Raw genomic sequence first — 72089 nt, forward strand, 5'->3', positions numbered from 1 at the left:
AAAATATAATCAAGTGGGCGTATAGATTCTCATGGGATAACTCATCAAACTGATTATTATGTACCATATGTATAAATCTGAATTGGTGATATTAGAAATCTGGTCTCTCATGCAAATAAAAAATAATAATTAAAAACAACACATTAAATAATATTTTTTAAAATAAAATTTAACTATACTTAAATGATAAAAAATAATAAAAAAAATTATAAACAAATCTCAATTGGTAAATAATACATTATTCAGTAAAGCAAACGTCAGTCTCAATAATGAAACTAAAAACTTGTTACGAAATCAAATTATACAAATAATAAAGTAGACAAATTTGATATATAATTTCCCATTTATTTAATTTTTACAATTGAAGTAATCCAAAAAAAATAATAAAACAAAAACAATGATGACAATTATAAAAAATCATCCATATACAATTTACATTATTTAATTTCAACATCTTGAAACTTTTTCTTGTACGGTGTAACACTTAATTTTGAAGTAATCTTCTCCCTCATTGTAATTATAAAAGCATTGGAATGTAAATGAGTTTTTAGAAAGAAAAAAAAAATTAAGAAGAGATTTTCAAATTGAAGACAATTTCGTATGAGTTTAGGTGGAACATGAAATTTGTACCATATGTGGTTGTATTTCGTTTTCTGTAACAAGATGACCTACTTTTCAAAGTCTTATTGATGTGTTCATTCATTGTATTTCGTTTTCTGTAATGCGATGACCCAACTTTCAAAGTCTTTTTGATTTGTTCAAAAGAAATGGTATAAGGGAGCATCACTCTACAATTCCCACATTTATTGTTTGACGTGATGATTGCTCAATTCTTCTGCAAATTCTTTTATTTACTTACATGAAACTATTTAAATAAAATAATGTTCACATAAAATATTATAAACAGAATAAAAATAATATGAAACTGAATGTCACTCACAATTGCAAAAAAATTATTAGATTTTATTATCTTTTTAATGACTTGTATAATTCACTTTTATTAATTAATATTTTGAAGTTATCTGTAATTTGTTTTTCAACATTGCACTTAAAAATCATATCTAAAAACATTGCTCAAACATTACACTAAAAAAATCTCTAAAACTTAAGTCATAATCGTTAATTATAAAAAAATATATATTCTTTTCTATTTTAGGTATAGTAAAATAGTGCAATAAATTTTGAAGTCAAGATACAAATTCCGAGGTAATTTGTATTTTCTTTTAAACAGGATAAAAATAAATTTGATAGAGTAAATATAAATTTTTATATCATTTATACTTTAAAAAGACTTTAAAAAATAGAATGGTGATATCTGTGAGTAAAATTTATATTTCATCAAGATAGAGTGTCTAATGTGTACGGATGGTGTGATCTTGTCTTATATTTTTTTTAAGTATATTTGTGTAGGAGTGTTTTTATAACAGGAAATTTGTTTATGAGTGAAATTATAGTTGATTGTGACCAACTGCTTTGACTAAATTATACCTAATTAACTCTAGTTGAGTAAATTTTGAAGATTTATTAGTAGAAACTTATTTATGTTCTTCTATATTGCTTCATATGTCTTTGTATGATGGTACCATATATATATATATATATATATATATATATATATATATATATATATATATATATATTTAAAGATATATATATATTTAAAGATTAACAATATTTGTATAAAAACAATATTTTTTAGTATAAAAACAATATTTTTATTATAATTTTATTACTAATAACTGTAAACAGCATTTTAGTAAGAGAATTTGTTTTTGAAACTTTTATTTCTTTATTTGTTTTAGTTTTAAATATATATGAAATTTTTTATTTATCATTTTTCACATTTTATATTACTCATTTGAGATAGGAAAGGTGTCACAAAATGTATAGGAAAAAAAATTAAGATATTATTATATATTTATAACTTTAAAACTTATTTTGTGAATTAATATACAATTGTGAGAAAAATAAAAACAATTAATGTATAATATTGAGTTAATAATTGTATATGGTTATTAGATTTCTATAATAACTAAAAATTAATAATATTATAATTTTCAAATTAAATATTTGTAAATATAATGAACCTTTTCAAAAATAAATAGTGTTGATTTTTTACATACTTTCTTAATGGAACAATGGTTTCGTTTTTATACTAGAATTAATTGAATTATTTACTAACTTCTCCTAAAATACTAGAGTTAGTTCTCATAATTTTGCCAATTAGAGAGTTTATTTTTTCAGTAATGAATAAAGATCAATTTCAACTTATTATATCATTAGTAAAAAAATAGACTTTTAACTTGTCTAATAGATTTCAATTTCAATAAAAACGAAGCATAAAGCAATGATATTTTTATAATTTTTGTAAACTTATAGGCCTCAATTATAAAAAACCAAAGTCATACATATACTTCTTTTGGCATCGATTAAAATCAACCGAAGTCAAAAGGTGGGTTACATATGCAGAAATTTAAACTTTTAACTTCTATACATATTGGTTAAGCTCTATTGCCAAGGTTATTTTCAAAACTGATGTCATAGGGTTATGACATTCTTCTTGTAGAGAGATATGTCAGACTTTTCAGATTCTAAACAAGTCTGTGGCCTCGGAAATCACTATCATAGGTTCCTGACTTTAAACTTAGCAGAAGAAACTTTCAGACTGTTCAAATTTTGAAGGGATGGTATGGCCTCAGTTGTTCAGAGAATAGGTTCCATAGACACCTTTTTGCTTCAGTTTTACAAAGAATTGAGGCCAAAGATGTGAGCCAAAAGTTAAAATTGGCTTCAAAACTTTTATTTTTTAAATATTTTGTTCTGCTTTTGGCCTCGATTCTTAGTATAACCAAGACCATAGAGTACATATTGCTTCGGTTATTAAAATAGCCAAGGTAGTATTGTCAGAATCGGCTGCAGCGGAATGGTTAGCGTGGAATAACAAACCAAGAGGGTTTTTAATACGAACGTGTGCCTTTTAATTTCTACTCAATTAAACTTACCAAGCAAATAATAAAGACAAATAAAGCGAGAGTAAGGTTGAGAGAAATTTGCACAGATGATTTTATCCTAGTTCGGATCTTACCAATCCTACGTCCAGTCGCTTATCTCAAAAACCTTTTTCACTAACACAAAACAATTACAAATTACAATCACAAAGAAACACAATTTGTAAGAGTTTAGAAACCACCTCTCTTGATACCACAAGAGATGAACCTACACCTCCTTTAAGTCTTCACAAAGGATGAACACCTCCTCCGAATACTTCACGAAGGATGAACACCTCCTCCGAATAGTTCACGAAGGATGATTCTCTTCCGAACACCTCCTTAGACACATCAAGGATGAACCGGTTATTTCCTCTGTCACCGTAGCAGCACTTCACCAGCTCCACAGACAAGAGTTTCACAAGCCGAACAAGAGCACACAAGTCTCAATGATTTATGAGTACTAGAGCACAAGGGAAGAGTTTCTCTTTTTTTTATCAAAATGAAGCCTTCCATTATACTTATAGGCTTCCATTCACTAAAAGACAAACTTAACGGCTAGTTTCTCCAACGACCATAAACGGCTAGTTTGTCCAATGGTCATAAATGGCTAGTTTCTTCAATGGTCATAAACGGCTAGTTTCTTCAACGACTAGTTTCTCCAACGTCCGTGTTAAGTGCGATACTCTTAACGTTAACTGTCACTATTCACGTGAATAGTGTTACTATTCATGTGAATAGTACTATAGTGTTTTGTCGCAATGATTTACTATAGTAATTTTACAAAACACTTTTCTTTTTCTGATCTAAGTCCTATACATATTTCTAAGAGTATTACAAAAGCTTTCCATCACAATACAAATCTTCAAATCATTTTGATTCTTGATTGGTCTTGACTTGATTTGAACATCATCAAAATTTCATCTGCATCATTTTGCTAACAAGTATGTCTTCATAGTAGTGAAAAAAATGCAAAATTATAGAACCCTTAATAGTTTCGTTTCGCGTATCTTCATTGCTCTCGACCCCTATTTTTTGCTAATACTATTCCATTGACTTCGAACGTCGTGGTCATTGCCCTCCAACACTTTCTTCATTGCCTCCATTGATATGAGGATGACCCTCTTGGTACATTACACCAACTTGCTCACATCATTGCAGACAAGCCGATGATGGTTGCATGGGATTCTACTGTATTTGGTAGATTTCTATGATGTTTCCAAGGCCTTCCCAACAATAGGTGACTTGCCTCCATAGTAGGTACCTGATGATAAATTTATGAACACCGAAAAACGGCGCCACAAACTTGTTTAACCCTCGGCAAGTGTGACCGAATCGTATCAAGTAATAAACTCGGTAAGACCAAGTATCGTTCTCCCAAAGGACTCACGACCTAGTTAGTTATATGATTTGTTGATTATTTAAGACTTGTGAATAAATTCTTGAGGTTTCTAATGCAAAAGACAATAATTAAATATGTATGCATGAGTTTGATCAATGGAAAAGAGGAAAACAAACACGGAATGAATTATATGGATGAACATGTTGTTGGGGAAATCAATTTCATCTTATCCACTCTCATATACTTTTAGGAATTCATCATTCTTTTCATCAATGTTAATGCCACTCTCTAAATCACCTTGCAAGAAAGTCTATCCTTAATTATGAGTTCATACAATTCCTAGCATCCCTAATAATTAATTCTGAAGCACAGGAGCTTAAAGGCAACCAATCTCATATCCCTATGTCTAGGCGATATTACTTTTGGGAGAAATTCTCCGGATCTAGATTTTACCGTATGTGTCCATATCACTAAAATCAATAATCATGATTAGCTCTTTAAATTTAGGGATTATAACCTTCCTCTACATATTATCTTTCTAGGTGTGTGGTTCCTAAACTCCTCTCATCTTTGGCCTCACCTTAGTCTGAAATCAGGTTCCTCTTCATAATTATCCTTCTTAGGCATGTGCTTCTTCTTAGCCTTGTTTCTCAACACCAAGAGGAGAGAGGAGAGGGGAGAGGGGGGGGGGGTGAATTGGTGATTTATAAAAACAAATGCTTTTCAAATCTTTTTGCAAAGTTAGAATAATCTTGAAAATTTCTTGCAATGTAAATAAAGCGCGTATGAAAATCAAAGTAAAAGGGATAGGGAAAGAAGAACAAACACAAGGTTTTTATCCTGGTTCAGCCTCAATGCCTACATTCAGTCACCCTTCCAATCAACCTTAGATTGAAGGATATTTGACTATAATGATTTGAGATTTACACCAAAGGTTTTACAGAGAACACACTCTCGCAATGTAAACAGCTCTCCCACTCACAATACAATATAGAAAGAAAACACCTGCACACATAGAACCACACATTCTTGCTGCAGAACCCCTTTGAGAAACACCTCTCAAAGTCCAAGAGCTCCTCATGATAAGTGTGAAAAAGAGTTGTTTTTACACTTATAAATGATCTCAATCTTATAATTATTCATGTTATTACTCAGTGAAAAGTTGTAATAGGAAGTAGATTGTTATGTAAATTATTGTACAGGAAGTGTATAATTTGGAGTCTGTCAGCCAATTCTCGCATAGCGCAAGCCAAAATTCGCACAGCCAGAAAAAGGAAATTCGCATAGCGCACCAGTACCTGTGGTACCTGTGTGCTGAGCGAATAACATCAGTTGAAGTGTAGCAGTTAAAAGAAATTCGCACAGTGCACATACATTTGTGCACTGAGCAAATTTATTAAGTTAAGTGGTTTAAAAAGACGTGACAGAAAGGCATAAACCATCTTCTGACACACGAACAAAGCCAGAAAAATACTGGAGAACTCAGGAGACAATCAGGAGACCTTTCAAGACATCAGAACTTCACTTCATGCAAGGAATTGCAGAAAAGAGTACGTTTGCGATGTCTAGGATAGGCTAAATTTTCTATTCATTAGAATTGGTTGTATGACGATACGTTAATGTAAATTTCCTGTGCAATATTATATGTCTCTGTTCTTGTTCTTTTCTTGACTTGCTTTTGATTATACGGAAGTATAAATCTCTTTAAAGGTTCTTTTGTACTGGGAAGTATTTTTAGAACCAGAAACGTAAGAAAAGAAACTAAAAGTAATTACGTTAGGCATAGCTTCTGTGCTTTTGGTCATTCTAAACATATGAACTTCATGCAAAATTATTTGTTGAATTAATTAAGGAATTAAGAATTTAATAGATAATTTTAGAACTTGTTTTAAGGAATTAAATCAAGATACACTCATGTGAATGCTTGAACAGAGAATGTAGGTTGTCCAGGATTTTACTATAATGTTAGTCAAAGACCAATTCCAATGATCTTTTATCGTATTTTACAATCTTAATATTTTACGTTGTCAATTTCATGCTCATTTCCACAGTTAAAAATCAAATGTTATCTTCAGTAATTGATTTTGATAAATAATTTTAATTGAATAACATGACTCAAATTCCCTTGGGAGAACGATACTTTACTTATTCACTATATTACTTGTAACGATTTGGTATACTTGTCAAAAAGTTATCACCTCACTCTACTTCCTGTCACGCACGAATAGGGAAACAACACAATCAATGATTGCAGAATACTTTTTTGATCAAAGCAGATACACCTCAATAGTGCGGATAAGATCAGCCAGTCACGTCCATAAAGTTCCTTTCAAGAGTCCTTCAAGTTTCTTCAAATTCTTCAAGTCTTGATTCTTGGAGCATCTAAGCAATCTGTCAAACTTTCTCAGATTAAAGATTTCATATATGAAAATGTACAAAATGATCAAAAGTTTTAGAAATGCAAGTAATGCATCAATTTATAATTTTCGTCATGACAGACATAAAAAAATCGATTACGTTAGTAATGTAATCGATTACAATTAACACAACTCTTAATAAAATGCACAATTAATGTAATCGATTTGCATTTAATGTTAGTCAAACATATTTAAAAAAAATGACCATTATAGCTGTTATGACTAAGCTGAAAACAATTTTAAAAAAGCAATAGACTTAATTGATTACATAACATGTATAATCGATCAAGCTTAGCACTTAACCAGATTTTGAAAACTTTTTCTCTTTAAAAACTCATCACAACACATTTGAAAATGATGTATGCAAAGATACAAGTTTGAATCGATTTAACACTTAATGTAATCGATTCAAAACAAGTGTGTTGCCACAGTTTAAAACTTAAGTTGTCTGATGAACTTAATTGATTACAACAATACTATAATGGATTATGTCATGTTTTGATGGATTGGCAAGTGTACCAAATCGCACAAGTAATATAAAATGGTAAGACCAAGTATCGTATCCCTGAAGACTCTCGGCACTAGATAGTTGTATGATAACTCGATTAATTAAGACTTAAATAAAAAGATATCATTGGTCTAAGATACAAAGACTGAAAATTAAATATGGATGCAATTGATCAATAGCAGAGAACACAACGATGAACGGAGGTTGTTTATAAAATGAGATGATTATGTTGTTAGGGTTTGATTTCACCAAGTTTACTCTCATGTATATAAGAATTCTTCTTTTTACATTAATGTTAACGTCACTTACTAAATTACTTAGAACCTGATCCCTCGACGCAATAAGCCTACCTTAATTCCTAGTCCGTGCAATTCATAGCGTTCCTAGAAAATTAAGTTTGAAGATCAAGAGCTTAAGACGACCAAGTACTCATACCCTCATCCTTGAGAAATATTACCCTTGGGAGAATTCAACAAGAACCTGAATTGTAAGGAACCTCCCGGCACTCATGCAATTCATAAATCATGCTACTAAATGAGTTAAATAGAGCAAGCATTGAAACAGATAAATTCCCTAACAATTAATGAAAAAGCATACAAATTAAGAATCAATTCAAATACATGAGAGTTTACAAGGTTACATCATCCCCCAACAATAAATAGAGTTTAGTTCCCCATAGACATGGAGAAACTAGATGAATAATGGAAAAGCATGAGATAGTGAAACCCTAAAAGTTGAAGAGGAAGCTCACCGCCTCCAGATCCACCTTCAGAGAGTAGAAGAATGTGTTGTTGTGTTGCTCCAGTCAGAGATACCAAACCTAGAGCTCCTGAATCCTTTAAATAGAATTGGAACAGAGTAGAAACAAGGCCCAGTCCAAAAGAGTCAAAATAGAGCAAAAACTGGGCCTGACCCGCGAACCCCGACGCTTAGGCCCCCCATTTAGGGCGCTTGGGCGGTGGACGGTCCTCATGTAGGGCTTGAGCCTTCAATTGGATGCCCAAGCTTCGGGGCCTGCCGCTTAGGCGGCCTAGGAGGGCGTCCGGGTGGTGGACTTCGTTTTTTCGAGGCTCAAGCCTCTAGATATGGCGCCCAAGCTTCGTGCAGTCCTTCCTTTAGGTGCTTTTCCAAGCCCTTCTGAGCTCCATCTCCCTAGCATTTCATCTCTGCTTTATGTATTCTCTCTTTACCTATCAAAACAAGGGAAATTAGTCATAAAATCATCAAATTCAACCTCAACTCTCTTATTCACACAACTTAATGAAAAAGCATGATTTCAAGTACATTTCTAAGTGGAAAGGGGCACTTTTAGTATCAAAATCATATCACAAAGAACGGTATTTTAAATCATTATCATCATGCATATTTGCTTTTGTGCTTGTGGTTTTCATCACACAAAAACATACAGTATGCATACAAAGATATAAACACATCATGATCAGTAGAAGCATTTACATATCCACATATGTATTTCATCACACAGAAACACATTTCTATTGTGCATTTACATTTTCTTTTTATTTTCTTTCAATATATATATATATATATATATATATATATATATATATATATATATATATATATATATATATATATATATATATATATATATATATATATATATATTATTTTGACTTGGATACGCTATTCTTTCTTCTCTTTTCAATTTTGAAGTTCAACACACAAACAAAGAAAAAATAAACAAATTTCCCTTTAAACTCCAAAACTCTTGCAAAATAAAGTAAACAATTGATTGGGACTACAATTAACAAAAAAAAAAATAGAAAAATAAATAATTTCCATGAATCAAAGGTACAATACACAAATTAAACAAATAACACAAAAAATTTAAAACTCAATGGGATTGGGTAAAACCTTAGGAGTTTTATTTCTTAAAAAATTCTAAGAACAATGAACCAAACAAAATTTCAAAACAAAGCACAAAACACAAACATTAAAAAAAATGGATTTTCTTTATTTGAATGAAAAATTAAGATAGAAGAGAAAATTCAAACTGAAACCTTGCTCTAGGTACTAGATGATACAATCTGTAAACTAGATCATACACTCTGGTGCTAGATGATACAATCCTATATAAGAAAGAATACAATTGTTTCTGAATTTGAATCCCCAAGATGCATAAACAAAAATAAATCAGAGAAGACTGTAGATTTATTTGAAAAATGTTTACAGTTTAATTAGGTTCTTTTGAAACTAATTATGTCAAAGACATAGGTTTATTGCCCAAGAGTAATTAAATATGTAAATATGGCAGTTTAAGTAATCAGGAAAATGCTCGTTTGAATGATGACTGCCTTTAGTGTATCTATTTTATTTTTTAATAAAACTATGCCTGGACAACCTTTTCGCAAATTTAGATGAAAAGTTTGCATGACTACAAAATAAAATAGCAACTTAGTGATGTTCAATAATTGATAGTCTTATTAAAAAAAATGTTTCCCTTGCTACCATGAAATCATGTTTTTTCCCTAGTAAACTTCAGAGATCTTTATCTATCATTAGTTTTTCTTTAACCTGATTATTATTCTTATTACTTAAAATTTTTAAACATGCAAAAATATACATTGACTAGGGTTACTTTCGCAATCCGCTAGATCCCATCTTATTTCATATCAAACCTCTAGATGGGCTGAAACCTCCTATAACTCTCACGCTTAGATCTCTTCTTCTATGTGAGTTCAATACTAACAGAGTTGGAATAGTCTCTTTGAAATCCCTCTCAATACATTCCTTAACAAAAACAATAGAAAAAAGATGGCACTCAAATCTATCATGAAACTTTGAAACCAATTCCTCAAACTACAAACCTTTATTTGACAACTACACAATCAAAATAAAGAATCATGTTTTAAGAATTATATATCAAAATTTTAATTTGGTATAATGGTTAACGAATTGAGATTTAACATAACACTCTAATAATCATGTCATCAAAATCAAGTTATCAAATTCAAAATAAGACAATTATTAAAATTAAACTAGTATCCCTAACCTAGATTTCTGATTGCGTAAAATACTCCTAAACACTTTAACTACTTAATGTGTTATCAATTTCTAGAAAATTTGAAAGAACTGAAAATAAAGGAATGATTTATGTGGATGAACACCCTTCCCATTTATACTTCTCAATTCACACTTTATTATATTATAATAATATATCACTATTTACCTAAATAATTAATTTATTATTATAGAGCATTCTGTGGTGGAATGGAGTAGGTGAAGATATAAAAAATTAAAACCACTACGTGCATAACTTTCATTATTTATTTATTTATTTCAATTATTTTTCTTTGGGTGTTGCTCCCTCCACCACAAGTGTTTCTACATCTCCCCACTATTTTCTTTTATTCCAAAAATACTCTACACCTCCTCACTATTTTCTTTTATTCCAAAAATATCCTACACCTCCTCACTATCCTGAACAATCTTTCTCTTTCTCTCTCTGTATTAATGGAGCATATTGCAAAATATAAAATTAAGAGAAAACTTCAATATTAGTGTTTCTACCACTTTCATTTTATAAACTTAAAAGTTAGATGGAAATACAAAATAATAAACATAATAATATTAATAGTAAATAATATATTATTATTATTATATACTAACTTTATAATGACGAAATAACTAAATAAATTCCAAATATTTAACAAATAACTTTTCTTTTATATTTTAAGTATTTAATAATATTTTTATATTATTTATCTAATAAATTAAATACTTTATTCAAGTTATTTGAGTCAAACATGTCGGTAAATTAAAACATAATATAATGCTAAAAATTATATATATTAAATGTAAAAAAAAACACACACATATATATAAACATTTTTCTAGAAACTTAGAACAAAATTTTACCATTTATTAAGTAATTTGAAGAAAAAAAATATTGAATAGTGAAAATAAGATTGAATCAAACTTATTTAAGGGAAAGTGTAAATAAAATTTTGCAATATATCACAAGTTTAAATCTGAGCCATGTGAATGCTCCATTAATGTAGAGAGAGAAAGAAAAATATTGTTGAATATAATGGGGAGGTGTAGGGTATTTTTGGAATAAAAGAAAATAGTGGGGAAATGTAAAGTATTTTTGGAATAAAAGAAAATAATGAGGAAGTGTAGGAGCACTTGGGGTGGTGGAGGGAGTAACATCCTTTTTCTTTATTTATACACAATTCACACTTTATTACATTATAATGATAATACATCATTATTTATTATAAGCAAGTTAATATATATCTAACTTTTCTAAATTATGAAGCATAACAATTGGAGAATATATCTTTAAAATGCTATTGAACTTTGAATTTGTTTAGAAAGTGAATAAATAGTGGAGTGATATCTTCTCAAATTAGATTGAATTTGAGATTTGTTGGAATTGACAATTTCATATATGAATGAGTTCGAATTTAAATGTTAAGTTGGAGAACGAACTTTAGAAACTATATAATCATATTGAGTATAAACTTGTAATTGCACTTTAAAATAGAAAAAAAAACATTTTAAGTTTAACTTTTGTAAGAAAATTAAAATTAGTTATTTTGAATTATTTGAAATAATCAAATTAATTTAAATATGAAGTTACATTTAACTAAATTTTTAAATTTAATAAGAAAAACATTTCATTTATTAAATAGTATATTATATTTTGTAATATCAAATTGAGTTTAAAATTTAAAGTCTAAAGTTAGACTAAGTCGAACAAGATTGAATATTAATTAGTGGTATAGTGGGTTCTATTTCGTTTAGAGTAATGAGATGACCCAATTTTCAAAGTCTTGTATTTTTTTGTTAGGAAAGAAGTGGTAAGGACCATCCCAGTGTAATGAGATGACTGAATTTTCAAAGTCATTTATTTTTTGTTAGAAAAAAAGTGGTATACGGGATCATCCCAATGTCCACATTTATTGTTTCATGTGATGATGCTATCTAAATAAATTAATATCTGCACATAAAATAGTATAAGCATACTAAAGATCATATATGCAATATCTACTAACAACTTAGAAAAAATTAATATTAGATTTTTTTTTTAATGATTTGAGTAATTCACTATTTAAGATGTTTGTGTTGTTTGTAATATTTTTTGTTCAAACATTACACTAAACAATCATATCTAAAATTCAAGTGATGGTTTTAGTTCAAACATTAACACTAGAAGGCTTTATTCATCTTTTTTTTTTGGTGCAGGAGTGTCTTTATAGTCTTTCAATATTGGCTTTGGAATTTCATAGTAGAGAACTTGTTTACTATAGCGGAACAAGAAGTGACCATAACTAATTGTTTACTGTATTCAATGAAAATTATTTTTAAAGTTAATTAAAATTATAAATTTATAAATTACAATAATTACCAAAATTATAAAAATATAGCATCACAAAATTCTAGATTTGAGGGAGTGGATTTGAGGGGATTTGAGAATATTTGATGATAAATTTTTTTGTAATTTATTTGAGTGAATTTGGAGATAAATGAGAGTGAATTTGGAAATAAATTTTTTTAATTTGTCACGTCAATACAATTCTATACTAATTCTCCTAAATTTTATTTCCAAATTCACTCTCATTTACTTCCAAATTCACTCAAATAAACGACAAAAAAAATTATCTTCAAATCTCCTCAAATCCACTCAAAAGAACAAGACGCGACCGAATTTTGGTCAATACTAAATAATAATATCAATGTCCTGACTAGATTTTCAAGATTGTCAAATCTGGCTAGAAGTGAATCATAAGCCTCTTTACTAACGACATTGTTGTGGTCAAATGTGGCAGAGGTAGATGGTTAATGTCTAAATATGCCTCCTCTTCCAACACTGTAAAGGGAGGCAAGTTGTCCTATCCCATACAGTCGTCCTTTCTTCTTCCCCCGACGACCTCAACCCAGCATTGGGTCCTGATCATTTCATCGTTAGCATCTACTCTAGAGTTACCATCAGGAGCAGATCCTCCTTCTGATCTCGCCTGTGTCAATCTCGCAGAAAAATCTTCCTGTTAAATAAGATAGAAATCGTTAATAAAATGAATTTGAAAGTGTGAAATAAAAAAAATAGTACAAAATTGAATGGTTTTAAAAAGTTTACTTACAATGGTCTTACGAGACCTCTCATCAACATATTCGCTAGTCCCCTTGCGAATATGAGTTTGTGTAAACACCTCATCAGCATGAACAGCTCGTCCAAGCTCCGCTGCCTGTAATATTTTAAATAAAACATATGAATGACATATATATTAATTTCAAAGTACATGATATTATAGAGTTATTGATAAGAAATGAATGCATATTTTTACCATACAAATCACATGTTCATGTGTAGTGATTGATCCTCTAGTATGTAGTACACCACCTTTTTCTGAAGCCCTATTTTTCATATACGAGTGTGCATCCTCATTACTCTTATATGGAATTTTCTATTCTCAATACTTTCACTTAGATAGACAATCTAAACTTAAACTTTTAAACTGAAAAGACACGAAAAACCTACAACCCAAAAATTATCCTAAGGACGGACTACCCTCAAGTTATCTTAAGGATGGACTACCCTCAAGTCATCCTAAGGACAAACTACTCTCAAGTCATCCTAAGGACGAACTGCTTTAATAAAAAAACATGTAACATTTCATTTTAATAGTGTAAAAGTACTAAAAAGAACATAACAAATCTAATATAAAAAACAAATCATTCAAAAAAATAAATATACATTATTATTATTATAATTATCTCAAATATAAGGTTAAATCACTTCCGCAGTCCCTATTTCTGTTGGGTTTTCTCAAATAGGTCACTTTCTTATTTTTTTTTTCCCAATTAGGTGCCTAAAAGTGAAAAATTGAAGTAATTGGCTCCTTGTCGTTAAATTGAGTTTGTCGTGGAATATTTTTAATACGTGGCATAAGTAGAGGGTCTTACGTGGAATTTCATTATATGAAACATTTAAAAATTAGGTTTTCTGAAATGTAAAATGAAATTACGAATTAGGGTTCCATTAAAATTAGGATTAAAATTAGGAACGAGAGTGCTCTTCGAGGTTGGACGTTGAAGTGCGAATAGGTTTGTTACTCGAGAGGGTATTTGCGAAATTAGGGCTTTCGTGGTTAGTGATTGGAGTAATCCTTGCAATGACAGGCTTCGACGTGAATCGTGAAGTCCTTGAATGTGTATCGCAAGTGCTTGAAATGGAATTTCGTGCAAGGTTAGTATATTTAGTATAAGTAGGTTTGAATTTATTATTCGGTGTTTTTAGTAGTCATGTGCTCATGCTTTTTGGAATGTGGGGTTGGGGTTGTCCGAAAATGTTATCTGTGGTTATTGCGGTGTGGTCCCCAATGTTCCCCACAGTTAAAGTTGCTTTGTTCTGTCATTATCAATTGTTATTTGTTTTAATATACAATGTTTTTTGTCGTTTTATGGTTATTTATAGGTGTAGAATATTGTTGATTGTGTTGTCTGTGATGGAGTATGATGTAGAGGTGGTTATTCACCATGGAGGGAAGTTCGTGAACGAAGGGTGCCTCAAGTATGAAGGAGAAACTGATACTTTCAATTTTGACCCTGACTTATGGAGTTACTTTGTTGTAGTGAGTGTAGTGAAAGGGCTTGGGTATGATGGGTTCAAGGATTTGTGGTTCTCTGTAGGATGTGGTTTTATGTTAGATGATAGGCTAGAACCATTATGTGATGACAGAGCAGCCATGCATATGGTGAATTTAGCTAGGTTAATGTTTACCCCTCAGCAAGTGTAACCGAATCGTATCAAGTAATAAACCTGGTAAGACCAAGTATCGTTCTCCCAAAGAACTCACGGCCTAGACAGTTATGTGATTTATTGATTAATTAAGACTTGTGAACAAATTGTTCTAAGTTTCAAATGCAAAAGACTGAAAAGTAAATATGTATGCATATGATGATCAATGGGTAAGAATAAACAAAACACGTGAATTGAAATATATGGATGAATATGTTGTTGGGGTTTATCAATTTCATCCTATCCACTCTCTTGTATTTAGAAATTCATCATTCTTTTCATTAATGTTAATGCCACTTTCTAAATTACTTTAAACTCGATGTCTCGACGAAGAAAGCCTAATCATAATCACTAGTTTACAATGTCTTGTCTCCCTAGCAATTAATCATGCATTATAGTGAACAGAAGCTTAAAGGCAACCAACCATCATACTCCTATGTCTAGGTTTGTAATATACTGTTGGAAGAGATTCCCCAGATCTAGATTTCCCGTATGTGTCCATATTGAGCAAAGAGGAAAAACCCTAACTATTAATGAAAGAAAGCATGTATCATAAATATGATCTTGAAGAGAAAATTCCATACAAGAGAGTTTCTAAGGATTTACATTGATTCCCCAACAACAAAATAAATTTAGTTCACCATATTCATGGTGAAACTAGATTAAATACAATGGAAAAGTGAAGGATAGAACCCTAGAAAGTTGAGAAAGGAGCCTTATCATCCAAAATCCTCCTCCAAGAGATGAAAGAGTGCATTTTTGCTTCATCTCAGCCAAATATGACTGACCTAGGTTAACTAAAACCTTATATAGTATTCTAAAAAATACAAAAAAGTAAGCCCGAGCCCAAAAATGTGCTGCTCAGCGGTAATAGCGCATGACCAATTCTTCCCCTTAGCGGCATTTCTCCCCTCACCGGTGCCAACGGGTCTTTGAGAGTGTCACTTAGCGGTAATTTGCGCTGAGCGGTACTTGCGGTTTCTCTTCTTTTACACTTTTTGTGTCCTTTTATGATTCCATCTCTATCCCTCTTTACTTCTTTCATCAATTTCATCTCAAAACCTGCAAAAACAAGGAAATCAAACATAAAACCTGTTCAATTCTCTTATTTCCAACAATTCAACTAAATCATGAGTTCAAGCTAATTTCTAAGTCATAAAGGTTGTAATTGAAGTCAATTTTAAGTATAAAAATAGCAGTTTTTCAACTGTTATCACAACCCCAAACTTAGAACTTTGCTTGTCCTCAAGCAAATAAGATGTAACTCAATCTTCCACCAATCCATACAATGGTTCACCACATTCAAAAATCCTTCTTTCAAGATAAGTAAATACTCAATTTAACTCATCACCAAGACTTCAATCAAGATATGCACATGCTTTTAGTGTTCACTCAATCACATAATATCCAACAAATGCTATTATCATGAATGATCAATCAACTAAGCACAGATGTTTTTATGTGTTCATGGAATTTATCCTCGCTAGATAAAGTGTTTCACTCAAACACACAAGTGTATATATTCACTCATTCACTTTACTATCACAATGTCACATGAATCAACTTTGCCTTTCATTTAACTATAATCAAATACACTTACAAGCAAGCATCATCACAAGGACTTTTCAATGACTTATAATGTGGCTGAGCTAACAATAACAATTGGTTTTTCTGGATCACAAAACCATTGAGTTAAGAGAATCATCTAAACACAATCATTCTTAATTATTCCCAACTTTCTTTTGCATTGAGGTTTTCTTTTCTTTTTCTTTTGCTTTTCACATACTTAACTTTTTGGCTCAATGCTTTTTATTTTCCCTTTCTATTTTCCAACAACCCCAAACTTGAACATTTATCAATACCACAAAATTTTCAACTTAACTCAAGGTAAAGCTTTTCAAAAAGGTTTTTCAAATCATGTTCAAGGCTAAAGGTTCAAAGAATAGAACATGCAGTGTTTTCTTTTGATTAGGTTACAATCATACATTTGCCTAACAAAAGGGTTACCAACAAATGGCCTTGATCATATGATGCAAACAAACAAATGATTCAACCATAGAAAACCTAGGCAAATTCATTCATGCTTTCAGAGTAATAACATTCAACAACAACTCTGGAGCTCAAAATCTCACCTATAAGCTCATTCACATTCCACACACACATCCTGCTTAACATCATAATCACAATCATAACATCATGCATTTGTTCACAAGGCTTGTGAACCACCTGTATAAGCATATAATGTGCACATTCTCAATCATCAATCAAGATCAAAACATCATCAAGCATTACTCATCACACAATAGTCACAAGCAAACCATCATAACAGACAAGTTTCAAATTGAGTACATTAACGCTATTCTAAAAATAGAAGCAAATAAGTTCAATATTACAAAACACTAGGTTGCCTAAGCGCTTGTTTAACATCACGAGCCTGACCCAAAATAGTTCAAGGATCCACCAACTTCATCACTGTGGATAATTGCTCTACTTCTCCTCCTAAATAATGCTTGAGACGTTGACCGTTCACCATCCAGCTTCTTTGTTGATCACTAGCAGCTGGATTAACTAATTCAATTGCTCCATATGGACGCACATTCGTCACTATGAATTGCCCAAACCATTTTGACATCAACTTTCCAGGAAACAACTTCAGTCTTGAATTGAACAATAGCACCTACTGTCCTGGATTGAAAATCTTCTTTATCAACTTCCTATCATGATAGAATTTTACCTTTTCTTTGTAGTTTCTCGATGAGTCATATGCATGCAACCGTATCTCTTCAAGTTCCAACATTTGCCTTCTACGCTTATTTTGAGTTTCAGAAGGATCAAAATTCAGAAATTTAAGCGCCGATAAGGCTTTGTGCTCCATCTCTACTGGTAAATGAAATGCTTTCCCATAGACAAGATGATAAGGTGATAAACTCATAGATGTCTTCATTGCAGTCCTGTGTGCCCAGAGAGCATCATCAAGTTTATGTGACCAATCCTTTCTTGATGTAGCAACTATTTTCTCCAATATCCACTTGATTTCCCTGTTAGATACTTCAGCTTGCCCATTAGTTTGTGGATGATAAGGCGCAGCTACCTTATGTCTCACACCATAATGTTTGAGTACCTTAGATAGCTGATAATTGCAAAAATGAGATCCTCCATCACTAATAAGTACTCTAGGAGTTCCAAAGCATGCAAAGATTTGCTTCTTTAGAAATTTAATCATAATGCTTGCATCATTTTTAGGACACGCCAATGCTTCTACCCATTTACTTACATAGTCTTCTGCCACCAAAATGTATTCATTGTTGAAAGATGGTGGAAATGGTCCTACAAAATCAATGCCCCAGCAATCAAAGATTTCAACTTCTAAAATACCCTGTAATGGCATTTCATGACGTCTTGAAATATTTCCAGTTCTTTGACACCTGTCACAATTCATGGCATGATTATGAGCATCTTTAAATAAAGTAGGCCAATAAAATTAATCACGAGTTGGATTTAATGAGTTATATTAAACACGTTTATAACCATTGAACAAAATTAATAATTGGTTCCTCCATTTAATTTTTGTGGCTTATAACAATTACTTCCAAATTTAGTTTTAGTGGACAACTTATCAAGGCATTTCACTGTCATATGTTATTCGGTCTTCTACTAAATATGAATTAGGTCAATAAAGGCAATGCAAATTGCTTCAACTTCTTCTTCAAAAAACAGAACCACAATGTACCAAATTAGACACACCATTTGATCTTATTATTTGAAATCTTAATTTCATTAAACATCTACAACTAATACAATACATGGAAACACATCTTAATTACATTCAACAACAATACATTCAACTTGCCTACATTACACCTACAACACACATCATGCCCTTCCTATGAACATTGCAATTACAATAATGTTCATTACACATAGAACACTAATAACCTCTATGAACAATTTCATCCATGTTTGAAGGCCCATCACATTCTCTAGATCAACTATCATCTTCTTATCACTTCCATTTTCTTCTCTCTTCACCAACCTCTCATCCTTTGCTTCCAACTTCTCATCACTAACATTTTTGTCAAATACACCATCACTGCACCATCTGAAGTAATTGCATCCAACATTTTCAGTTCCAACCTTATACTTAGGGCAACCACCAGAATTGTTTCCCTCGATTCTTACTTGTTTTCGCAGTCCTCAACACAGACTTCTCTCCACAATGACAAATCAGTGATGTGTTGTTCTTGTTAAACCCTCCATCTTCGTGAGAACTAATAGAATGGTATTGCTTTCGACACTAATTGCAAGTGGAAGAGGAACATGAATGACCCATAGACATTCTTGGTCTTGCGTCTTCCACCTTGCATCTTCAACCTTCAAGTGCTTTAACCCACTACTTGCCAATTTTAATCTAAAAAGAACGAACCCTAATTCTCTAATTGCTCATCTTTTGATTCAACCGCCTCTGCATATGCCATATTTTAATTTCCACCACCAAACCCTAATTTTTAAATGTTTCATATAATGAAATTCCAGATAAGACCCTATGCTTATGTCACGTATTAAAAATATTCTACGTCAAACTGACATGTCATGAGAAAGTTAATCCGTTAATCCAATTTAATGGTAAAGAGTCAATTACTTTAATTTTTTATTTTTAAAGACCCAATTTGAAAAAAAATAGAAAAGGAACTTATTTGAAAAAATTTCAACCAAAATAGAGACTGCAGTGGCTTAACTTAAATATAATCATAACACTGAATAAATAAATATATATATTTTATTTTTTTTCAGCTAGTCTATGAAGTTCCGAAACGACATGGAGGAATGCTCTCGCAATTCTGACGCATTAAAGACAAGGACACATATAGTCTAGGCTTGCATAACACAATGTCACACACACTTCTTTATGTCAAACAAGACCCTATTGTCGAACGCGTCAGAGAAGATAAGGCCTAGTTGTTAAAATCGCCAGAGCTGACATAACGCAGAGGAAAGAAAGAAAGAAGAGAACGAAAGTAAAGTAACACGAGAATGAAAAAGTTTATTATTTAATAATTAATAATCTAATTATATTAGTAATTTAATATTTTTATGAAATTTAGATTTTTTTCAATTTAAATTTATATTTAAATATGATTTATTATATTATTATATACTTATTATTATATTGTATTTTTCTCTTTGAGAGTACTTTTATACTTTTATTTTATTTTTAAATTATGGAACATGAAATTACAACTTTAATAACTTGAATTTATTTCTTTAAATAATAAATTAAAGTTTTATTAGGTATAAAAATTATAAAAAAATAAACTAAACTTTTGCTTAAAAAAAATATTAAATATTAAACTAATTTTAAAAAATATAACATAATATTAAATAGTTTAAGAATTTAATATCACTTTTAAAATATATAATATATTAATTGTAATTAATTTCTGTGACGTGTTTTATTTTTTATATTTAAATAAATTAGTTTCTATTAGTTTAATTTATTTGAATTTTATATTTTATTTTTATTTTTAAGTAAATTTTTTATATTTAATTTATTTTTATTATAAGAAATTGAGGTTCACATAGGAATTATGAATGGTTATGAGATTTGAAATTGAACGAAGATTTGAGATTGAGCCAGGATTGGAAATGGTTGGGATTTAGGATTAACACAGAAATGAAATAGGGTTTAGTGCAATTCATTTTGGGTACAAAAAAGGAAGATATAGAGTTTACTGCATATGTACTTTAAGGAAATAGATTACTAACTTGAATTGCTCTCTTAACAAAAATCATATAGTGTAAACTAATTTGGCCTAATTTAGTCCCCAAATTTTAGAAATGTGTGAATTTAGTCCTTTTAACTAAATTTTGTTAGGTTTATTTGATGTTTCAAGTGCGTTTCATAATAGTATTTGAGTTGTTTACACCGTTTGACACATTTTTTGCTTTAATGTTCACTGAGAAATGCGTTTAAAACATAAAATAAAGTTAACAAAACTTGGTTAAAAAGACTAAATTCACACATTTCTAAAGTTTAGGGACTAAATTAGTCCAAAGTTTTGAAGAGGGATTAATTCCAATTTTCGCTGAAAGCTAAGGGATTAAAAACATATTTAACCCTATATTTAAAAAAGTTAAATTTTTAAATCAAAACGCAACGTTTTTAACAATAACAGATTAAAACAACGTTTTAAATCAAAACGCAACGTTAAAGCCAATTTGGGATAATTGGGAGAAGCATTGGTATTTGAAGGAATCCCTAAATTTGAAGAAATCCCCAAATTGGCTGACGAGAGCGAGGTTCATCTTCGAGCTTGTTGAGCTTGTTATTTGAGGGTGTTTTGGTTCGACGCAGGTGGGTGGGTGGTGAACGTAGTTGTTCGAAGACGATGTCGAAGGAGCATTCTTGTTGTTCGTCGACATGCAATGTGTGGCGGAAGGAGAACCGTAATGTGTGTTCACTGATTTGCCATTGTGGACTGAGATGTGCGATGAGAACTGCTAAAACTTTGAAGAATCGTGGCAAGCAATTTTGGGGATGCTCAAAGTATAAGGTATGATTTATTTCACGTTTGTATTATGTGGAAGTATTTCTGAGAAGAGATTGTTGTTTATACAGAGTGGTGCTGAAGAGGGTGGTTGCAACTACTTCAAATGGTGCAATGATGTTGCGGAAGAGGAAAGGGGCACATGCTTGAAGTGTGAAGGAAACAAAGAAATTTTGGTGCACAATGAAGAAATGGATAGTAATAGGAAAATTTTAGTTAAGTTTGAGAAATCTTTGTTGATTGTTGAAAAGTGGATGAAGGTCTTGATATTTTTGGTTTGTCTTTTATGTGTAATAAACACAATTTGCATGTCAATGTTGATGACAATAAGCTAATGTCTTGTAACTGTGTTGTACCTTTCTTCCATTTCAATGAAATTCAGACTTGTTATTAGTGAAAAATTCAATTGTTGTTATGGAATGTGATGAGTAAAGAATGTTATTATGTTGAAGTTGTTATGTTTTTATGAGTCTATATATTCCTATCATATGAGTTTATATATTGCTATCATACACCTGCGTCATGCATATCTGAGGTGGTTCAATTAATGTAGCTGTGTTGCATTGCTCAAGGTCACTTTTTAAAAAAATCTGCATTGCTCAGGATCACTTTTTAAAAAAATCAGCATTGCTCAAGGTCACTTTTTAAAGAAATCTGCATCACCTAAAAATAAGGCATATATTGTTTTGATGCCCAAATATGTAGATAAACAAATATACGTGATGCACAACAAAAATATATGGACTGAGGTGTACAACAAATATAAAACATCAAAATATATACTCATTTCATTGATAACCAGAGGTGAAGAAACCAATATAAAACATCAAAATACAGACTGATAAAAGCATAATGACATTGTTTGAAGATTACCAAACTGCTGTCGAATACAAAAAGAGACAAAAATACCCGACAGGTATTACAATTGTTCAAATGACAGGCATTACAAAAAGATATAAAAGGAAACATTAAATTTGTTCACTTATCCCCTTGAACTACACCTTCATCCTGATTTGATGATGGCATGATTGGTTGAGTTGATGGGTTACTTTGTTGTGTTTGTTGAGAGTTCAAATTAGTTGTCTATTTTGCTTTGGTACAAGAAGTCCTGTTGTGGCCGAGTTCCTTACAAATGTCACATCTTTTCTTTAAACCACCCTTCCTCATTCTTTTGTCATCCTTGACCAACTCTCATTGCTCCAACCTTCGCTTCTTCTTTGGTCTCCCATGCAATGTTCTTTTTGGTGGAGGGAGGACATCAGCATATGTGGTAATCTCCCACATATTGTTACCATTTATTGGATAGACAATTGAAGAGTATGTTTCTTCATATGTTGACTTCCTAAAGCAACATGGAATGAATTCCTCTGCATCAAGATTTAGGAATTTCATAGCAGCCAAGGAGTGGCAACATGGTATACCAATGATATCCCACTTCCTGCATATACACAAATTTTCATCTAAATTTACTACAAACTTGTCACCAGCTTGGGACACATGGCGAACTTCAAAAATCTTGTTGGCTGACCAGCTATAAAGTCAAAACAATAAACACATTTTAATCATAAACCACTTACACATTTTAAAAGAAATCATAAAACAACAACAGCATTCTTACCACGGTATCCAATATTTAGTTAACTAAGACTCCTTCTTTAGTCTAGTCTACCACTTCACATTGTCTTTCATTATCCTGTTCACATTCACCCCCACCAACCTCTGTTTGAATTTCTTCTTCAACAACATCATCAGCCTTCTTTCTTCTGAAACAACAACAGTTTCAGCCATTCCATCACATTGACCTCTCTCACCTTCATTGCCAGCCACCTCACATTGTCTTTCACTATCCTGTTCACATTCACCCCCACCAACCTCTGTTTGAATTTCTCCTTCAACAACATCATCAGCCTCAACTCTTTCTTCTAAAACAACAACACTTTCAGTCATAACCCCACCTTGCTCTTCACATTGACCCTCAACCATACCCCCACCTTGCTCTTCACATTCACCCTCAACCATACCTACAGGTTAAACTTCTACTTCATTTGTATTCTGAGGAACATATTCTAACATATGTATCACCTCAGGTTCAGAGACATTGTGAACAACAAATAGATGAACCTCACCATTAAGCCTGGTTAAGGTAATCATGTTCATGGCTCCTATGTCATCCAACAAAGGCTCCAACATATTTTCCAACACAGAACCACCACCTACGCAGTACAACAACTCCTTAAACCCATCATAACCTAGCCCTTTTACTACACTGACTATAAGGAAAACGCTCCACATGTCTGGATCAAACGAAAAACTTGTACTCTCCCCCTCATACTTAAGTTTCCCTTCATTTATAAACTTTCCACCGTGGTGGAAAACAACTTCAAAATTTTCTTCCATGACGTACAACAAAAAAATTATATTTTAACCTATAAAGTAATAAGAAAATGACCACAACAAAAAGTATTAACAATATATACAAACCACAACCCACTGAAAAAGACAATCAGACAACACTTTAATAATGGGGGACCACATTGCAATCAAAAACGAAACATTATACATCATGCAACAGTGTGGGAAAACCATAAAAGGACAAAATCATCAAAAAATTCAATCAAAAGCGCATTTACTGACCTGAACACGTGATTCACTTCGAACACTTTTGCCACTACCTTCCACGTGCTTCACCGCCAAAAGCTTCCCGATTCCACCGAAATAGCACTGATAGATCACTCAGAAATCTTTAAATGAAACCTATTAAGTCACCAACTATACGAAATAGCACCGATATACCCTACTATCCCCCAAATTCCAACCACAAAAGCCAACCCTCGACAAAACCCTATTCTCCCAATTATCCCAAATTCCACAATGAAATTAAATAAAACTAACGTTGCGTTAATATCTTATTGTAAAATAAAAACGTTGCGTTTTGATTTAAAAATTTAACTTTTTTAAATTTATAAATAAAACAAAGTTAGGTCAACAACAGTAGTGTGCCACATCAGTATTATTTGGTCATCTCAGCAACCCCCGCATCAATTTCTTTAACGTCGTCTAGCCAACTTAACGGGAAGGTTTCAATTGATTTCAATTTTCAAAATTAAGGACCACCTTGAGAGACTTTAGAATACGAGGACCTATCTAAGATGATCCTCCACTAATAGGGATGTCGAAAATGATTAAACCTTATAAAATACAAGAATTAAGAGAAGGTATCTTTAAAATTGTACTTTCAATTTGTTTGAGAACTTAATCCATAGTGGAATAATATCTTAAGTTTAGATTGAATCCCATATATGTTTGAATTGATAAAAAATACAATAAAATTATATTCTCATGTTTAACTGTTATAAGACAATGAAAGTTAATTATTTTTTAGTTAAAGTAAAATGGAATTTATTCAGATTGAATTGCTGTTGAAATAAAACCATATTAATTTATATTTTTAATTGATTGAATTGAAATGCCTAATTTTCTGCATGTATGATTTATAAAACTGATGACAATTTTAAGTGAATGACAAATTTTCTGCGTGTGATTTATAAAATTGATATCAAAATGTTGAAATAAAAGCTCATTTTAAATTGAAATTTGAAATTTGATTGAATAATTAGCTTTCTTTTATTAAATGGTATATGAAATTTGTACCATATGTGGTTGTATTTCGTTTTCTGTAATGCAACGACCCAATTTTCAAAGTCGTCTTATTTGTTCCGAAGAAATGGTACGAGGGACCATCCCTCGTTTCAATTCCCACATTTATTGTTTGATGTGATGATTGCTCGAGTCTTCTCCAAGTCTTTTATTTACTTATATGCAGCTATCTAAATAAAATAATGTTCACATGAAATAGAATAAACATAATAAAAATAATATATATATATATATATATATATATATATATATATATATATATATATATTCCTTTTTATTTTAGATACGTAAGATACTGCAATAAATTTTGACGCCAAATACAAGTTTCTAGGTAGTTTGTATTTTCAACGTCAAAAATTTCATCCACCGTCTTTGCCTTATATTCAATTCCTTTTGGTTAAATAAGTACTTCATGCTTTTGTGATTGTTGAAAATTTGAAATTGAGCACTATAAAGATAGTGCCGCCAAATCTTTAAGGAAAACACCATCGCTGTCAGTTCCAGATCAGGAGTAGAATAGTTCTTCTCATGAACCTTTAGTTGTCTTGAAACGTATATCACCGCCTTTCTTTCTTGCGTGAGCACACAACCTAATCCCTGATGATAAGTGTCACAAAAAACCTCAAAATTTTTACTTGGGTCAATGATTACCAAAACTGGTGCACTAGTCAGCCTCTTCTTCAGCTCCAGAAACTCTTCTTACACTTATCCGTCCAGACAAATGGTTGACCTTTGCTAGTTAGCAGTGTTAAAGGCGCTACTATTCTAGAGAAACTTTCTATAAATCTTTTATAGTAGCCAACTAAACCCATAAAACTCCTTATTTCTGTTACAGTCTTTAATCTTTCCCACTGTAGCACTACTTCAACTTTGGTTGGATCCACCGCTATGCCTTGAGATCCCAAGTATGGTCCTTAAGTGTTTACCATGTTCTTCTCGAGTCTTGGAATAAATAAGTATGTCATCTATAAAAACTACGACAAACTTATCTAAGAAAGGTCAAAATGTTCTATTCATGAAATGCATGAACAGAGTTGGAGCATTAGTTAGCCAAATGGCATAACTACATACTCGTAGTGCCCATATCTTGATCTAAAAGTGGTCTTCTGTACATCTTCCGCCTTAACCAAAATTTGATGATATCCAGACCTCAGATCTATCTTTGAAAATACTTGAGTTCCATGAAATTGGTCTAGCAAGTCATCAATCCTAGGTAGAGTGTATTTGTTCTTGATGGTTAGCTTGTTCAATTGTCTGTAGTCGACACACAATCTAGAACTACCATCCTTCTTCTTTACCAGCAATATAGGCGCTCCCCACGGTGACACACTTGGTTAAATAAATTGCTTCTCCAATAATTCTTATATTTGCCTCTTTAGTTCAACCAACTCCGCCCGAGCCATTCGATATGGAGCTACTGATACTGATCCAGCTCCAGGTACTAAATCAATGTAGAATTCTATTTCTCGTTGAGAAGGCAATCCTGGTACTTCTTCTGGGAACATATCACTAAACTCATTAACTATAGGAATATCAAGATTTTGTTCATTTTTCTCAACTTCCAAATGAGTCAAGATAATGAAACACGAAGATCCTTCTTTGAATTCCTTTAACACTTGTTGTAATGACAACAACTCTGCTTCTTCAGGATCAGGAAAAATCAACTCCTTCTTACTACAGTCTATAAGGATATATTTGGCAAATAACCAATCCATTCCTAAGATTACATCTAAACCTTGTAGGGGTAAAGATATAAGATGTACTTTGAACCTACGTCCTTCCATAACTATTAGACATTGAGGACACATCCTCGATGTTTTTATCAATTTAGAGGTCAGTGTAGATACCATGAGATCATACTACAACTCTCTCACGGGTAGGTTCAACTTCTAAATAAGAGTTTCAAATAAAAAGGAGTGTGTCGCTCCAAAATTAAACAACACATTCAAGTTTTTACCAGTTATTATACAACATTCAATGATGAGATTACCTGATTTAGCAGCTTCTACTCCCATTAGAGCATAGACCCCTTTAGTAGCTTGTGCCTATCGTCCGTCCTTCTCTATCGAGGCGGTTGTTGAGGTTGAGATGCTTCTCTTCTGCTAGAGGGGCAGTCTCTAGCAAAATGTCTTCTTCTCCGCAAAGAAAACATTTGTTGCGTACAGTAACTTGTGGAAAAACGTTTTTCAGATGAGGTCCTTCGCAAACGTAACATCGAATTATTTTCTACTAGGGCTATTGTTGATGAGAATTCCTCTAAGGCTGCGATCTTTCATAAGGCCAGATCCTTACATTTTGTGCAGCTCGTGACCCAGATGGTCCTCCTACCTTTTGTAACTTCGGCTGAACTTCAATCTCACCTATTAACCTTTCCACAACTTTGGAATGTTCCACTAAAGCAAAAAACTCCTTAATATTGCTTCCCCAAACAGCTGATACCCTAAGTATGCCAACCTAGTTTCTGATGAACACCTTTTCGCATCAAAAATCTTTTCCATATTTCTTATCCATAGATCAGCCTCGTCCGGACTTGTCTTCCCATTAAAAATAGTTGAACGGTGTTGTAGAATGTTTTCTAAGGTCCATTCATGAACCCTATGAGGTTAAGCTTCCACAGGCGTGCCATTCTCAACTAGCTGTCTTAAGGCTTCGACATGTTGTCTTTGGTTGGCTTCAGAATTCATCCTGGCCGCTTCTAACTGTTGTAGAGTTGTTTCGTGCTGTTGCATTAAAGCAGTGCCCTGTTGTTGAAGAGCAAATGCGATAGACTCCAAAGCTCTTGTCAAGCTAGGCATATTAAAGGTTTCACGGTTGGGTTGTATGCGTGCCATTTCTCTGTTCACACAGATAATTATTGTTATTTTGATTTATAATGAGTTCGTAGGATAAATCCACAACTCTTAAGCCGTCTTAAGGACGAACCGCTCTAATAACACTAATGTAACACCCCAAATTCTCACACACTAGGCCTTTCATAAATAATATAAATATCATACAATTTTACAATCATCCATTAAGGATAATAAAAGAGTTCACATTGAAATACATTATTCTTCCAAACCTCGCATAAAACACTCATAATTTTTTTTCTAAATGTATTCTCTATTGATCGGTTGCCTTTTGCTTCACTGATATTGATTCAGATAGCGTTTATAAAAAAAATTAATTATTTTGAATTAAAATAAATTGGAATTTATTCTTGAAGTTTAAATTGTAGTTGGAATAATCAAAGTAATTTATGTTTGGAGTTGAATTGAATTTTTAAGTGGAGAGTGATTTTGTATGGGTGATGTTTGAATAGAAAATCAGTTTTAAATGAAATGTGAAATTTGGGAAAAGAATTAGATTTGGTTTAGTGAATGGTTAGATTGAGTTGCGGTGGATTGAACATGACATTTAAAAGTATTTTTGTTTTGTTTGGAGAAGAATTAAGTCTTTTTGTTTCTTTTTGTAGAATGTGATATAAGGGACCAATGCGTCTTTTTTGTTTCTTTATATATATATATATATATTGTTTTTCAACATCACACTAAGAAAAATCTAAAACTTAAGTCATAATCTTGGATATAATTAGACGTGATATAAATAAATTTGATAGAGTTAATATAATTTTGGATATCATTTTTACACTAAAAAAGAGCTTAAAATAGAATGGTTGGATTTCTGACCAAAACTTATGGTTTCTTCAATTGAGATATACAATGAACTATGCAAGTGGATGTTGTGATTTATTTTTGTATGACTATTTTCTATATGTGTGTGATTTATAAAATTGATGAGAATCTTGTACGGGTGATGTTTGAATAGAAAATCAGTTTTAATTGAAATTTGAAATTTGAAATTTGGAAGAAGAATTAGATTTGGTTTATTGAATGGTTAACTTGTTTTGTTTGGTATAACGGACCATCTCACTATACACGATTAAGTCTTCCTGTTTGTTTTTGTGGAATGTGATATAAGCGACAATGCACTCAAAAAATTTCTAAAGTTTTTTCTATTTACTTGCATCATGCTATTTAAATAAAATAACGTTCACATAAAATAGTATAAACGTCATAAAAAATCATATGAAAATGAATGTCATTAACAATTGAAATAAATTAATAATATTTTTTTAATGACTTTTGCAATTCACTTTTATTAAGATTTTTATGTTATATATAAATTGTTTTTCAATATCACACTAAAAAATCGTATCAAAAACATAGTTCAAACTTACACTAAAAAAAAATCTAAAACTTAAGTCATAATCCTTAATTATTAAAAAATGTATTTGTTTATATTTTAGATACAGTAAACTACTTATTTAAATTTTGAAGTCAAGATGCAAATTCTTAGATAATTCTATTAGGTTTTAGACATGATCTAAATAAATTTGATAGAGTTAATATAGTTTTGGATATCATTTTTACACTAAAGAACCTTAAAATATAGAATGGTTGTATTTGTGAGTAAAATTTATGGTCTCTTCGAGATATACAATGAACTATGCCTGTGGATGTTGTGATTTATTTTTGTATATAATTTCTTAATGTATATATCAAAATTGAATTATTGAGACTTAGTAACTTATTTTATTCCACCTTATCTGTGGATTAAGTTAAATAGTGAAGTTCAAAATTAACTCAATCTTATCAAATAGGTTTCTAAAGTGAGTTTTACACGATGGAATATTAAAAAGTGTATTTTAAATCTAATTCAATCTCAAAAATAATATTAAAAATTTGAAATATCCAACAAACAACACAATCATTTGGTCTGCAATACAAGTATTCCTCTGCTTTTTATAATTCCAAATCTTTTTCTCAAACCATTTTTCTTGATGTTTGCATATAAATATTTTCCGGCTTTCTTATCATCTTATACATTCAAAATTTTCTAGTGACCATTGGACTCTAACCTTAACATTTCATTCTATGCTCCCAAAACTCAATATTTTTTTTTTGTCTTATTTTAACTTTTCTTAAGAAATATATATACCTTTATAATCCTAAATAAAATAAGAGTTGAATTTCATAATTACTTGTGAAATGATGTGTAAGATAAGTAAAAATAATTTTCACAATTTTAAGGGTATAATCATAAATAAATGTATGGATAAAAAACACTGTTATAAGGTGTATCACTTTATTAATGGTTATAATTAATTAAGAAAATATACTTATATAATATCAAATAAAATAAGAGTTTCATTTTCATAATTACATATGACAAATGTACACAATAATAGAATAATTGATTTTTTATTTTAAAAGTAAAAATAGTTATCACAATTTAAATTTAAGTTTTATTTATTTAATTATTCATTTCTAAATTTAATCATATCTGTGAATTATTTCTCTATATATTCTTAGTAAATCCTTCGTAAGATATTAGAGATAATTCTCATAATTTTCTTAATGAGAGAAGTTTTTTCCTATAGTGAAGTAAAGATTAATTCTAATCTATTAGAATTTTAATGAAAATAAGATTTGGTTTTATTCCATATCTGGAATTGAAGGTATGAAATTTTGAAGTTACATGTGAGATCTCAATTGATTAGATTAATCCTGGCTAGTTTAAATCCGTAGTAATGTGGTTGATTTGTAAACCAAACAATCTTGAAGTAAGCTTTTTTTGAAGTTTTATTGTACTTTGTATATACTTGGAATGTCAATAAATGGTGGAATAATGTTCTATCAAGCTTATATTAAATTTGAAATTTATTTGAATCGAAAAAATGTATATATGTGGATGAGTTTAGATTTACATTTTAGGTTCGTGAAAGAACTTCCAAAATTTTATAACAATATTCAGTATGAACTAGTAATTGTAAGGGAAATGGAATACAATTATATTTTAAAGTTTAACGAGTATAAATTTTTTTTATTTTGAATTAAAATAAATTGGAATTTGTTCTTGAAAGCTTAAATTGTAGTTGGAATAACTAAAGTAATTTATGTTTAGAGTTGAATTGAAATTTTAAGTGGAGACTAATTTTCTGAATGTATGTGTCCTTTTTTATGACATTTTTGTATGGGTGATGTTTGAATGGAAAATCAGTTTTAATTGAAATTTGAAATATGAGAGAATAATTAGATTTGGTTAATTAAATTGTATAGTAAATATTGAATGATTAAATTGAGTTGAGTTGGAGTGAAGATGACATTTTAAAAGTCTTTTTGTTTTGTTTGGAAAGTGGTATATATAAGAGACCATCCCATTATACACTATTAAGTCTTTTTTGTTTCTTTTTGTGGAATGTGATATAAGAGACAATGCACTTCATCAAATTTTCCACGTATGGAATGAGATTCTTCAAGTCTTTCGAAAGTTTTTTCTATTTACTTACATCATACTTTCTAAATAAAATACGTTCACATAAAATAGTATAATCGTAACACGAAAGTGAATAGTATAAACGAAATAAAAATCATATGAAAGTTGTAATACTCTTTAAAATTATAATAAAATTAGAAAATATATATTTAAGGTAATTTATTATTATTTTATTTATAAAGATTTATCGTTTTTTAATTATTTAAAAGATTTATTTTATTTAAAAGATATATAAAGTGATTATTATAATATAAATTTGTTAAAAGATATATAAAGTAGTTATTATAATATAAATAACTTATATGTTATGATTATATCTCAAAGCAGATTTATTAAAAAGAAATAAGATTTTTTAAGTATTGGGAAAACTGTGGATGAGATTAATGAGAAGTGACACTTGTATACTTGGTTGAGAGAACTCTAGTGATGAGAAGTTGATCTTATCTAAGGCTTGAGGGAAACATGAAAGGTTGTTTCTCTAGTGGTAGGTTGTTGTTGGTAAGCTACGTATGAGAGTTACAAATAGACTCCTGACGCCGAGGTCATTGGTAGTTGTATTATTTATAGTGATAACATGTTTTGTGTGTGAAATAATTGTTGTAATTGTTTGATGTTAGGAAATACGTGGCCATGTGAGGTTTGGGTGGATTGTTATATTATTATTGATGTGTATTTTGGTTATGATGTTTTTATGTTTCACTAGTACAGTCAGGAGATATGACATCGGTTATTTTCGTTGATAGGCACCGGTTTTTGAACCGATGCATATTCAAGCGAGGTAAAAAGTGGTAGACTTTATGCCTCGGTTCAGAATCGAAGCATAAAATGGTAAGATTATATCTCTGTTCCTAATGAACCGGAGTCATTTGTCCCCTCTACTGCCTCGCCTGAACCGAGGCAGTAGGGTCCTTTTTTTTATTTTTTTCTTCTTCTTCTTTATCAATTTCAATCAGCACGTACAAGGCCACAACTCTCCCATCTCAACACTCAACGCCAAACTCAATTTCAATTTCAAGAAGATGAACTTCAAAAGGGTCACCCACTATTCTCTGCTGAACTTCAAAAGAGCGTTACCTGCACACAGAAACCACGTTTCACGTTTCAGCATCATCCAAATTCCTCAAACCCAAAAATCCCACCATTAATGAAGTACATTCTTCATTCAAAGAACAAACAAACCCAAACTTTGAAACAAGAAAAAAGCCGCCACAAGACCCCGTCACCGCGGGGACACTGTTCGTCTCATCCCCGCGCCGTTCGTCTTGTCCCCGCGTCGTTCGTCCCGTCTCCTCCGCCACCTCAACCAACGCTGCCTCCGCCGCCTCAATCGACGCTGCCTCTGCCGCTTCTCCTCCTCCTCTGTCGCGTCGTTCGTCCCCGTGCCGTTCGTCCCTGCGTTGTTCGCTTCCTCCTCCGCCACCTCAATGGACGCTGCCTCCGCCGCTTCTCCTCCTCCTCTGTCGCGCCATTCGTCCCCGCGTCGTTCGCTTCCTCCTCTGCCACCTCAATCGATGCTTCCTCTGCCGCTTCTCCTCCTCCTCTGTTGCGTCGTTCGACCCCCCTCCATTCGTCACGCGTCGTTCTTCCTCTGTCGTCGCCGACTGTGCGGTCTGCCTCTCCAAGTTCCGCCACCAGATTTGGGGTTGACAGTGGTGTGGTTTAGTTGTGGGAGGAATTGGGTGAAGAAGTGAGCCGTAGGGTTTGAGGAAAATGAGAAATGAACAGCAGCAGCAGAAATGAGCAGTAGGTGAAGTGCAGGTCAGGTAAAAAAGATAGGTTTTGAGAGAATCTTAGGCCTCGGTCCTGCAATAACCGAGGCATAAACCTATTTCAACACCGGTTATGTTTAGAACCGCAGAACCGAAGCACTAGATTATGTGTCAGGCCAAAACACAGTTTCGTAGATAGTATTAGGCATCGGTTATGCTTTGAACCGAGGTAATATGCACAACATGCTTTGGTTCTTCACAAACCGGGGCATATAAGTTCGTCTAAATTACAAGATTGTCACTGCTTTCGTATATGTTTTGGTTTTTCTTTGACCAAAGCCTATTAGACGAGTTAAAAAGCTTATTTTTTACTAGTGTTTGTATGTTAGATAACTCTTCTAATTTGATGGTTGTGGTTTTAATTTGCAATTGATCGTATTTTATAAAGAAATAAATAATAGTATAGGTCAAGGTTATCAAACTCGCGAGTTAACTCGTTAACTCGTCCGAGTTTACGTTTTCAGCCATGGTTGCCGAGTTAACTCGGTACCAAACTCGTTTTTGGACTGAACTCGGTAGAATCGGACATGGACTCGGTGGAATCGTTGGGAATCGCGATTGTACAGCGATTTAGCGAGTTCGAAAAAAGCCAGAAACGAAGAAAAGAATGGTCGTTTTGTTTAGGGTTTAAAACCTGATTTTCACTCCACCACTGTTTAGCGTTTCGTCCCCGTCGTCCGCCTGGTTTTCACTCCACCACTGATCTTCGTCGCTCGTGGTCAAGCTCCGCTCGTGATCGCGCTTGGTCCGGTTGCAGATCGTGATCGTCGTCGCTCATTCAGTCGCCGTGCGTGGTCGCGTTTCGTCTCGTCGTCGTTCGCCGCCATCCTCGCCGCCATCCTCACCGCCTTCCTCGCGTCGCAACTTCTGGTCTGCTCTTCTTCTTCCAGCCGCTGGTTGTGGGTGACGTTTTGTCATTCAAAAATTATAACCCGTGAGTTACGTTTTTCAATTTTATTAGGAAATGAATTTTTTATTCTTTTAGTACATTAGAGGGGAGAAATATAGTGGGCACTGCACTGCATCAGTTTAGAGGGGAGACGGCACTGCATTGCACACCACTACGCAAGTTTTTATTCCATTTTTAAACTTTTGCACATTTTATTTTTTATATTTGTAGTGAAAAAGCTTACCTCACTATGTCGGGAAACGCATCAAATTCAGGAGAAGTTAATCCAAGTGTATCTTCATCAGTTAGTAGAAGTAGAAGTAAAAATGCTCTAGGAAACCGATCTGATATTGGATGGAAATATGGATTTGATGTTAATGGTAATGGAAGAAAAGTGAAATGCAACTATTGCTCAAAGATTGTAAGTGGAGGCATATTTAGATTTAAGCATCATCTTGCTGGAACTAGAGAAGATTCTGAGCCTTGTGCTTCTGTTCCGGATGAAATAAAAAATTTGATGATAAAAGTAGTTGCAGAAGCTAAGAATGCTTCATTAAAGAAAAGAAAGATAAATATCGGTGAAGACGAGGAAGAAAGTGAAAATTTTGAAGGAGGACACAAGGTATTCGGTTTTAAAGGAAAAGAAAAAGTTGCTACTACTAGTAAGGGGGGAGTTCAAGCAACTATAAATCAAATGATGAAAAAAGGATACAAAGAAGAAGTTGATGCTCAAGTTGCTGAATTCTTTTACACCAGTGCCATTCCTTTCAATGTAATTAGAAATCCAGCATTTGCAAAGATGTGTGAAATGATTGGTAAGTATGGAGTTGGATACAAACCACCATCTTATCATGATATTAGAGAGAAGCTCTTGAAACAAGCTGTGAAGAAAACAGATGCAAATCTTGAGGAATATAAGGAGGAGTGGAAGAAAACTGGATGTACAATTATGTCTGATGGTTGGACGGATAGAAAAAGACGTTCTATTTGCAACTTCTTGGTGAATAGTCCTAGAGGGACGATTTTTCTTTATTCACTTGACACTTCAGACATTTCAAAAACAGCTGATAAAGTTTTCAAAATGTTGGATGATGTTGTCGAGTTTGTTGGAGAAGAAAATGTTGTTCAAGTTGTCACTGATAATGCTGCAAATTTCAAGGCAGCCGGAGAGTTGTTGATGCAAAAGAGGGAAAAATTGTATTGGACTCCATGTGCAGCACATTGCATTGATTTGATATTCGAAGATTTTGAAAAAAATTTGAAGGTCCATGAATTGACCATTAAGAAGGGAAGAAAAATTACAACTTACATTTATGGGAGATCAATGTTGATTTCCTTATTGAAAAAGTTTACTAAAGGTAGAGACCTTATAAGACCGGGTGTGACTAGATTTGCCACGGCTTATTTAACTCTTGCTCGTCTTCATGAATTGAAGGCATCGTTGTTGACCATGTTCAGCTCTGAGGAATGGAAGACAAGCAAGTTTGGAACTTCACAAGAGGGGAGAAAAGTAGCACATGTAGTATTAGATAGCCGATTTTGGAAGAATGTCTCCATATGCTTGAAAGTTGCTGCCCCTCTCATGGTTGTCTTAAGATTAGTGGACTCAGATGTAAAACCTGCAATGGGTTTCATTTATGAAGAGATGGACTGTGCAAAAGAGAAGATTAGGTCTAACTTTAACAATATCAAAAAGAGGTAAATTTTCAAACTTTTACTCATTCAATGTTTAATTACTTATGTGTTAGATTATTTCTGATATAGCATGATTGATGTAGTTATGAAGAGGTTTGGAGAATAATTGATGCTCGATGGGATAATCAACTTCATAGGCCTTTGCATGCAGCTGCCTATTTTCTAAACCCTCATTTCCACTATGAACCTAACTTTAGATCTGATGATGGTGGAGAGGTGAAAGAAGGATTGTATTTTTGCATCAGAAGAATGATACCAGATATGGCAGAAAGAAGAAAAATTAATTTACAAATTGTTGAATTTCATAATGCTAGAGGCCTGTTTGGAATGGAAGATGCAAAAGAGTGTAGGAAAGAATTAAATCCTGGGGAATGGTGGGACATGTTTGGTGATGGAACTCCAGAGTTGAAGAGATTTGCTATTCGAATTTTAAGCTTGACTTGTAGTTCTTCTGGATGTGAGCGTAATTGGAGTTCATTTGAAATGGTAATTTAAATTATTTTTAATTTATAAATTCCTTTATTATGTTTATATCTTCACTAAAAATATTATCTTTCATTTTAGGTTCATACAAAGAGAAGGAATCGTTTACATCAAAAAAAGATGAATGATTTAGTTTATGTGATGTATAACTCCAAGCTGAAAAGTAGACAGATTCGAAAAACTATAGCTCTTCCATTTGATGACATAGAATCAGATGATGAATGGATAGCTGAAGAGACAGATGATGTTGTTGAGATTGATCAAGTTGAAGGTGAAAATGATAGTGAAAATGTTCACTTAGATGGAGCAACAACAGATCCTATTTTAGATGCTCTTGATCTTGATAACATAACATTTGAGAACAATAAGGATGCACAAGCACAACATTCATCAGAGGAAGAGTTAGATGATGATGATGATGGAGATGATGATGCCATTATTAGAGGATTAGAGGATTAGGCATAGAGACTTTGACATTTCAATTTATATTTTACATTATATCTTTATGTTATGAACAATATTTCTATGAACTTATGTATTTCAATTTATATAATTTTGTTATCTTATTTGAATTATAATGTTATTTATATTTTTTTCATACAAAGTAAACTCTTACGAGTTTACGAGTCGAGTTTACGAGTCGAGTTTACGAGTCGAGTTTACTGGACTCTCATGAGTTTACGTAAACTCTCGAGTTTGACAACCTTGGTATAGGTGTCGAGAAAGATGCATGGTCATAGAAAGAGGGGTCAATACCGATAGATATTTGAGAGAGTCTTTTAGTCTTAGAATTTTCCTTTTCAATAATATTTGTTGATAAACAATTTTTTTCTTTTTGTGTTAAGATTTATGTGTGGAAGCTCATATGTCGCTTTGGATTGCCCCGAATGGTCATCACCAATGATGGAAGGCATTTCATCGACTAGAAGCTCATTGAGTTTTATACAGGCCATTAAGCATGTCATAAGCTCCAAAGAGCACCTGCAAACGAACAGTCAAACAGAGGCCGTCAATAAGACCATTGTCGTCGAGCTTAAAAGACGCTTGGGAGAAGCCAAAAGAGCCTGGGTGGATGAACTTCCAGAAGTGTTGTGGGCTTATTGATGCACATCGCACAACACCACAAGGGAAACCCCTTTCAACCTAGCGTACGACATTGACATCGTGCTACCTGTAGAAGTGGGAGAACCTTCATTACGCAAGCAAATTGGAGATCTTAATTGTCAGAGCGACTGCAGCGGAATGGTTAGCGTGGAATAACAAACCAAGAGGGTTTTTAATACGAACGTGTGCCTTTTAATTTCTACTCAATTAAACTTACTTAGCAATTAATATAGACAAATAAAGAGAGTAAGGTTGAGAGAAATTTGCACAGATGATTTTATCCTGGTTCGGATCTTACCAATCCTACGTCCAGTCGTTTATCTCAAAGCAAGATAAACAATTCACTAATCACAAAACAATTACAAATTACAATCACAAAGAAACAATTTGTAAGAGTTTAGAAACCACCTCTCTTGATACCACAAGAAATGAAACTACACCTCCTTTGAGTCTTCACAAAGGATGAACACCTCCTCCGAATACTTCACGAAGGATGAACACCTCCTCCGAATACTTCACGAAGGATGATTCTCTTCCGAACACCTCCTTAGACACACCAAGGATGAACCGGCTATTTCCTCTGTCACCGTAGCAGCACTTCACCAACTCTACAGACACGAGTTTCACAAGCCGAACAAGAACACACAAGTCTCAAGAATTTCTGAGTATTTGAACACAAGGGAAGAGTTCCTGTGTTTTTGGTTGAGAGGAAATGAGAGTCTATTTATAGACTCATCCAAAGGCTCTTCCATTTTTCGTTTTCAGCCTTTCTGACTGTGTTAATCGATTAACTTAAGTTGCTAATCGATTAGTCACTAAAAGACAAAACAACGGATAGTCCAACGGCTCAAAAACGGCTAGTTTTTCAAACGGACACTTTGCTAATCGATTAACAGCCTCTGCTAATCGATTAGCACTAATCGATCAACCACCCTGGGTAATCGATTAGCCCGTTTTGCTGTGTTTTTCCATTCTTCTCTGGAATAATCGATTAACAGCCTCTGCTAATCGATTAGCGCTACAGTAATGTGCTACAGTAATACGCTACATACGCTACAGTATTTTGCTACAGTAATACGCTACAGTAATTTTACAAAACACTTTCTTTTTCTAATCTAAGTCCTATACATATTTCTAAGAGTATTACAAAAGCTTTCCATATCAATACAAGTCTTCATAACATCTTGAATCTTGATTGGTCTTGACTTGATTTGGACATCATCAAAACTTCATCTTCAACATTTTGCTAACATTAATCTCAATGAAGGGCAGTTGCGAGTGGAGCCCGATACCTTCCAAGAGCGAAGGGAGGTAGTAGTCGTATGATCAGAGGCATGTAGGAGGATGATAGCCCAAAGATACGACACCAAGGTTCGGCCAAAGCACTTCAACGAAGAGGACCTAGTATAGAAGAAGACCGGAGATGCCAAGAAACGATCAACGCGTGGGAAGCTGTCAGCTAATTGGGAAGGACCACTCAAGGTAGTTGAAGACTTAAATAATGGGGCTTATTGCCTATGTTACCCAGACGGGAAGGCAATACCCAATACATGGAATGCTTTTCATTTGAAGTTCTATTTCACCAAGTAGTGAACAACGAGTTCAAAATGAACCACTATCACTTAGTCCTAATGAAAGAAAAATGAGGTTGGTGAACGGCGAGTTCCTTAAGGAACCACTGCCAACCTTACCGAGTGGTGAACGACAAGTTCATTATGAACCATTGTCACTTGGTCTTGATCAAAAAAGGACAAGGTTGGTGAACGGCAACTTCCTTCGGGAACCACTGCCAAACTTACCATCTTGTCATAGTCAATGAAAGAAGTCGACAAACAAAAAATTCTTATCACAAGTTAACAAAATTAAAGATTACCACTCGGTCTTACCAACCACATAATCATGATCAAGATATGCAATTATAACCACTAATAAGCGAAGAGTTTTATAGAAGACTCAGATAACATATGCAATGGAAAACCGCTTACATGCAATAAAAAACGTGAAGACTTAAAAAAAATAAAAATTAACTTACTCTTTTGTAAAAACTGTTGGAATAGATTGAAAAACTTCGCCTTAGTGATTACTTCAAATAGATAACCCGACATTAGAAAACTAAGAGCAATGGTTGAGAGCTCTCAAAAAAAAGTTTTATAGACTCATACCACCTCTCTTTAATACGTACCACCTTCTAATATTAAAGAATTGAGTCTCTGAGTAATTATCAGCTTTAAAAGACTCTATTTTTCAAAGTCTTATATAGAAAACCTATAAATACATCTCACCATAGAAAATATATTGATTATTATTTTACTCTCATATATTCACTTATCTTATTTTACTGACTTAAGTGATGCATCTTTTTTTATTCGTGAACACTTTTATGAAATGAGCGCTTTTAATAGACGCTACACAAATTAAATATTACCAACTTGGTTATATGTAATTTATAAATTATAAAACTAAAATTTTAAAATTATGCATTTTGGAAATTAAACAAAGAGAAACACAGTTTTTTTATGGATAAAGAAATTCTCATGAGAGAATTCGAATAGAGTTGAGTAAATCAACTATAAAATATAAAATTCTCCATCTATGAATTATGATTGACGTACTAGTGGGTTCAAACCTATATTTTACTACAAAATTTAGGATAAATTAAATGTCTCACTTTTAAGAATATACAAAGAAAATTGTATTGTTTGTAAAATGAAAAATATTAAATATATTAATATCTGTGTTTTTTTATAAAATTCGTGCTTAAATGGTTCAAATATAAAAAACGATGAAAGAACAGGAAAATAATAAATATGATATAAAAAAAATCCGTTTGTGTTTAATAACAGTTAAGCAAAAATAAGTATAGAAACATTTGAAGTTGTAAAAAAGGAAAGAGAAATAATAACTGTTTAGCTCTGGAAAAGTTTTATGGTCTTGCTAAACAATTTTGTAATTTTTCATTTTTTATAGTTTAATTTGATTTAGATATGGTTGCAATTATTGAACTCTTGTGTGAAATATGAATTGGAAAATAGAGTTCTAGCAGCAGTCGTTTTCGGTTTGGTGATTTATGAACAGTGGATGCATAGAATGTTATATATATGAATACCAATCTAGTTTGAGCAGTGACACTCACTGCATTATATATAAGTTTTTGTGTGATGATAACAGCCACAACCATGTCAATGAAGAATCCAGTTGGTTTTTTAAGATTGATGATGTTTATGCTGTGTATGGTGTTGCAGGTTGTTAATGGAGAACAGCAAATCAGATGCCTTCAAAAAGAGAGGGAAGCACTCCTCCAATTCAAGGCTGCAATTGTGGATGACTACGGCATGCTATCATCTTGGACCCCTCCTCACTGCTGCCAATGGGAGAGGATTCGCTGCAGCAATCTCACTGCTCATATTCTCAGCCTCGACCTTCACGGAGACTTTCATGTACTAAATTACGGTAGCTATAATGAATTCAATCAACGTTATATGAGCGGAGAGATCCACAAGTCGTTGATGAAGTTGCCACAATTACAGTATTTGAACCTCAGTTTTAATTATTTTCCAGACACTCACATCCCAGAGTTTCTTGGTTCTCTCAAAAACTTGAAATACCTTGATTTGTCTTATTGTTATTTTGGCGGAAGAATTCCAAGTCAATTAGGCTCTCTTTCTCATTTGGAATACTTAAATCTTGCTTCTAATATTTTAGAGGGTTCAATCCCTTATCAGCTTGGAAATCTCTCCCAATTGCAGCATCTTGATCTCAGAAGCAATTATTTCGAAGGAAATATACCTCCTCAACTTGGAAATCTCTCCCAATTGCATGAGCTCTATCTTGGAGACAATTTGTACAATCTCAAAATTAGTGACGGAGGTCAGTGGCTCTCAAATCTCCTTTCTTTAACCCATCTTTACTTGGACTCTGTATCAAATCTTAATACTTCTCATACTTGGTTGAAACTGATTGCGGAGCTACCTGAACTAAGAGAACTAAGTTTAGTTGATTGTAGCCTTTCCGACCATTTCATTCTTTCATCCAAACATTTTAAGTTCAATTTCTCTACTTCCTTCTCTGTCCTTCATCTTTCTCATAACATCTTCACATCACCAATGGTATTCCAGTGGGTCTCAAACATCACTTCCAACCTTGTTGAGCTTTACCTTAGTGAGAACCTCTTGGAGGGTTCCACGTCAAGTGATTTTGGCATCGTCATGAATTCGCTTAGGCATCTTGACCTCTCCTCTAATCATTTCAAGGCCAGGGATTTGAAACCCTTCATTAATATATGCACCTTACATTCTTTATACCTATATTCAAACAATTTGACTGAAGACCTTCCCTCCATTCTCGGTAATTTGTCCAGTGGATGCGTTAGACACTCATTGCAAGAATTGGATCTGTCATGGAATCACATCACTGGCACTTTGTCTGACATTTCAGTATTCTCCTCTTTGAAATCATTGTTTCTTGGTGGAAATGAGTTAAGTGGAACGATACCTGAAGGTGTCAAGTTACCGTCCACTTTGGAGTATTTGTCAGTTTGGTCAAATTTCTTACAAGGTGGAATTCCAAAATCATTTGGCAATGCATGTTCTTTGTTTTTATTGGACATCTCTATGAATGGCCTGACTGATGAGCTTCCGATGATAATTTCTCACTTGTCTGGATGTGCTAGATATTCATTGCAAGAATTAAGACTAAACACGAATCAAATCAATGGCACACTACCTGACTTCTCAACATTCACATCTTTAAAAATATTATATCTTTGTGAAAATAAGCTAAATGGAGAGATTCCTAAGGACATTCAATTTCCACCTAAATTGGAGGAGTTCTACATCTATTCAAATTCTTTAAAGGGTGTGTTGACTGACTATCACTTTGCTAATATGTCTAAGTTAGAGCACTTGGATTTATCTGACAACTCATTGGGCTTAGCATTTACTCAAAACTGGGTTTCACCGTTTCAATTGCTGTCTATATACTTGAGATCTTGTCAGTTAGGTCCAACATTTCCCATGTGGTTGCAGACACAAAATAAATTTTACCATATTGACATTTCAAATGCTACAATATCAGATATTATTCCTGAATGGTTTTGGGCCAAATTAGTTCTACAGAAAGTGCTGACAGTGGATATTTCATCCAACAATCTACAAGGTACAATTCCAAATGTTTCATCAACGTATGTTTCTACTTTCATGAACCTTGGATCAAATCAATTTGAAGGTTCTATTCCTTTATTTCTAAAGAATTATGCAATTCTTGATTTATCGAAAAATAAATTTTCAAACACTCTATCATTTTTGTGTGGAGATGATGCAATTTCAATTAAAAATCATTTAGACATTTCATATAATCAGTTATCCGGAGATATCCCAGATTGTTGGAAACAAATGAACTCACTAGTTTATTTAGATTTAAGCCACAATAACTTTTCTGGAAAAATTCCAACTTCAATGGGATGGCTTCTTGATCTTCAAGTATTATTGTTGAGAAACAATAATTTAGTGGAAAGAATCCCTTTCTCTATAAGCAATTGCACAAGACTAGAAATGCTTGATTTTTCAGAAAACAAATTATCAGGATCTATCCCTGATTGGATTGGGACAATAGAAGAGTTGCAAATATTAAGTTTGGGAAAAAATCAATTCTTTGGGAGTTTACCAACCACGGTTTGTTGTTTAAGAAACATCCAACTCTTGGATCTCTCACTAAACAATTTATCTGGAAAAATTCCTAAATGCATAAATAACCTTACTTCAATGACCAAAACAACATATTTTGCAAGGCATACATATAACTTCAATTATGGTCGTTATATATTTGTTAAGACATATGATTTGAATGCATGGTTGACATGGAAAGGTTCAAAACAAATGTTTACGGATAAAGGTTTGACACTACTAAAAAACATTGATCTCTCAAGCAATCATTTCTCAGAAGAAATTCCCGTAGAAATAGAAAGATTATATGAATTGATTTCATTGAACTTGTCAAGAAACAATTTGATTGGAAAAATTCCTTCAAACATTGGAAACTTAACATCACTTGAGACTCTTGATTTATCAAGAAACCAGTTGGTTGGTTTAATTCCTTCAAGTCTTGCTCAAATTTATGGTCTTAGCGTGTTGGATTTGTCCCATAATCATCTATCGGGAAAAATTCCAACAAGCACACAATTACAGAGTTTTAGTACATCCAGCTATGAAGATAATCTTGATCTTTGTGGACCACCACTTGAGAAGTGTAGTGAGGGTGGATTCGCACAAGAACCAAATATTGAAGTTGATGAAAATGAATATTCACTGTTGAATAATGATTTTTTTATAAGTATGGCATTTGGATTTGTTATAAGTTTCTGGATAGTATTTGGCTCAATCTTATTCAGGCGTTCTTGGAGACATGCCTATTTCAACTTCTTAAACAACTTAGAAGACATTGTTCATGTCAAAATAGTACTCTTTGCTAGAGTACTTAAGCTCAACAAAGATTAAAAAGGTAATAATATTATAAATTTTATATAATTTTGCTATCTCTGTATATTATAAGCACATTAGCATATATCCCTTTTTTATTATTTCTATAACATTTCATTGATTAAAATAAAATTAAAAAATAATTATTGTGTTAAATATTGAACCAATTTTTACAATTCAATGAGTTACTTTAGAAACTAATGATATCAATTTATTACGCAAGAGCAATTACATGTGTAAATATATAGTTCTTTTCTTTAGCAATGTTATTTTATTTTACTTTCTCTTCTATATGGGTTAGAAATCCAAGCCTCCCTATATTTATATTTCTTTTTTTTGGATAAAGAAAAAAAAAGTAGCATATTAACTAAATCATGAATTTTGAATGCTGAGTGCATTTAGTGTTTATTTACTCTCTCTTTTTCAAATTTGGATGAAAAGTTTGCATGACTACAAAATAAAATCATTATGTTCAATACTTGACTGTGTTATGAAAAAAAAAACAACGGTTTCCCTTGATACCATGAAATCATTTTTCTGTTCCCCGTAAACTTCTGAGATTTTATCTATTGTTTTTGGCTGTTGGTCCCTCCACCATCCAAGTGCTCCTCCATCTCCCAATTATTTTCTTTTATTCCAAAAATATTCTACACTTTCAATTATTTTTTTTTATTTCAAAAATATCCTACACTTCCCCACTATATTCAACCATTTTTATCTTTCTTTCTCCACATTAATGAAGCATTCACATGACTCACATTTAAACTTGTGATATATTGCAAAATTTTATTTACACTTTCTCTTAAATAAGTTTGATTCAATCTTATTTTCACTGTTCAATATTTTTTGTTTCAAACTACATAATAAATGGTAAAATTTTGTTCTAAATTTCTAGAAAAATGTTTATATATATATATATGTGTGTGTGTTTCTTTTACATTTAATATCTATAATTTTTAACATTATATTATGTTTTAACTTACCGACATGTTTGACTCAAATATCTTGAATAAAGTATTTAATTTATCAGATAAATAATATAAAAATATTATTAAATACTTAAAATATAAAAAAAATTATTTGTTAAAGATTTGAAATTTATTTAGTTCTTTCGTCATTATAAAGTTAGTATATAATAATAATAATAATAATAATAATAATAATATATTACTTATTATTAATATTATTATGTTTATTATTTTGTAGTTGCATCTAACTTTTAAGTTTATAAAATGAAAGTCATAGAAGCATTAATATTGAAGTTTCCTCTGAATTTTATATTTTACAATATATCACATGTTTAAATCAAAAAGCCATATGAATGTTCCATTAATGCAGAGAGAGAAAAAGAAAGATTGTTCAAGATAGTGAAGAGATGTGGCATATTTTTGGAATAAAAGAAAATAATGGAAAGGTATAGAGTATTTTTGGAATAAAAGAAAATAGTGAAAAAGTGCAAAGTACTTGTGGTGGAGGGAGCAACACCCATTGTTTTTTTTTTCTTAACTAACCTGATTATTATTCTTATTACTTCAAATTTTAAACACGCCAACTATATTGTTTTAGTGAATAAGAATAAGATATTATTTTAATGTATACATTTCAAAGAACTGACATTGTATTTTATTTTTCAATTTTCAGGCACTTGAAATCCATCCTCTTGGACGACTCCACCTTTGAGCTTGATATGTTTGGACAAGGCAATGGTTTCATTAAATTATAAACGCCGTTAAGCATTGTGCTTGTAGTGAAAAATAAATTGTCATACATATTATTAACAATTCACTCTTTTTTTTTTCTTATAATCCAAACTTCCGTCTAAAATATTTTAGTTAATTACATTTCATATATTTGCCTCAGAAAAGTTTCATCATTTTAGTAAGTGATTTGTTTTCAATTTTATAAATTCTATAAATTACTTTATATAAAAATTTATATATATATATATATATATATATATATATATATATATATATATATATATATATAAATATAACAGCGTGATGATCACCATTTTAAACTTATTTATAGAGAATAAATATTTGCTATATACATATAGTTGATAAAAAATCTAAATTGAAAAGTAATCATTTAAAATTCAATACATCTTAAATATTCAAAATAAAATAAATAAATAAAAATGTAGAATAAGTTCAGAGTTTAAAACTGAAAGAAAAGTAGAGAAATATATTGCCAAGAATGTGAGTGTGTCAAACAAACAGATAATGAAATCTTTTAAAAGAATACTGTTTAAAGAGCAAAAGTAGAATGTTGAAATTAAAGAAGTTGAGGATAGAATGTATGATTTCTAACTTACTCCTGACATTACTCCTTATCATCATTTTCAAGTGTGATTAAGTAAAATTTTAAAAAGCTAATACTCTATGACTAGGATTTTTAATGTATACTTGAGCTTATCAAAGATAATGTAATGGTAATTGTCTGATTCAGATGGGAAAATTTTGATACAAAATGTTAATTATGCAGTTTCAATGCCGCCTTTGGGTGTGTGTGGGGGGAAGAAACGGTCCGGCGGACTGACTGGAATAGTACTTCACTTTATTTATGTAGACATATTGGAGAGTGATGTAATCCAGATAAATAAATAAAATATTAATTAAGAATCTGTGAACTAAATTATTCCATGCATAATATTATTTACTTGAAAAGTTAAAACAATAAACATTTGTTATTCCAAACCATTCAAGTTATTTAGAAGCCAGGTTTTCTCCCAAAAAAAAACTGCTTCAGGTTATAGTTCATGCAAACTGCAATAGTTCAACACAGAAAAGAAAAATATGGTGAAAGGGAGAAACAAAAGATCTAATGAGGGTGCAAATCATGTCTTGGACGTTGATTCAGTAGAGCTAGCAACAGGAATATCTTTTCCTGATTGAGACGAAAGTGCCTCTAGTGTCTTGTGAAATTCTGTAGGGAGAGGAGGTGGTCGGTGGAGAGGAACATGCTTAGGAACAGGTGCATCATTCTCAATCACCTCACATTCGTAATCATCTGGAACACCCCAGGGATCCCACTCTGCACTCCAAAATATACATTCAATATACGTCAATCATATTTCTAATCAATTTATGCAAAAACATTTCAATATATGTTCAGTTCTAAAATTGGTCTCTATATGTAAAAAAAAAGAAAAACACTCAATACATTGATCCTTTTAAATTTAACATTATCAATTTAGTCTCTGTCACAGTTAATACACTTACGATTGCTTATTTTGGTGCTTATGCATGCAGTACATTGTTAATTTGGTTGTTAAACGAGCATAGCATTCTTAATTTGGTTCTTATGTGAGTAACACATTCTTAATTTGATCCTTTGCATGTAAAAACTAGATTAAGAATTCGTTAAATGTAATGAGACCAAATAAAGAATGTATTACATGTATAAGGGCAAAATTAGAATACATAAAGTAGCTGACAGGAGCTATAAGATTGGTTTAGTAGTAAAAGTTTTAGTAGTAAAGGTTGGAATGAAGGGTGAAAGAGGTTTTGAGTTCAACTCTCCCCTAACATTTGAAAAATATAAGATTGGTTTGAAGGGTTTAGAAAGAAAGGTAAAAAAAGTTGTGGGTTCAACTCTTTCACTAACAAAATACTAACATTTAACATTTGTCGATAAAAAATAAAAAAAAAAAGAAAAAACACAAGGGAGCTGATGAAAAAAAATACATAAGGTTGTTCAATGGCAACACAGTGACCAAATCCTTAATGCAATGCTGGAACATTTAAGACTGATTTAATAAAGTTGAACACGTAAGAACAAAATTGAGATTCACAATACATATATAGAGACTAAGATATAAATATTGTTCGAATGCAGAACATATTTTTTTTTGCTCACTTTTACTTGCAAAATGTTACTTTGTTTTCACTTTGGTTCCCATTCTCAAAAATTTGAATAAGAGTGAAAACAATGTTGTCGACAGGATTTCAAAAGAATTATAATTTTTTAATATTACATAAAGAAAATTTTAGTTCAATGTCTAGTTTAAGTAAAAATAATGAAACTTGAAATGGCAAGTTACTTGTTAAATAGTGAGAATGATTATCAAGCAGCAAAATTTTGGAGATGCACAAAAGACTTAGATTTGCATTAAAGCAAGGAAGAGTCAAAGTTAAAATTATTGTCAAGAAATAACAAATAACTTGTGAACTAGGCTGCATCTGTGATAAAAGGAAAAGACAACAACTACCAACAAGTTTATGGGCTGAAGAAGCCATTGGTCCATGAGGGGCATATGACACCTAAGGTATGGAAGGTTTAAGTGTGGATGTGCGCAAAAGAAAGAAGGGAAACCGAGAAGCTGAGGTTGCATGAGTAAGTGGAGAGGTTGGTAGAGGGGAGAGTATTTTCTGTTATTTAGTCTGATGAGGCAAAAGGGGAGGGGGATTAGCTGATTGTCTGATTTTCTGTTATAGGAGCTATGCGATGGGCAATTGGAGGTTTCCTCCTATTGTAGTTTCCTTTTCATTGCAAATAACATACAATTCACCGTGCCCTCATTTTCTCTGTTCTCTTTTATCACTATTGTTTGGCTTGTAACAATTTTTGGCCCAACCTACCGGATCATTCAATAATCACGATGAATACCCAGGAAGAGAAAGAAAAGAGGAATGAGGAAGATTGTGGAATCAACATTATCTATAGAAGAGGACAAAATACAAAAGATCATGGAAGCACATGTTGAACAAGTAGAAGACGAGCTTTTAGGGATAAGAATGGCTATGGAATCTTTATGGCACCAAACAGCCTCCAATTAGTTAGTAGTTGAAGCTCTACGATGAAATAATGCTGAGGCACAAAAATAAAAGCACTGGTTTGAAATCCCTTCAAGATAATGCCCTCAATGAATTTAGACAATGAGTGAAGAAGATTGAATTACCGATGTTCAACCATGCAAGAGGTAGCAATTCTCTTGATTGTGACCCATCCTTTTCCAGTATATGCATTGAGGACGTCCTCCTCCTCTAGTGCCACGTCCTCCTCTTCCTCCTCTGGCAATCATGACAGATGGTCCCACCAGTTCATGAGCTTCCTAAGTTTGAGGGGTTGGGACACGCAGAAAGCAAGTGGTCAAGGTTTCCATAGAAAGGACCTCATGACTGGTGTATGTTGATGATATTGTTATTACAGGGAATGACGTCACTAGAATTACTCAATTAAAGAATCAATTGTTCAACCACTTTCAGACTGAAGATTTGGGTCATCTAAAATATTTTATTTGTATTGAAGTGGTATAGTCAAAAGGAAGTGTTATCATTTCACAAAGGAAATATGCTCTTGATATTTTAGAAGAAACAGGCCTGACAAATTGCAAGCCCGATGATAGTCCTATGGACTCAAATCAAAAGTTAATGAGAGATCAAAGTGAACCTTTCTCAGACCCAGAGTGATATAGAAGGCTGGCTGGGAAACTCATCTATCTTACCATAACAAGACCTGATCTTTCTTATCCGGTGGGAGTTGGAGTCAATTTATGCAAAATCCACATGTTGACTATTGGAATACAGTGATTCACATCCTTAGATATGTAAAAGAAAACCCAGGACAAGGATTGTTGTATGAGAACAAGGGAAGCACTCGAATCAAAGGATATTGTGATGCAGATTGGGTTGGTTGTCCAATTGATCAAAGATCTACTACAGGATATTGTGTTTTACTTGGAAGGAACCTAGTATCTTGGAAAAGTAAAAAACAAAGTGTTGTTGCTCGATCTAGTGCTGAAGTTAAATACCGATCTAGGACTTTAACTACATGCGAACTTGTGTGGATCAGATAACTTCTTCAAGAATTGAAATTTGTGAAAATGAACCGTTGAAATTGTACTGTGACAACCAAGCAACCCTTCATATTGCCTCCAATCTAGTGTTTCATGAGAGAGCACATAGAAATTCACTATCATTTTATTAGAGAGAAGTTGTTGTCCAAGGAACTTGTTACTGAGTTTGTCAACTCTAATGAACAACTCAGATACATTGTGACCAAATCTAAGGGGCCTAGAATTCAATTTATATGTTCCATGGTGCATATGATTTATATGTTCCAACTTGAGGAGGAGTGTTAAAATGTAATGTATTTTTATAGTAAGCTTTTTAGGAGCACTCTGTTTTTACTTTGTATGTTGAACTACTATCCCTTATAAATAGGGTAGTATAATGTATTAGGGTTAAGAGAGAACAGTAATAGTAAAATTTTAGTTTCTCTCCCAACTCTTTAAGTGTTTGTAAGACACATGAGGACAAACAGCACTAAAATTACAACCCATAAGTTGTTTCAGACCAAGTTGTCACACCAAGACATACAAAAAAAATTGTAATAAAATAATCATGATTCAAATCTCGATTCAATAACCATGTACAAAATAATCAAGACTAACTACCACCAAGATTTGTAGGCTATAAACTCTTGGACAATATCTTAACTGAAATATATTCAGGACCATCAAGACTAATATTGACCGAGCTGCATTATATATTAAATACTCTTACTTTACAACCTGACCAGGCAATATAGGCAATAAAATGATTTTTTATACAACAGGTGTTGAAATGACAATGATTGGTTGTTAATTATCATTTACCAATATTACAAATGCTGAAGACTCACATAAATACGTAAAAGGTTAACAGGGTATATAGTGACTCTATAATATATCTTAATGGGATAAATAAATCAGGAGATTGAAATGTACATGCAACTTTGTTCCACACGATAATTTGACTCATCCACTTTTTAACACAAAATCAACTGAAAATTGAAATCATGTCTAACAAAACTTCAAATGTTCATATGAAACTAGAGGATTGTTTTTCCTTAGTAATGAAACTTAGTGCAACTTCCTAAGAAAAAAATCTTAGCTAAGGTAAAGTATCTCCCTTCCACTTATCACTACTCTACCCGATACAATATATAATCTAGCTAAGGTAAAGTATCTCTCTTCCACTTATCACTACTCTACCCGATACAATATATATGTATTATGAATTTAAGTATTACCCATGACTTTGGTGGGACTTTTACTATATTGGTGCAATTTGGAAACATAATTACCAAAATGGGCAAATTTTTTAAAATTTATAAAGGTACCTATCTTTGTAATTTTTAAAAAATTTAACCATTACGGTAATTTCATTTCCAAATTGCACAAGATTGGTAAAATTGCCAACTTTGGCATTGTAAAGATATTTATAAATATTGTCCATAATAGATACAGATTGTGGATAAAAAAATGGAATGCACACAAGATGTAACTACACATTCATAGTTTGAACGACAAAATTGTCATGGACAGTGAAAATTGCATGACAAAGATGTAACTGAGCATAGTTATAATGACGAAGTGATTGCAGAACAATTGCTAGACTTGAAAATTGCATGACAAGGAGATATATATATTCAAAGGAGTTTTGCTCTCCTTCATTTAGTTCAAACTCCTATAGGCCTGACAGAGAGTCTAATATATAGTATAGAAACTAACTAGCGGTCACTTCACAGAACCAATGTTTTAACTAAACCTAAAAATATAATCCTGTGCACGACCACATTTGCTATCGCTACTGCATAAGCCATGTTCTATGCAATATCAAGGATCACATTTGCTATCGCTACTGCATAAGCCATGTTCTATGCAATATCAAGGATCACATTTGCTATCGCTACTGCATAAGCCATGTTCTATGCAATATCAAGGATCACAACGAAATTAAAATTGCCAATTAAAACATACAACTAACATTCAAAAGTCGAACCCAGACTACTCTACCATCGAATCGAATTAATTGATTTCACAAGCCACACAAATCATCCACCAAACCACGAAATTCATAATAAACTAATATTTAAATTAAAGAAAAAAAAGAAGAAGCAATGGAGAATACCGATCATGTAGGAAATGAGCTTGAGCTCATCCTGAGCCTCTTCGATGAGCTCCTCGACCTGGCCGCAACCAAGCCGTTTCTCGATGGCTTCCCAGTCCTCCTCTTCTTTGCACACGCTCAGCCGGTGTTTCGTGAAGCTCTCCACCGCCTTGCGGTAACCCTCGTCTTCTGGAACCTTCTGGATCTCCTTCAGCGTTTTGCCATAGAGTCCGATCAGCACCTCCCTCGCGTTCGGAACCACCTCCAATCCCACGATCCCCGTCGAAGCCTTAACCTTCGCCATCAACGGCCGCGCCACCGCACGTAGAAACATCTTTCCTTTCGATCTCACTCTCCGCCAATGTCTCCAAACACGATGTTGGCGAGTCTCAGGAGAAATGAGAACGTGGGTGGATACGAAATGGAGAGGCCACCAACTGGGCCTGTAGCTCCTTGGCCCAAATGGCCCAGATGGCTTTGTAAATAACCCGTATGCCAAAGCTTTTACTTTTTAATTTTGAAACTTTCCAGGAAAAAAATAAAGAAATGGCTAACTTTACTACATTATTAGTATTATTATTATATTCTCAATATTGGATTGTTCTTTATATAAAAATAAATATTAATCTAAAATTATTTATATATCAAATTAACATTATATATGTTTTAAGATATACTAAAATTTAAATAACTTAATTATTTTGTTATTATTCCATTTTAACACAAAATTTGAGACAACAAAAAGTCATATAAATAATTAATTTAACCCTTGATAAAAAGTATTTTTTATATAGTTGTTGAATATGTAATTAAATGGATTCACGAAATAATTTTAGTTTGGTTTCGATCTCGGTTCTTTGTTATTTTTAGTGTTAATTTACAACGGTTAGTTGTCGTTTTTATTTGACCTTTGTAAATATAATTATAGAACATCAATTTTATACTATAACAAATAATTTTTTATCATGTTTTCTCAAAACTAAATTAGTTCGATTTTTTAACTCGTCAAAAATGAACTGACATATTATTTTTGTCTTTCAAATATTACTGTGACTAACTTGATATTTTATAGAGACCCAAATATGGTTTTGCTAACATGTGTATTAGTATAATCTTCTAAAGCAGATGCAATTTTTTAGCATATACAACACAAAAATGTTGTATTTAAGGCTAATGCATCATGTATAGGATGTTTATTTTTAATTGATGGTTTGACCTTAAAAATGTAAAATTGGAAAATAAGAATCTCTCATCTCATCGCTTGCCCCCCTCATCCATGGATCATTCCCTTCGCTGTTCACACTCATTTTATTTTTCTCCATCATTTTGTGTTTAAATGAGAAACTTTTAATAGTGTTTCATTTTTATTAAAAACTTTAAAATCATTTATGGCAAAATAATTTATTTGGATAAAGAGTTTTAAAGCAGAGTGAAATTATAAAGATTTGATTATTTAAAATTAAATAATTTTAAGCTATACTTAAATAATGTAAAGACGTAGAAATTTGTATTTTAGAAATGGTAAAAGTTTAAAAATAATGAGACTCGAATATTTTAATATTAAAGAATTTTAATACAAATAGTTTCCTTATGAATGAGATGCATTATTTTATAACACATTATCTCTCTAAAAAACATTTTTCTAAAGTTTTATGACTTCTCTTTAGGAGTTTTCATCCCTTTTTCGTCTGATTAAATAACTAAGACCTTATGATTGATCATGGCGGTGAGCTTTCCAAATTGGATCGATCAGTTTATAAGATAAAGTAACTTGGATTTATGTTCCTCTTTTTGGTATGTTTTGTCTTCCTTTGCATGCGAGTTTATTGTGGTTACAAGTGATGTTTGAATCTTCTATAAGACTCTTTATTGATCAGTGGTCATAACGGTGTATTCTAATCATGTTTATGTTGTTTGTAGAAGCATATAGGACTTCATGTGCATTTGGATCTGTTTTAGACCTTCTAGAGCAGTTTGATCATTTGTTAGACAAGGGAAGATAACTACCATTTTTTGACGTTGCTAATATTTTGATAATTTGTGTAGCATGTTTGATTTGGTCTGAAATTGAAATTTGGTATGTCAAGTTGTTGTTGTGAATTTTGTTGAATATATGCTTGCTTTGGCTGAAATTGGTGTTGACTTTAGGAATTAAGAATCTAATTTGAGCGAATTAGTATTCATTTTGACACCTAAACCTGTTTTTGAACCATTCCTTGAGTCAAGAATACCAATTTGATCATCTGAATAGGTACCTAGCTCCTCAATTCGTACTTTTGAAGTTGTTGATTTCTAGTATGGCGTTGAGCGGCACTGATGTGGCGATGAGCGCAAGCACGACAGTGAGGGTCAAGGAGAATTTCTAGACTGTTGAGCAACAGGTTTGTGCCACTAAGCGACCAAAAGTGTGAATGCTTTTAGCGTTGAGCAGTGGCTTTGTATCGCTAAACGCCACTTTTCCTAATAGGTCAAAACCATTTTTCTTTATAACTTGTTGGGCAAAAGGCTAGTCTCGCTAGGCGAGAAAAATTGTGAGAGCACTAGAGATTGACGCTGAGCGTAACCTTTTACGAGGGCTTTTGTGTTAAGCGTTAGTCTGAGCACCTGTGTAGTTCTTTGTGATTTTTCTGGTTTTGTTGATCTGGTTGGTTTATTTTGGATTCTATATATATTTCTTTTGAAATTGATGATGCTTCATGAAATATAATATGAGTTTGAGTATATATAGTGTTTATTCAAGTATGATATAGTGATGATGATGAGTTTGTTATTAGTAATGTGCATGATATATGTGTTTGGCGTAAATCCATGAATCTAGTGGAGAGATTTTGTGGTGGTGTTCACTAGTATAATGTATTGATGTAGGGATTCTGAAATGGGGGATGATCTTGACACTTTAATAACCATACAATCTTAGGTAAAGAATGGTGAGGTATGTCGTGAGGAATAGTAGGAGGTTCTAGTCTAGGGGTTTTACCTTGGCCTAATATGGTTGATAGATTAACCTTGTGTGGAAGGTTGGATAGACAGGTTGTTCCACCACACAAGTGTAGGCCCTCCAAGAGTTTGATATCAATACATGTATCTGGTTGGCCAAATCTAGAATGAATGGTTGTAGGTCTTAGAATTGATTTATTTATCTATGTTATATGCTCACTTTTATAAAAATGTTATATGATTGTGTTTTTTGTACATTAGCTTACCATTCTTTCTTGTTTGTTGTGTGTTTGTTCTCTATTTTGCAATGATCACCCGAAATTATGGGTCAACCCACCTCCAAACCGGCTCGAACTCATGGGTTAAATGAGTTGGATTCAATTCGACCCGGTCCAGTGAGCCCTTTTAGCTCATGTGTCTACCCATTTTGACATCTCTAATAATATATATGCAAACATTTGTTTTTCAATTTACCCTTTAAATAATAGTTTCTTAAAATTAAAATAATTATTTTATTACTTAAGTGATTGTTTCTTTAAAGTTTTCCAATTTTACTCTCACAATAATATTTTTTTCAAATTAAAAACAATTTTTTTATTAGTTTTACTCTTTAATTGACTTTTTTAAATTTAACTATTTTTTTAATTTTACAATTTTTTTAAACTTAATCGTTTCTTTTAATTATAAAACTACCTATAAAATAAATAAAAATATTAAGACATGGATGATTGTAAAATTATCAACCAAGCAATCTGTAAGACCTATGAAAAATATTCACCTTAATAAATAGTAACAATTTTATTACTAGTAGTAATACATTTTTTTATGAATGGAAAATATAATTAATAAATTTATGTAAAAATAAAATGTGGAAAGTTAAATAAGAAATTTTGGTAGCTTAAATGGTAGAAATTTGTGGTGATTTGAAGGACATGAGCTCAAACTCTTTTATACCTTTTTGTTTAAAAAAAACAAATGGACAAAGAGACTTTCGGTGATTGAAATAGCAAAACACTAAAACATCTTTCGATAATTGAAATGATGATTAAAATAATAATAAAAAGTGCCAAATTTTGGCCTATAAATAGAAAGAGGAGGGAAAGGAAATCTGCACAAGGAAGAAAAAGAAATCAAGTGAGAAATTTAGAGAGAAGAAAGAGTTAAGAGGAAATTCTAGTTGCAAAGAGAGTAGAGATTCTGAAAGGTTTCCGGGAACAACCTCTGATCAAGAAATTAAGTCTGGAATAAAGGTAGGGGAGCTAACCTTTCTAAGCTTTTATATTATGATTTAGTATTGTTGTATTACTATTCATGTCTTGAAATTCTATGTGAATATTGTTCATGAAAAACATATGTGCTTGTTGTATATCTATCTATATTGAATTTTTGTGTTAATATTATATGTTGTTGTTTTGAATCAGTAAATAAGAAATTTGTTAAGAACTAGTTGAGGAACATTTTGGCTAGGAAAGACCTGGTACTTAAAATGTCCATTGTGACCCACCTCTCTTTCTTGGAAGTCTACTCTACGAGTTTTCAACTTAATTCTTATCGAACAGATTACATATGATTAAGTTATTTCATAATATATTTAATTGGTATTAAATCTGCGATGAATGTATTTTATTAAGTTGGATTTGAATTTATGCATCTGAACATGATATGAGTATTATGGGGAGATTTTATAATGGCATAGTATGAGTTGAGGAATATGAACATGATATGAGTCTCATAGAGAGATTATGTAATGACATGGTATTAATGTACATGTTGACGTTGAGGGTCCTATTGTTGGAGGTTATCCTAATACTCTAATAGTCATTCAATCTCAAGTAGAGAAGGATGAGTTATGTAGTGAGAGGGGCAAGAGGTCCTAGTCTATGTGTCGGTTTGGGCATAGACATTAACGGACTAACCTTGTGGATGGTATGAAGTTTTTTATTGGAAGTATATTTGTAAAGAGAAGTAGAGGGCATCATAAGTGCATAACCTCTCGTGATCGCTCATCAACGTATCATTCGGATGAGTATATATGGTGTGATTGTTGTATGATGAGATGAGGGTGTATGATATGATTATTAGTATGTACATTACTATACCTATGCATGTTGTATGAATTATCTGTTACATGTTAGCTCACCCCTACTTGTTTGTGTTTATATTTGTGCGATAATCGTATAACTCGTGTTGTTGTACGAGAGCTCAGATAGGAATGTCGATGATTCTGGAGCCAATGATTGACGAGAGAGGGGATTAATTATGGGAGTTTTAGCTACTAAAAATTTATAATGATGATTTTATAAATTCATTACATTAATGTATAAATGGAAAACGAGAATTTTCTTAATAAATAAAATGAAAAAAAAATTGTAATACTCCGATAAGAGGTGTTGCATAATCCCTCAATTGTTTCTTTATACGACCAAATAACAAGAACCAAAAATAACACTAAAAAGGCATAGATTCCTTGTGTGTTGACCTCAATACAAGGCATTGAGACAAGAAGCTTCACGTTACATAATGCAAAAGAAAGAAAAACGTTCAAAAGATTCATGAACTTCAAGCATGCAACTAAACTACTCCCTCGGTTCTACTCTAGTTTTAGCCTTTTAACTGAAAAACACCCATAAAAATTATCTAAATTGAAATTAAAATAAAAGTCAAAAGTGGTGATTAGTAAAGCAAAAAGGTGCTTGTGTGAAGAAAAAAGAAATCCCATTGAACCTTTGTAAAACAAAAACGGTTGTACCCATTTTCTGTAGGGTTGCACTTCCAATAATTTCATCTAACACTTCCAATTTCCTAAAATAATCTTACTTTATTTTTTATCAAATTTTGGATTTTTCTTCATCGAATTTTGAAATCTGATGAGGGATTTTTATTTTCTTTATCAGATTTTGAAATCCAATGAACGATAAAGGATTTTTTTATCAGATTTCGAAAACTGATGAATTTTTTTTCAAAGACTTCATCAAATTTCGAAATTTGATAAAAAATAAAAAATCCTTAATCGAATTTCAAATTTTGATGAAAAAAAATTCTTCATTGAATTTCGAAATCTAATGAAGAAATAAATCATTCATCCAATTTTGAAATTTGGTAAAGCCTTGAGAAATCCTTCATCGGATTTCGAAATCCAATGAAGAAAAAATCCTTCATCAATTCTTGAAATTTAATGAAACATAAAAAGAAGATGAAAGATTTTTTAAATTGCAAAGAACAATTTTGGAATATAAAAAAAAATTAAAAATAAAGAATGAAATTATTAGAAGTACATGATAAAACAGTCTTTTTTGTAAACACATAAGACTTTGACTAGTCTGTCCAACAAACTCACCCATTAGCATCCAAAAGCTCAAACACTTTTATTTTCTTTTCTTTTTTGAATTTAAATTCCTTTATATACAACTTTATCAACAAAAAAGAATTTCAAATATTAACCTATCAGTACAATAATCAGACAATTGGATGGAAAATCCAACCTATTATCACTAGACACTAGTACAGAAAGGACTTTAGACGTATGTTATTTTGGCCTTTTAACGTCGAATTCATATCAGACGTCTTTGTGGGTGACGTTAATCAAACGTCGGACATGATATACTCGACGTCTATATAGACGTCGGATGTGAGATATACTAGACATCTATATAGATGTCGGATGTGAGATCTGCCAAACGTCTATATAGACGTCGGATATCAGTACATCCGACGTTTATAGGCCTTGAAACGTTTTGTTCACTGTAACTCATTGAACATCTGTTTGTGCATTGATGGACGTGAACAAACGTCGGACAATGCATTAACCGACGTCTACTGGGTGTTTTTTTAAAAAAAATAATTTATTCTTGCAATAAAACCACACCTGAAAAATAGAAAATTCTCCCAGAACTATAATATATATATATATATATATATATATATATATATATATATATATGTATATGTATATATGCGTTTCATAGAAAGTTCTACTTAATCTAAAAAATAATCCAATACCAAAACTATCAAAATATAAACTTAAACTAAACCTAAGTAATGTTCAACAACAAATATAAGTGTTCCTAGCTCCATCTTTGCAGACGATAAGTTGTCCACTCCTGCCTTATCTGCCTAATTGTGTCCTCTAGTATAGGAGATGTATTCTTAAAGCGCTGTAAAATGAAGAAAGATTCATTATGATTTCATATATATTTAAAGATGAATTTGATTTGTAATCTATTGAAGGTATGCATCATTACCTCATTCCAATCATCTGTAATGACAGCTTGAATGATGGTCTTAATCCAAGACATGACATAGAAGTCGCATTCCCATGAATCTAGATGCTTGTTATACTAAAATGACAAACTAAATAGTCAAGAATTTATATCATTCAATAACATAGAAAATGAATTAGAACTATAAATGACTTACAACCTTTGGATACAAAACTTGAACTAGTTGACCTCGGGATTTACCAATAACTCTATTTAGATTGAAAACACAGAGTAAAATTAATATAACTATATTTATCATAAAAATTTAAGGTCAACATGAAATTCAAAGTCATTTTTGGAGAAACACTTACCCTTGAAGCATGCTTCTTAAGTCATTTCTCATCTTCTTGTGCAGCGAACAAAACCATATAATTTTTCATTGTTTGGGAATGATGACCATCAGTTGTCAGTGAGACCTATCATGAATCATAAATAGTTAGTAAACTAATTAAGTAAACTTTAATGAACTTTTACATGAAACAACACATACCCATCAATGTATGGCACAAGGTATACGTCTCTTTTTGACTCATCCATCCATGTTTGCAAATAATGTTGTTTACTTTCAAGTGTGTTACCAGAAGGTTGAATGGTCTAAGGTTCAACAAATTCGTACATTGAAGACTGACCTTGGTCTATAATGATTGTGTCCATGTACCTAAAACAACAAAGTTAAGTTGTTAGAAACTAGGAATCTAAATAAAACTAATATGGAAGACAAAATTAACTATCTTACATGCACCATAGTTGAATGATGGAAATATTCAACATCCTGTCTCCCCCAATGATCTCCAATGCATCATTCAATGTGATATATACTGACACATGGGGGGAGGCCAAATACTCTCAAATATCGGTATAGTTCTAATGTTGCTCTCTTCAACCTGGGTAATCTTGTCATTAGCTTTGATAGAGGATCATCCTCCGCTTCAGTCATCTCATCATCTTCATCTATGATTGTATCATGCATCGGCTGCTTCTGAGGACGTGTGAACTGAAGATAAGAGTTTCAAAGTTATCAATAAATATTTTTAAATTTAACATAGAAATACTAATAATAAAAATATTATACATGTGGAGTAGCAATGTGTGACATGATTAATGCTCTAGGCCAAGCTATAAATGATCCTATGGCCTCCCCCACAAAATGAATTTCTGGAGTGGGTACAGACACCTGAGCTTGGGGATCCCGAACCTCATCAATCGTCACATGCATGTGGTGGTGTAATATGGGAATACCATGAATATTTTTCCCTCCCTCAAGTACTCGTCGGACAACCATAATGTGTGGGGGATCCCCATCAACAGACAACTCATACTGACCACTATACTCAGTAGGTTCTACAGTAGAGCATGATCCTCTAGTGCTGACACGAGGTGGTGTGGGAGCTTCAGTGGGCCCCATGGTACCTTGTGTCATGGAATGCAGCTTCTCTTCAAGCGCTCTTTGTATTTCTTTTTGTTCTTGTAGCCGCTCCATGAATCATTGCTCCATTGATATCATGCTTTGATTGAGTCTTTCCTCCCACTGAAGATCCATATGCCTCAGTGCCTCTTGACTCATTGATTGAGTGTTTTCCTGTGTAGGGCCAAAGTAGTCACGAAGACCAATCGCCCCAAGAACTCCACGTACACGTCCTGGGTGCTCGGACTTTCCAATGGTCGTTGTTAGAATATTGTCCCTACCTTGGCCAACAAATGTTCCCTCAGTCTGCTGCTCAACCAACTCATCCTACACATAAAAAAAATGTTGTTACTTAAAAGACATGCTATGATAAATACACAATCAAACAATGTTTAGAATTTGAACTTACAATTCTTTATGAGATCAAGGCAGCTAAGGAATATGTCATGTTCCCATCTGATTTAGTCTGAACAGCCTTCCACAACTCGTTCCTAACAGGTGCAGGTGCTAGGTCTGGGACTCAAGCTCACGGCATCCACTCGAGACTTTCTAATTTTCTTCTCCAGTTTTGCATAACCACCTCGTGATAACAAGTGTGGTTCATCGTTTAGCCTTTGCCTTTCTTGGGAGGCTAACCTTTTACCCTGTGAAACCATATATATATATATTCAGAAGTGTAAAATCATAATAAACTCCATGAAAGACTTTGTAGATGTTAAGAAACATACCTTTCATTCCTCAAACTCTCTAGATGCACGAAACTGCATCCACTCCTCCTCTGTGAAGATATAATGCTGACATGGATTTTCATGTTGTTTGTCTCCAAAGACATATAGACATGTCAGCCTTGTCTTGAAATCCCTCCATCTGATCACTATATGCGATAACACTTTCTTTCTAATCTGTTCAGTGTTTGGAATATCATAATGTTGTTGTTTAAAACAAAAAACATGTTAATGACATAATAAGATCAAATAAATAAGTATATCAAATTTATTTTAAGTAAACATACCTGAATATCTTGCCATAAGAGGTTCTTCTCGACCTTTGGGACGTCATCCCAAGATGCATGAAGGATAGAGACATGACTTTTTGCTAACTTACTCAGATAACTCCTAAACCTATCAGCATTTGGCCCTGATGGCACACCTGATCTAGGGTCAATGTCAACATGTCTCCTCTGCCCATCAACACGTTCGGATGTCACATTTGGAAATCGTGTGACGCCTCGACCACGTCTGGTCTGTCCTGATCCTGAGTCTGAGGTCGACATACCTGAAAAAGATATACAAGGTTAGTATTAATTCAAATATGATGAATAAAACTACATATAAAGTCATTACAAAAAATATCACAACCTATTAAGATATTGTTTTCTCCCAGATCCCTTCATTGTGATCACTACGAATTGCTTGGATGTCATCGGCAACATCATCAATTGAGTCTTCAATGGGTCTTGATGCAACAGATGTTGTCTCAAGTATATCAAGAGAATCTTCGTCATCATATCCGTGCATGTTTTTCCTTCTAAAACAACTGACCATTTTTTATTTGTTGGATCATTTATGTAGAATATTTGTCTTGCTTGACTAGCGATGATAAATGGTTCATCAGTGTAATTCATCTTGTTCAAGTCTACCAATTTGAAACCAAAGTCATCTGTTATGACACCAGAATTTATATCAACCCATTTACACTTGAAAACTGGGACTCTAAAACTGACATAATCAACTTCCCATATTTCTTGTATTATTCCAAAATAACTCATGAATGTTGTAATTAAATTTTTGTCTTTAGAACTAGCAAAGTGCACAACCTCAGCTTGTAGTGTAACCCCACTATTTTGAACTCTACTTTTGTCATCTTCTACCTTTGTCTGAAAAGAAATATTGTTTATATAGTACCCATCATATGTAATGACATCTATGTTCGACCCACGAGATAACCTCAATAGACTTTCAGAAACATGTGGAGTCGCATAAATCTTTTTCTTAAACCATTGTAATAAGGTTTTGACATGTTCATTAAGCTGTCATTTTTCACTCATTCTTGGGTGTGATGCCTTTATTTCCTTAACGTGTTCAGAAATGTAAGGAATCACGTCAACAGTGTTATTTAAGATGTACAAATGAGCTTGGTCAACTTCTTTCCTACTACCACTTTGAATTCTCACACCTCGAACACCCTTACATTCACATTTTCCTTCATGTCTGCTCTTGGGAAGACCCACTGGTTCACAACTTGGCATATAACATGAACAAAATTCAATGGATTCTTCTACAACGTATCTCTATGATTGAACCTTCTAGTCGATATTGATTCTTAACATATCCCTTTAAGATCTTCAAGTATCTTTCAACAGGGTACATATACCTTAAGAAAACCGGTCCACATATTCGAATTTCTCTGACTAGATGAACAATCAAATGAACCATGATATAAAAAAAGAGAGAAGGAAAATACATCTCCAATTCACATAGTAGTTTTATTCCTTCATTTTCCAATTGATCTAAACCTCGAGGGTCAACAACTTTCTTGCAAATGACATTAAAGAACAAACTCAGACGTGTGAGAATACCCCTAACAGGAGGAGGTAATATGCCTCGAATAACAACTGGTAACAATTGTTGCATCAATACATGACAATCGTGAGACTTTAAACCAACTAACTTTAACTCTTGCATAGAAACAAGGTTACTAATATTTGAAGAATAACCTTGTGGAACCTTCACACTTCTTAAAGAGTTATAAAAACTTTTTTTTTCTTTTTTAGAAAGAGTATGACAGCCTAGGAGCATATAGGTGCGTCTTCCTATTGTTTGTGGATGTAACTCAGATCGGATTCCCATGTCAGCCAAATCTTGTCATGCTTTTATTCTGTCTTTGCTCTTCCCTTTCACGTTTAATAAAGTTCTAATGACACTGTCACTAACATTTTTTTCAACGTGCATCACATCAATACAATGTCTAACATCAAGTTTACACCAGTATGGAAGATTAAAAAATATTGATCGTTTCTTCCAAAGGTTTTTTGCAAAGGTACTTTATGATGTTTTTTTGAACACAATGTCAATGTTTTTGACTTCGTTGTACACGTCTTCACCATTCCAGGGTCTAGACACAACCTCATCCTCAGCACTTCCATTAAATGTTTTTTTCAATCTATAATAAGGGTGATTACGAGGAAGGAATTTCCGATGTCTTGTATATACTATCTTCTGATCATGCGTCAATTGAATGTAACTAGTGTTTTCTTCACAAATTGGACATGCAAAATGACCTTTAACATTGTAACCGCTCAAGTTTCCATATGTTGGGAAATCATTTATAGTGCAAAACAACATTACACGCAAACGAAAATTTTCTTGAACATGTGAATCAAACACTTCGACCCCTTCTTCCCACAAAAATTTCAAATCATCAATTAAAGGTTTCAAGTAAACATCAATGTCATTTCCAGGTTGTCTAGGACCTAATATAATCATGGACAACATCACATATTTTCTCTTCATGCACAACGAAGGAGAAAGATTGTATATCATCAACATAACTGGCCATGAACTGTGTTTGTTACTTAAGGTCCCATAAGGATTCATACCATCAGTTGCAAATGCAAGTCTTAAGTTTCTTGGATTTGCACCAAATTCTGGAAATTTTTCATCGATCTTCTTCCATTGTGGTGAATCAGCTGGGTGTCGAAGTAGATTATCGCACTTTCTTCCGACAACGTGTCATTTAAGGTTCTTTGCATCTTCTTTAATAGAGAACATATGTTTGAACCTGGGTATTATAGGTAAATACCACATCACCTTAGCAGGAGCACCATCATTACCTTCATTAGTAGTGTTTCTGTCAGATTTCTTTTTAAAACGAGATAAACCACATGTTGGACAATATTTTAGCAAAGCAAACTCCTTTATGTACAAAACAATATCATTAGGACAAGCATGTATCTTTTGATATTCAAGACCCATTGGACATAAAATAATTTTGCCTCGTAATTACGAATAGGTAGAGTACTATTTTATGGAAGCATCTCCTTCAACAACTCCAACAACTATGTGAAATATTTATCAGTTCATTCATTTCTTGCTTTTAAACTAAAAAACTTCAAAGTTGCAAAAAGACGTGTAAAGTTCAAGCATCCTGTAAACAACGATTGCTCTGAATCATTTATAATAGAATCATAACATTTAGCTCTTCCAAAATTATCTTCACCGACATCACGTATCATGTCCTCTAAATGATCACTCATCCATTCTTCCACATAATTCGTTCCTCCTTACGTGGTAGGTTGGTCCAGTACTTCTCCATGCCACGTCCAAACGGTATAAGTTCTCATTATGCCGAACATGAATAGATGGTCACGCACATTGCCTAAGTCTTGCCGTATTTGATTAAGACAACAAACACAAGGACAAAAATATGTCTCGTTCAAGAACTCCGACCCTTCTCATATTCTTCACTGATGCGACGTTCATTCATCCAGCTTCGATCCATACTATGTTTGTAACATACTTCATTAGTTTCAGTTTTTTAACTCTCACAAGGTTAGGCCCTACCCATTCAGAAAAATTATTTTTCATAAATTGCTAAGATAAATGAAAAGAAGTCTACATTATAAATTTGATAAGATTTCGGCAGTATTTCGCATTGGTCTCCGAAATACACGAAATGAGAGTAGTCAAGGATGACCACAATGAAATATGCATCGGAGAACAACACAAATACTGAACCAAAATTTTATCAATCTTATTCATAAACTCCAACGTACATGTGATATCAAATTATGAAAAATAATTTTCTCAAACTGTCCAATCAGATAATTCAAAATTTAATACAAACGATTAAAAGATTAATCGTTTGTGTTAAATTTCAACTATAAGTTTCACTCAATAATTTGATACTTATAATCTAACATGTCAATTATAATAAGGTTTAAATCCTTTAGTTGTCCCTATTTATGTGGGTTTTTCCCAGTTTGATCCTTGACTTATTAGAATCCCCAATTGAGTCCTTAAGAGTGCTAATTTGAGTCAATTGAGCCTCTGTCGTTAAATTTAGTTAACGGGGTTAAGTTTTTGTACAGCTGGGAGGTTGATATGTAATTTTTTGAAACATGGCATGCTTATGTCAGAGTAATGTACTTGTGAACCTCTCTAATTGTTTTTTCCAATTTTTCATATTGTCACTAGAGTTCATCACGCTCCATCACCTCCTTTGTAGTGTCAGCGATGCTCGTCCCCCCACCACCAAAGAAAACCCTCACGCCACCGATTGGGCTTGGGTCACTGCCCTGCAGCCATTGACGCAAACAGAAGAAACCCTACGCCATCAGCCGCGCTAGGGTCGCCGTCATTCGCGAACAGCCCTTATCGTGACCAGGTCTGCCGCCGTCAGCCACCGCACCAGAGAACGAAAGAGGCTTGTCCATGACAGAACGAAGAAAGCGACCCGGGTCCATCGTAAGCGACAAAAGCAAGCAAGCCACTAGCCCACCTAAACCACAAAACAGAGTCGCGGCTTTACGCATCTCGCCGTCGTAGAACCAGATCGAGGGAAGAGGAACAAGGACGAAGATCAAAGACCGCCGCTGAAGGAATAAACCAGAAACTCCATCCTTCGCCGGCGATGAACCAGGTCGAAGAAGTCGAACAAGAAACACAGAAAGCCCCAAATCTCTTCGCACCAAAAACCCGCGACTTCGCTCATCTTTCAAATGTAATCTCAAATTTAATCCCAAAACTTTAAATCCTAAATTCCTCTCAGATTTTTAATCCCAAATTGAATCCCAAATTCAGTTTTATTGAACCCTAAATCCCTTTTCAGAAATCCATATTTTTTCTCAACTTGAAAAAGAGCCTAGTCATGTTTTCTCGGTGCCAACCACAACTTCCAGCACGAGTGGCTTGTAATCAGCAGATTTGTAGTTCTTGACATTGTGATATAAGCGGGAGTTACTGTGAGCAGCACTCGTGGTTCTTTGGAGAAGATGAAGAATTGCGCATGACGAGATCATTTAGATTAGAATTGATTTTTTTTCAAGTTAAAAAAAAATATGTTTTTGGCCTCTCTAAAAACTTTAGTTTTAGTCTTAATTTTTTTTTTCAAACATTCATCTTATTATAATTTTACAAGTTTCCAAATTCCTCATTTCAACTCTCACCATGCCATGTGTTCAAAAATTGACACATCACTCTCCTATTTGTGCAAAAACTTAACCCCGTTAACTAAATTTAACGGCAGGGGCTCAATTGACTCAAATTAGCACTTTTAAGGACTCAATTGGGGATTTTAATAAGTTGAGGATCAAACTAAGAAAAACCCACATAAATAGGGACAACTAAAGGGTTTAAACCTTATAATAACACAACTATCAAATGCATATTCAAAAGCCAATAACATATGCATACTTAAAAGCCAAAAACATGCATCTGCAAAAGCCAATAACATGCATACACAAAAGCCAAAAACATGCATACAAAAAAATTTTCAACAATACAGCTAACCTTTTTAGCATATTAAAAAAACAATGGAGGGAAATGGAGTAATGCACGCCCAAAAAGGGTCAAAAACGCCACCCAAGCACACGCCAGAAATTGCACGAAAATGCAACGAAAATGAATTTTAATCGGTTCAAATGAAAGATATTTCATCAAAGAGTAATTTAATCGGAGTAAAAGTAAATTTAAACGGTTCAAAAGAGAGAAAACGCACATGAAATACAATGTTGCAAAGAGAAAACGCGAAGAGAAAGACGATGAACAGTAAGTGTAACTCCTCGCAGGTTCGCGCTTACCAGTATATTAGGTTAGACGTCGGTTGCTAGTGGGGTCCGACGTCTATAATAGTATAGATTTCGGGGCCCTCAATAATATGACATCTTGCTGATTTAAAAATTAATATTCTCGAGGCATATAGGCGTCGGTTTCGAGGGGCCCCAACGTCTAGGTGAACTTTTCACCTACCCTGTCAGCCATATCGACATCTGTTAAAGGGGGACCGAAGTCTATAATAGTATAGACGTAGGAGGTAGCGGGATCAGACGTCTATATGGCGGAAAAAAAATAACGTTTCACCTACCTGTCAGGCATATAGACATTAGTTAGGAGGGGCCCCAACGTCTATAACATTATAGACGTCGGGGACCCTCATAACAGACGTCTATATGCCCACTTATTTACGAAAATGTCATCGGTCAATAATTTACGTTGGTTATTTGGTGGGTCGACGTCTACGGGGTGACGTTAAAGGCAAATTCTACACTAGTGAGAATTTGATTGGTAAACATTGCAACCAACCCACATCGTCAACCCCTAAAGGTCACCCTCTACAATGCAACTATGGTGATGAAACTTTAAAACAAGCGTTTATAATCATCCTCTACACAAGTTTGTAGGGCTCGCAATTTGTTAAAAAAATAATAAATTTCCTATTTGGCACAATGTCAAATGGAAGTAACACTAAAACTAGTGTCAAAATACTAGTTTCAGTGGGGTGTGGGGGTCCCTTAAAACATTCCGAGATGTCTCGATGACCGAACGGTCCTTAATGACTGGATGGACGCTTTGGGGGTAGACAGATTCGTTGAAGGTCAGACGGTCACCTTGATCTTCGTCATACTCCAAATTGTTTGTTCTCCCTCCTCCTTCTCCAGGCCGGGCGGGCGGGTACCTGTCAAAAGCACTCTGACGCTCAAGTCAGTAAAAGTGACCGAATGGTTATCACAAAAGATGCAAGTAATGCATAATATGCAGCGTGTGCAATCTGGTATGAAGTCATACTTGAGACCTTTATTTATACTAGTTGCAAAGGGCTTTTATTTTTCGTGGTGCCAAATGATGGCCCAATCACGTATTAACCTCCATTAGGGGCTTTAATGAGCTATTATCGTTCATAATCTAACCATACGGTCGACCAGGGTTGCTGGCCTGGTGGTCGGCCTAAGAAGAACCGTTCGGCCTAGGAATAGTCATTCGAATTTGACAATGTAGTCGGCCAAGGTTGTAGGCCGGGTACGAACAACTTGGAGTATGATGAAGATTAAGGTGACCGTCCGACCTTCAACGAATCTGTCTAACCCCAAAGTGTTCGTCCAGTCATTAAGGATTGTCCGGTCTTCGAGACATCTTGGAATGTTTTAAGGGACCCCCACACCCTACCGAAATATTTGGCACCCACTATGGGGCCGAGCGACATCCCCTATGATCCACGAGGAACCAAACAAGGACGCAATCTCAGCATCAGTACTCCAAAGGTCCCAGCCGTTCGGCCGTAGTAATCAAGTACTTTTTCAAACCAGGCCTCGCGGGTACATGGTCAAAACTGACATCACGTCAAATCATTCGGCCGTGCGACCTCAAGTACATCCGTCATCCGGCCTCCGTTATCCAGCCTCCACTATTTGGCCTCAACAACTCGGTTGATGAACGGGGAGTTCTTTAATGAACCATTGTCAGCTTGGCCGGACACTGAACGACGAGTTCTTTATTGAACCACTGTTGCCCGACTCCGAACAAAGCCCAAGTTGATGGAAGGCGAGTTCTTTAATGAACCATCGTCAGCTTGGCTGGGTAGTGAACGACGAGTTCTTTAATGAACCACTGTTGCCCGACTCCAAACAAAGCCCAAGTTGATGAACGACGAGTTCTTTAATGAACCACTGTCAACTTGGTCGGGCACTAAACGATGAGTTCTTTGTTGAACCACTATTGCCCGACTCTAGACAAAGTCCAAGTTAATGAACGACGAGTTCTACAGATGAAGCAGCGTCACAATCTGGTCGTACACTAGCCTCAACTATTCGGACGACCGTCCTTAACAACTTGGCCTTCCATGGCCTTGCAACCATCCGGCCTTACATGGGCCTCAAGCTCTCGGCCATTCGGCCTCTAACTTCTCGGCCTCACGTGGCCTCAACCTTTCGACCTTGAAATGCCATCAACTTCTCGGCCTTACGCGGCCTCAACCGTTTGACCTTGAAATGGCCTCAAATTCTCGGCCTCACGTGGCCTCAACCATTCAGCCTTGAAATAACCTCAAATTCTCAGCCTGACACGGCCTCAACCATTCGGCCTTGAAATGCCATCAACTTCTCGGCCTTACGCAGCCTCAATCGTTCGACCTTGAAATGACCTCAACTTCTTGGCCTCCACGACCTCTACCGTTCCACCTTCAAATGGCCTCAACTTCTCGGCCTCACGCGGCCTCAACCGTTCAACCTTCAAAAGGCCTCAACTTCAAAACCTCTAAAGGCCTCAATCGTTTTAGCATTCCTTGGCCTTCATATGGCCTCAAGCGTTCGGCCGTCAAAGGCCTCAGCTCGGCCTCCAAAGACCTCAGCTTCTAGGCCTAATGGCCTCAATCGTTCGGTCATCAAAGGCCTCAACTCGGCCTCCAAAAGCCTCAACTCGGCCTTCAAAGGCCTCAACTCGGCCTCCAAAGGCCTCAGCTTCTAGGCCTCCAAATGCCTCAGCTTCTAGGCCTAAAGGCCTCACCTGTTCGGCCTCCGAAGGCCTCAACAACTCGGCCTCAATAAGCCTCACTCGTTCAGCCATTTCCCGGGCCTTCACCCTCAACCATTCAGCCTCCATTTCATTAGCCTTCTAAGGCCTCAACTCTCGGCCTCCAAAAGGCCTCAACCGCTCGACCTTCAAAGGCCTCGACCGTTCGGCCACTGCTTGGCCTCAACTTGGCCTTCATATGGCCTCAACCGTTCGGTTGTCAAAGGCTTCAACTCGACCTCCAAAGGCCTTAGTTTCTACACCTAACGCCCAACTCGTTCGGCCTCCAAAGGCCTCAGCTTCTCAGCCTCCAAGGCCCCAACCATTCAGTAACTCCTTGGCCTCAACCTTTCGGTCATTCGGCCTTCATTCCTTGGCCTCCAAAGGCCTTAACTGTCCGACCATCCGACCTCTCTACCATTCAAGTATTTAACCAAATTAGCGTCAGCTATATGGCCATTCGGCCTTCAGTATTCGGCCATTCGGCCTCCACTATACATCAATTCGGCCTTAATTATACGGCCATCCAGCCTCAATCATTCAACCTCGGCCACCCAGCTTCGGTCATTTGGCCTCTACTACTCGGCCTTCGATGGCCTCGAACTTAGCCAAATTTGGTATCGAGCGTTCAGCCTCGACGGTTTGTCCTTAAAGGAATCCCGACTAGCAACACCAAAGTCGGCGACCCCGTACCTCTCGGTCGACAAAGGCATGACCCGTTTCATCCTTCTAGGCAGTCATCTTAATCAACTTATGACGAAGACAAACAAAAGGCCAACAGAAGATCCCGTCCGTAACAGGAAGGCCATAAACATAACCCCTTCGCATAATAAAATCATGCTCGGGCTTGGGGGGCTTATGTACCGTACGGTCCTCCCTACCTCATATGTCGAACGGTTCTTCTTAGGCCGACCACCAGGCCAACAACCCTGACCGACCGTATGGTTAGATTATGAACGATAATAGCTCATTAAAGTCCCTAATGGAGGTTAAGGCGTGATTGGGCCGTCATTTGGCACCACGAAAGGTAAAAGCCCATTGCAACTAGTATAAATAAAGGTCTCAGGTATGACTTCAGACCAGATTGCATATTATGCATTACTTGCATCTTTTGTGATAATCGTTTGGTCACTTTTACTGACTTGAGCGTCGGAGTGCCTTTGACAGGTACCCGCTCGTCCGGCCTGGAGAAGGAGGAGGGAGAACGAACAACTTGGAGTATGACGAAGATCAAGGTGATCATCCGACCTTCAACAAATTTGTCTACCCCTAAAGTGTCCGTCCAATCATTAAGGACCGTCCGGTCTTCGAGACATCTCGGAATGTTTTAAGGGACTCCATACCCCCATCGAAACACTCTTATAATTATTTAACACCCAATGTATTAAAATATGTACATCTATATTCAATCCATTAATAAAACCTTCAATGAGCATGTTGAATACTCGAAATTTGAATTATAGGTTTATTGAGTTTATTGTAACTTTGTACTAAACAAGTAAGTGTAAATGGCTAATTACCTCAAAGTTTGCATTACGCATTTATTGAGTTTGTTGTCCTAAAAAACCTAAGTAAAAAGATTAATTATTGCTTATTAACTCTTATTATATATTTTTCAAATCCTATTCCACTAAGTATAATTTGATCTTTAAAGTTTGTATTAAGTATTTATTAAGTTTTTTTTATTGTGTGATTATTTAACACTCAATGTATTATGTACATTTATATTCAATTCACTGATAAAATCTTCAATGAGCATATTAATTGCTTGAATTTTGCATTACGCGTTTATTGAATTTTTTGTAACTTGTACCACACAACTAAGTGCAAATGACCAATTATCTTTTATTGACTCTTATTGCATATTTTTCAAATCATATTCCAACTAAGCATGTTTCAAATTTTGAAGTTTGTATTAAGTATTTATTGATCTCACGTAAAAATAACATTTTTTACAACTCCATTATAAAGGTTGTACAATAATTTATATTGTATGTTTGGTATTTATTATAAGATGCACCAAACAACTAAATATGTGCATACTAAATATGTGCATGACTAATTAGTTGACAGAGGACTATCTCCTAAAACATATATGTGAAGAACTAGAAAAAGAACGTTTGTAATTCAAAATATCTATGACAAGGTCAAAGATC

At 33.5% G+C, this 72089-nt stretch overlaps 3 protein-coding genes across 5 annotated transcripts; 2 read left to right on the forward strand and 1 right to left on the reverse strand.

The window, feature by feature from the left end:
- Window positions 1-34421: 34421 nt before the first annotated feature.
- Window positions 34422-36901, forward strand: LOC148199608 (uncharacterized). Its single transcript, XM_088113242.1, has 3 exons — window positions 34422-35895; window positions 35976-36378; window positions 36457-36901. The coding sequence occupies exons 1-3, from the start codon at window positions 34448-34450 to the stop codon at window positions 36832-36834; spliced, it is 2229 nt and encodes a 742-aa protein (XP_087969368.1). The 5' UTR covers window positions 34422-34447; the 3' UTR covers window positions 36835-36901.
- A 3633-nt stretch (window positions 36902-40534) lies between these two features.
- Window positions 40535-45800, forward strand: LOC148199609 (receptor-like protein EIX2). Of its 3 annotated transcripts, XM_088113240.1 has the most exons (3): window positions 40555-40916; window positions 41226-43974; window positions 45594-45800. In XM_088113240.1, exons 1-2 carry the CDS (start codon window positions 40638-40640, stop codon window positions 43968-43970), a joined length of 3024 nt encoding a protein of 1007 aa, XP_087969366.1. In that variant the 5' UTR covers window positions 40555-40637; the 3' UTR covers window positions 43971-43974; window positions 45594-45800. The 3 variants fall into 3 exon arrangements, with proteins under 3 accessions (XP_087969367.1, XP_087969364.1, XP_087969366.1); XM_088113241.1 differs by having other exon boundaries at window positions 40535-42633; XM_088113238.1 differs by having other exon boundaries at window positions 40554-43974.
- A 780-nt stretch (window positions 45801-46580) lies between these two features.
- LOC148199610 (putative NADH dehydrogenase [ubiquinone] 1 alpha subcomplex subunit 5, mitochondrial) lies at window positions 46581-52224 on the reverse strand. The gene is made up of 2 exons (XM_088114725.1): window positions 51851-52224; window positions 46581-46988 (listed from the first exon to the last, which is right to left on the reverse strand). The coding sequence occupies exons 1-2, from the start codon at window positions 52161-52163 to the stop codon at window positions 46792-46794; spliced, it is 510 nt and encodes a 169-aa protein (XP_087970851.1). The 5' UTR covers window positions 52164-52224; the 3' UTR covers window positions 46581-46791.
- Window positions 52225-72089: the final 19865 nt, after the last annotated feature.

The sequence above is a fragment of the Vigna umbellata genome, chromosome 4 (assembly GCF_029865625.1).
Source record: "Vigna umbellata cultivar VRB3 chromosome 4, Vumbellata_1.0, whole genome shotgun sequence".
In the NCBI taxonomy this organism is placed as follows: domain Eukaryota; kingdom Viridiplantae; phylum Streptophyta; class Magnoliopsida; order Fabales; family Fabaceae; genus Vigna; species Vigna umbellata.

What these genes read in the sequence shown, in the direction of transcription:
- LOC148199610 (XM_088114725.1), bottom strand. Translation starts at nt 52,163, where the DNA reads ATGTTTCTACGTGCGGTGGCGCGGCCGTTGATGGCGAAGGTTAAGGCT. An exon ending in GCTCATTTCCTACATGATCG is followed by an intron (nt 46,989 to 51,850) that starts GTATTCTCCATT and finishes TTTGGAGTGCAG; the next exon opens with AGTGGGATCCCTGGGGTGTT.
- LOC148199608 (XM_088113242.1), top strand. Translation starts at nt 34,448, where the DNA reads ATGTCGGGAAACGCATCAAATTCAGGAGAAGTTAATCCAAGTGTATCT. An exon ending in TTTAACAATATCAAAAAGAG is followed by an intron (nt 35,896 to 35,975) that starts GTAAATTTTCAA and finishes TGATTGATGTAG; the next exon opens with TTATGAAGAGGTTTGGAGAA. An exon ending in ATTGGAGTTCATTTGAAATG is followed by an intron (nt 36,379 to 36,456) that starts GTAATTTAAATT and finishes CTTTCATTTTAG; the next exon opens with GTTCATACAAAGAGAAGGAA.
- LOC148199609 (XM_088113238.1), top strand. Translation starts at nt 40,638, where the DNA reads ATGATAACAGCCACAACCATGTCAATGAAGAATCCAGTTGGTTTTTTA.